Source organism: Heloderma suspectum, chromosome 3 (assembly GCF_057233095.1).
Source record: "Heloderma suspectum isolate Gila_16-S chromosome 3, 16-S_ref, whole genome shotgun sequence".
Lineage (NCBI taxonomy): Eukaryota > Metazoa > Chordata > Lepidosauria > Squamata > Helodermatidae > Heloderma > Heloderma suspectum.
This window is the reverse complement of record NC_139460.1, coordinates 202,179,929-202,252,017: the sequence shown is the minus strand read 5'-3', so window position 1 is coordinate 202,252,017 and position 72,089 is coordinate 202,179,929. Positions and strand designations below refer to the sequence as shown.

Genomic DNA, 72,089 nt, shown 5'->3' with positions numbered 1-72,089 from the left:
CCCCACAACTCTTGCTTGCTTCAGGACAGGGGTGGGCAATTTGTGAGCCTTCAGATGTTTTGGCCTACAACTCTCATCGTCCCTCACCATTAGCTCTGCTGGCTGGGGTTGATGGGAGTTGTAGGCCAAAACATTTGGTGGACCACAAGTTACCCACCTGTGTTCCAGGAGAAGGGAGAAGTATGTTTTTTCATAGTTGTGGGGCTGTTAAAGAGACAGGCAAGATCTCCACCCTGCAACCTGGCAAACCTATTGTGAAGGAGTCATGGGCAGGTGTTCAGTGCTACTTTTCTTCTGTATTATTTCATACATTCCAGGAGTAAACCCTGGCCCTGAAAATAAATCTCAGGGGCTGAGCACTGGCACAAATTTAACTGCACAAGATACATGCTTCTGTGTCTTGGCCAGGCATTTTCACACCACCATTTTAAGCCTCTCTCCTACTCTACTGGGGGTGCACCTGTGAATGTTGCACTTGAAACATGGGGTAGGAAGTCGGGAAGGCCATTTTAAAATTCAACGCGTTATAGCCAATGCTGAGACTGCATTTGAATCACCATCAAAGGCAGTGGGAGGAAAATACTTTTTAGGGTGGTTGTGAAAACATCCTCATTGCAGTCCAGACTGAGGAGATAAGAATTGGGAGACTTGGATAGAGGACATGGAGAAACGGGGGGGGGGGGGATTTGGAGAAGAGAAAGGGCCCTGTCTTGTCCAGGACATAACATATAATAATAATACCATGATGTTTATTAATGCAACTTGATTGGCTGTTGAATACAAGTGTTAATTGTTAATCCTTGTTCCCTCATTAAGCTTTGGCCTGTTCCTGATTTGTTCTGACTCAGCTTGTAAGTGCTATTGTAGCATACTCTTATTTGTAACTGAAGCTGGTGTTTTATACAGAAATGTTTCACATTTTAAAATCTCTGGGTGCATATACAGAAATTTTTAAATCTCTAAATTTTAAATCTATACAATTTATAAACTGGATGCACTATTGGTGGTCATTTGGTTTGGAGTACTGCATTATGCGCATTGACTGCATATAGGTATATTATATTCTATATTAATAATAAAAAAATATTTATGGCACAGTAGTTCACATTACATGGTTTTTAGATTGTTTTATGCTGTTTATTTTTATTATTGTGCTGACCGTGTTTTATTGATTTTTTTCTGTTACATTAATTATAGATTTTTGTATTTGTGTGTAACTTGCTTTTTGCACTGGGTAGAAATGCATAAATTTTTAATATTAATACTAATAATTGCAAGGAATCTACCATATTGCTACAGAACATGCTCCTTTTTTGCCAGTGGGGACCGGTTCACAAATGCATGTTATCCCTTCGTGATTGTAAAGATTTCATGTGTGAGTGAATTATCACAGATTAAGCAACACAGACCCCTTCAGTCATTCCTCAACAGCATGGAGAGCTCCTGCAGCATGGGTCCTCTTGTGCTACTCCAGTAATGTTGGGAGCTCCGTGTCACATGGGAGGCATGCACAGGATATCAGGATCGTCCCAAGGGAGCTGTGGCTTCCAAAGTTACTGGCGCAGCTCAGGAAGGACGCACACTGCAGTGGCTCCCATGGCAATATGGTTGACATGGGCCCTCAGACAGAAGCTTCTATCTCTAGATGTCAATTCAAAGCACAATACTTTTTAGAGGACAGTCTGCACATTCAGTTGTGTCAAGGTTTAGTCACAGGCAACTGCCAGAGTCAGAGCTGAGAAAACACACCACAGCCAGGTCCAAGTCCAGACAGAAAACTTTTTATAACAAGTACGCAGCTCTTTGAATGTAAAGTTCTGCAAGACCTCAACAAATTTGAATCTGACACTCCATGTTCATGGTTCAACCTTACATGACAAGTTTGCTGCACTGTGTAATCTAGCTACAGACACCTCCATTATTATTAAGAAAGCAGACAAGGGGGGCTCCCTTGCGATATAAAATCAAGAGGACTATGACGCAGAAGTTATGCAGCAACTTTCAGAGTTTTCATATTACCAACGGTGCATCCAAGATACACCACTAAGATTTTCTCAGAGATTAAGGTTTCGTTAGAGGAGGGATTGGCTTTAGGGTATATTTCATCTACGGCATATAAACTCTTCAATAAAGTGCACTCTAGAATTCCTTTATTTTATGCTCTGCCTGAGATTCATAAGGTGACCTGACCACCATCAGGACATACCACTCTCTCTGGCAATGATTCAATGTTAGAACCCTTATCACACTATGTAGATTATTTTCTAAAACCATTTGTTCCACAAATGACTTTGTATTTGAGAGATTCTGCAGATTTGACTGTGAAGTTAAACTCTTTTGTTATCCAAAGAGAAGATCTTTTGGTGACCCTAGATGTGAAATCGCTGTACACTAGCATTGCTCAAGATATGGCTCTGAGCACTATTGAAAAAAACATTAGATAGGCTTACTTCAAAGAATCCCCTTACACACTTTATTGCTGCTTTGGTGGAGGTGGCTTTACATAAAAAATATTTTTCTTACAACAACCGTTTCTATTGGTAAAGGAAGGGAGTAGCTATGGGTTGCCCTATGGCCCCAGAAGTAGCAAATTTATTTATGGATGACTTTGAACAAGAATATATATACAGCATTAGGAATCCTTTTCTTTCTCAAATTGTGGTGTGGTGGTAGCATTACAGAGACGATATATTTTTTCATTTGGAGAGGAACAGAGGCTTCTATGGACCAATTTTTTGAATGGGTCAATTCTTGCAATAGCCATATTCAATTTGAGATCCATTGTGGCAATACTCATATAAATTTTATAGATGTTACAGGTTTTTAAGTATCACAATTCTTTGTGTACTTATTTGTATAAGAAGCCTACTGACAGGAATTCCTATTTAGCATTCGACAGCCACCACGTATATATGTAAGATACAATCTTATCGGCAATTTCTACGTGTCAAACGAAATTGCTCCCTGGAAAGAGATTTTGAATACGGTCTCCATTTTGCATACGAATTTACAAAAGAGGCTATCCCAAAATGATATTCAAGGAAGCTAGAAATAAGGCCACCCAAAAAAAGCAGAAGAGATCTTCTGATCCTTAGAATCCCCCCCGCCACAAGATAGACTCGTGTGAAGTCTCCCTTTCAATTCCATCAATGAAAAGGTATACAACGGTGTGAAAAAATATTGGCACCTGTTAAATGACATCCCTCAATGCATCCCTTTATTCACTTTTCGATGAACTAAAAATCTTAAGGATTGGCTGATGCATACTAATACCAGCCTCCCCTCTGGTTCTCAACAACAAGTCTTAAGTGGTGCCTCTGTACCTACAGGGCACCACGCAGGTGGACATTGTACAGTTTGCAAATACGCCCACAGGTGCCGCTCATTTGTGAATCCTGTTGACAAAAGGGGTTATGTTCTTTGCCATTTTTCCACATGTAACAGTGATCACATGGTTTACGCTAACCAGTGCCCGCGTAAAACATTATATATAGTGATCTAATCTTCTGGGCTATAGAAAAAGTGAATCACATGGGTGGTAAGTTCCTACTAAGAATTGTTTTGGATACTTAACAGCCTGTCCCTACAGGACTCCATGAAAATTTGGAAGTTACACCCTATTTCAAAAGCCCTCTGCATGCGATGAGTTCAGACCTCTGGCAAAAGCTATCTGTCCCTTCCCCTGGCAGTCTGCTGCTTGGGAAGTGAAAGGGAGAAAAAGGGGTGGCGGAAGGAGAAAGAAGGGGTGACCTGTCCACTTTTGGTTTTGCCATGCCCACTGCTGGCATTGGCCCCACCTACCACGGACATGTGGTCCCCAACAGGTTACCCATAAGGGAATGCAAGCCTCAACAAAAAAGGTTGCCCATCCTAGCTGTAAAACGAAGCCTTTTTGGGGTGTGAGAATGAAATATGCCACCAGTTTTAATTCAGGGGTGGGGGAGCCTGTTTCAGCTCTCAGACGCTTGGGAAACTCTTGTCTTACAGACAGTCTGATGAAGTGGACTCTTGCCCATGAAAATGTATGCCACACAAGCGCTGTTCGTTTTGAAGGCGCCCCATGCCATGGGTCTTTGCTGCCCCTGCTACAACAGAGCTGTGTCTGTGTTTCAGGGAAGGGCTGAAGCTCAGCAGTAGATCCTTGGTGGTGGGTCAGGCAGGGACTAAGCATCACTACCCTTTGCACGGCAGGGATGTTGATGATGTGATCTTGCGGGGGGGGGGAGGCGTGATTCGCCATTTCTCTGCATGCCAAATAATTCTAAAAACTTTTCTCCACAGGCAAGGCAACACTAGAATGAAACCAGGTCTGTGGCTCTTTCCTTTTGTCAAGTAGCTCTGCCCAGTGAGAGAGAGGTGAGACTTTTCTCCTTGGACATATCGTCCTTCCCCATTTTGCTGTGGCAAGGACTCCAGGTGGGTTGAGAAGGAAGTGGGAGCAGGAGCTGGAAAGGAGTAAATGGTAGAACTGCTAGGGGTTCAAGCACAGTGTGGTCAGGAAACTCTCTTTGCCTCCTTGTAGCGAAACCCCAAGAATAACTGACACCCAGCTGAGGCTCCACCACGGACATATCGTGGGTTCACCAACCATTCACCTCGAGGAATTCTGTGCAAGACATTAAGGGCCCAATCCTATGCGTGTTTCAAGAGAAAAAAAGCCCTACAACTCCCAGCATTCCCCAGCCAGCTGTACTGGGAATGGTGGGAGTTGTAGAGCTTTTCACTCTCCTAACCTGCATAGGATTGCACCCTTATCATTCTTTTGCTGTTGTTGTATCGCCTTTGTGGGTGTGTGGCTATGGGGGCATGTCTATTGGGGCAAACATTTGTGCTTCAAAATGCACCCCTACACCCGCACAGAGCACAGGCTTTGTATGCAAAAGGTTCCAGGCTCCATCACCAGCATCTCCAGGTAGGACCAGGAAAGATTCCTGTCTGAAATTTCAAAGAGCCATTGCCAGTCAGAATAGGCAATACCGAACTACACACTTTTCGGAAGGCCTCGTTCACACAAGCAGTAGATGAAGTGGTAAACCTGTGTCTGGGTTGTACACCTTCAGACTGCTGGTGGGAGCTCACACGACTGAACGCTCCCCCATACGAGCAAAGTTCCTACACACAGATAAAAACACAAACCCTAGTCCTACTTTGGGAGCCAACAGCAGCATTGGCATGTGTCACTTTAAAACGAGGGAAATGGTGCAAGAGCTTTAAGCACCTTCTCCACCAGTGCTGCTTTTAAGTGAAAATGAAATACGGGGAAATCCAATCATAACTCTCTTGCACGAAGAGCAGTTTGGCCCTGATGCAGGCAGCCAAGACACAGATTTGCCGCCTGAACTATTTGTGATAGCAAGGCCTAACGAGTCCACTTTTCAAAACTTGACAGAATGAATGAAAATGGCATGTGCCTTTACAACCCAGTCTCTACTGGAAAGTTCTTCCATTGACTGCAAGGTTTCTATTTAGGCAGGTCGGCATTTATCACCATTTATCATCCCTGCCTTCCAACGGAATCGGGCCTTGAAAGATGTCCTTTTTCCAAACTCAAAACTGCATGATCCTTCCATGGGGCGGGGGCAGAGAAAAAGAGAGAGACCGCCTGATCTAATTACATTTTAGACTAGAGGATTAACGCCTCTTTGATTCCTGGTGCCACACTTCAGAGGATCACTCGAGAGAGACTAATCCAAATTGAATGAACTCACTTGATGGACTCTGCTCCCCATTCCCCCCGCCCTTTTCTTTCGAGAAGTGACAAAACTTGTCACGGCTTAGCTTTGAACCCCGGCGGTTTTGTTTAGCCCCCTTCTCGCCGCCCACTGGGCTTCTCCACGTGTCTCCTTACCCCCCACTCCAGCATGGCAATATAAACAAACCCGCCTCCCGGCCTTGGAAGTCGACATTCGCACGTGTTCTCCCCCGAGAAAGGGAAAGGGGGAAAGAGGGGGCGCGCGGAAATCTAGACAGCCAAAACAAATCTCCCCCTTGGCGTTACAATGAAATTGCTCTACCCTCGGCGGCAGCGAGCAGGGCTGGCCGAGCTGGAGATCCGCCGCCCGCTAGAACTCGCCGCCTCTCGGCGCCGAGAAGCGAGCGAAGGAGAAACGCCGGCTCCGGGAAATGCTCCCTCTTCCCAGCCGACGCTTCTTTTCTGGGCCGCTCCCGATCCGCGGCATTCCCCCGGGTCGGGCTGCCTAGATCACGCCGGAGTCGCCTTACGTGCCGCAGGCCGGCCGGGTGAGCCGCGCGGGCTCCCGCCTGGGCAGGCGCTCGGGGCTTGGAGCCGCCGCGACGACGCTCTAGGCGGGGCGTGGGTGCGGCGGTGCCGGCGGCTGGCTGCTAACGCCCGCGAAAGGAGGCGCATGCTGGTGCTCAACGTGGCCTTCGACCGGCTGCGGAGCGTCGTCCCCGCGCTGCGAGGCGAGCGGAAGCTCTCGAAGGCGGAAACCTTGCAGATGGCCAAGATCTACATCTCCGTGTTGAGCGCGCTGTTGCAGGAGGAAGGCGCGCCGCCGGGGCGAGAAGCCCAGACGCCGCCGCCCGGAGGCGACCAGAGCCCCTCTCCTGCCTGCCCGAAAGCGCTGAACTGACCCTCCTCGGCGCCGCAACGAAGCAGATCTCTGCCCCGCCCTCCCTTGCGAAAAGACGGCAGCCACGCGATAGGTGCTGCTGCCGGTGAAACGGAGCAGGACTTGGGCCGCGGCCTTTCCCGCCTCGGATCAGACATGCGGGGGGGCTGAGACGGAAAGCGTAACGTGAGAAAAGGAATCGCGTGATGGGGAGGCAAGATGGAAGAGCGCACGCCTCTTCTCTGGGTTGTTGTACGCAGTGTTGGTCTGACTTAAGCCTCCTTTATTTCAATGGGTCCAGTCGAAGTAGGACCAACATTGGATACAACTCCCTCGGGTGTGCATCGGGGCGGGGCGGTGTTTGTGTTTGTGTTGTAGAGCAAGGTGGGGAGAAGATAGTTCAGGATCTCCTGGTAGATCTCTGGATGATTTGCAGTAGATCGGTAAGGATTTCTCACTCCCGGATGTTGAAGGAAATTACACCATCCCCGTTAGAGTGCTGAAATACTGGAGCTCAGAACGAATTCCTGGGCTCAGCAGCTGTTCAGAAGCACCCTGTTCTTTGATTCTGTAAGTGGACGCCTTCTCTGCCTGGCCCGTTGTTAGATCTCCGGGTAAAACACAAAGTAGATCCCTGAAGCCTGCCCTCCCCTGCCGTAGAGAACCACATGCATTAATAACGCTGTAGAAGGAGGCCTAAAGTTGCAATCTTTAACACTACAGCAGCTTCCCACAACCTGTTGCCCACCAGATGTTTTGGACTTCACCTCCCATCAGCCCTGGTCAGCATAGCCAATGGTCAGGAATGCTGGGAATTGTAGTCCAAAGCAACTGGAACTGGAAGACACCAGCTTAGGCAAGGCCGCACTACAGAGCGTGTTAACAATGCAGTCCTGTGCATACCCACCCAGACATAAATCCTATTGACTTCAATAGGACTCTCAGGTAGGTGCCCATAAAATTGCTGCCTAAGTCTGTAGGAACACCATCACATGCATGTTTAGACAGGAAAAAAGGCCTACAACTCCCAACATTGCTGGGAGGATTATGCCCTAAAGTGCCGTTAAAGTGATGGTGCTCTAAAGCGAGCAAATAATGGGGGGGGGGGGTCTCCCACCCAACCCCAACAGTAAGCTGGTGAAAAATGTTCACTTTATTTTGCAGTGCAATAAAATATTGCACTGATGACTTGTCAAAGATATGGGACATTAGAAATGGCTTGCATTTAATGTGGCCCCCTACTGGTACGCTGTTGGGATGTGTAGACAGCAACTGAAAGTTGGTCAGCATTGCTGGAGCTGTGCTGCTGCGTAAGATGCCAGGGCTGAACTTTAAAATGGCTAGAGAATATATTTAAATACTTTGGAGCAGGTGCAGAGTACATTTCCCCCTCAACTCCAAGTAACTAGACAGCCTCCACCTACCAGGAATTAGATGAAAGGACCCAAGATAATAAAGTATGATTGCTAATTGGATGAGCCAATAGTATTTCTTTTTCTAGAAATGTACTGCAAGACTCTGACACTGCCAGACACTTACAGCAAAGCAATGTTCTTTTGATAAACAGGAGCACAACAAACTCCATGGTTTGTAATGACAACAAGCTAATGGATGGCCATTATGTTACAGGAGAAAAAGGCACAAGCCGTAAAAACTTATTTTCAATAAGAGCCCTGAAGCAGCTGTAGTTACTGGAAGAGTTAATCCAATTCTGAAAAAGTTGCAAGGGTACATCTGTTTTCTCGTGTCACTTTTAAGACCAGTTCCACACTACAAACACAGACTGCTTCCATCTAGCTAGTTTAACTGTTCACGGAGTCTCCGGTAATATGCACTTAACTGAAATGTAATAAATTGGTTAAAAGGCAAATAAAAAACATACACAGTCTTTAAACTTCACAGGGTTGATTGACCACTTTCTTATGAAATGTAATGGAGAAAGTAGTCAAGCTGTATTTTTGAAAAAATGTACTGCTTTTTGAGACTGCACAAGCTTCTGGCCTTTGCTTTGTGCTCTTTCCCAATTCCAAAGGAAATAATTTAAGCAACCTCTTCACACAATGCATAATTGGTATTCGTTATCACGATGCAGAGATGGCGTCTTGTCTTTGATGGTTTGAAAAAAGGATTAAGAGAAATTTGCAAAGAATAGCTGTCAACAGCTATTCCAGGTCAGAGAACTTTCATATATGGAGGTGGCATACATGATTGCCAGAGACAAATAGGGGAGGGCCTATTGCAGCCTTCCCCTAATGGGGTGCCCTCCAGATGTTGTGGACTTCAACCCCTATAGCTCCAGCCAGCATGGCCACTGGCCAGAAATGCTGGGAATTGCAGTCCCAAACATCTGATGGACACCAGGCTGGGGAAAACTGGCCTATGCTTTCACATTCTGCTCATGAGCTTCACAGAGGCATCTTAGGCTGCAGTCCCATACACACCTGTAAGTCTGATTGGACTTAATATGATTTACTTTTGAGTAGACATGCCAAGGATTGTACTGTTACTTGCTACTGAAATGAGCTAAGTTGGATGGTCCAGGCAAAGAATTTTCATGTTCTTAGGCATGTTCTCAAGCAACATTATCTCAAGGCTCTCCCATTTTTCTCTGTAAATTGTAGCAATCTTTTCGCAATTACACACCTTCAGCATTTAAGAAAAATATTTTTAAAATCCAGTCTGCACTTCTGTGTATGTATTGCAACATGATGCTTCGTAGCAGGGGAGTGAAGGATAAAACTGAAATGTGATCAGTGGGTCTAAAACAGGTAGGGAGGCTGTGGCCCTCCAGATAATGCTGGACTTAAATTCCCATCAGCCCCAGCCAGCACAGCCAATGGTCAGGGGTGATAGGAGTTGTAGTCTGACGTCTGGAGAGCCACAGGTTCCTCACCCCTTGTCAAAAATACAAAGTTTAGTAACACTCACTGAAATAGTTCATACAAATGGACCAGGCAACTGGATGTGAGGTGAATGCATCAGGAACAGAATGTTCTAGGCTAGATTAGATCACTCTTGCAAAGTGTTCTGCTTTGGGTGGCCCAGTGGCACTCACTGCAGCAACATGCCAAAAAGACCAACCAACCCAGTGGTGGATGAGCCTGGCTGAGGGCAAGTGACACCGGTCCGTAAAGATGCTCATAAGCCACTTAGTAAACCACCATGTTAGACATTTAGGGAGCAATCCTATCTAGATAGGCAGCCGCCTATCCAAAGCAGGGCAGGAGAAGCACAGAGGGGATCATTCCCTCTGCGCTTCTTCTGCCCTGCTTTTTCGGCTAGACAGCTGTGTAGCCGCAGGAGGATGGAGCGGGGAAGGAGGCTGCTGTATGACACAATGTGTCGTACAGGCAGTTACGCTCTCCCTGCCCCAGAACACCCCCAGCCCTGCCCTTTCCAGATGCTCCATGCTCCTCTTGCAAGTAGATGGACTGGTGCATCCCTAAGATCCCAGACCTGCTACATAGATCCTTTTATCTGGAAATGCTGGAGGCTGAACCTGTGATCTTCTGTATACAAACATGTGGTCTATGAATGAACTATAATCCCCTTGCCACTGTACTTACTACTGATTTTAGGAATGTACCTCAGCCCAGAAGAATACATTGAAAACTCAAGCTGCAATATTAGAAGCATGACAGGAGACTTGTGAATCATGAGAACACCAAAGTACACTCCCTTCCTCCACCAAATCCATCTTTGAAATCCTTTATTATATTGAATGACTTGCTACATTAGTGATGCATTGTTGTCCAAACATTAGGCATTTGCCACATTGAGCATTTGACTTCTAGAAATTTGGTATAGCAAGAGTGTGCATTTTCAAAGAAAATCAGAGATGAATTAGAGAAGTTTTTTGCTTTTGTTCTATTAAAATAATAAAAGGTCCTTCATAACTGCTGAAGGTGGCACTTCCCAGACAACGTTCCAGTTAAGTGGATTTGCTGGAAGTGCTTATACTTGCCTTCTCAACACTGTGCTACTGTCAGCATATTTTCAGAAATGATCATTCTGTGTATCAGAGGGGAAGAAATAGAGCTTGCAAAAATCTCTTGGGAGTCCAAGTGTCACCTGAGAGGAATTTAAATAAAACTCAGGGCCAACAATTTCACTGCTCAAAGGAAAAACAGTATATTTTTGGATAGCCATTACACTACACACCTAAGTGTAGGTTTGCAAGCCAGGAAGTCCAAGGTGCAAATTTTGTCTCTGCAATGAATGCACCAGGTAGACTCTCAGTCCTCCCCACCCACCCATGTGTGATATGAGGAGTGTCTTAGAGTTATAAGGATTAGGTATGGGAAAACTCTGAACACTCTATAAAGCACGATATAAATTCAAGGTATGGGGTTGGCAGTTGTTCCCCTGGGCATATGCACAGAGCAAATACACAGAAAGAGAAAAAGTGTGTGCATGTATGTGTTTTCAATCTGTTGTGAAGGAACATTCCCTAAATATTACTACTCCAACCCCAAACCAGCAGAAGCATTTAAAATATGCCCAGAAAAGCTTTTTATATCCTTTTCATTCTAACCTAATGTTGTAGCAGTTTTCAAAACATTAATCACTCCCTCATTCTTGTGTGTCATAAGGTGAGCTGAGAGGAAAAGCTGTCAAGCTATTTGCTTAGGGGGAAACTTGAGTAGTTTCAGAGTTGCTTTATACCAGCACAATTACTGCTGCAGTGTAAATCTACAATACCAGTAACAGCTCCATTGGTTCCAGAAATAAGCCACCATTAAGGTATTATAATGAACACATCTTACAAATGAAAAAGCTTTTTCTACCAGATATAATTATTTTTTTACCAATCCCACAGTCTGCTAGTGTTGGCATCTGTAGAACTCCACTGTTCTGAAAACCACTGAACTTAGCATAGCTTTTGCAGCTTGCATATTAAAATGGAGAGGAGGAGGATAATGTAAGCCGCCTTGGGTTCCTTGCAAGAGGAAAAAAGGTATTTCCCCTTGCAATAAATATAAATGCAATTAAATAAATAAATAAATAAATCTGGGCTGTAATTAAACTAGCAAGACTAGTTTTGAGCTAGCTTTGCTATTTATTGAAAAAGACTTAAGTTTGTCCAGGACCATTTTTTTAGAAAGGTATAAGTCAGCATTGTCAAAATTTCACTGAGTTCCGTCCTGTTGTGAAAAACTAGGATGTTTTTTTTTTAAATTATGGCTTTGGTTGCTACTTAAGCAGCTTTAAACCAATGAATGATCCTTCATTGGATCCCTGCCAAGAATTTTTTTGAACGCACAATCTCAGTGTTCGGCAGTGAGCAATTTCAAGACTGCATATATTCACATAAATTAATAAATGTAGGTGAACAAATCCCCAAGCTTCTTGCTTTCTCTACAGTTGTAACAGTATTTAAAGCCAAAAAAAAAAAAAATGCTGCTGCTAAAAGTTGCAAAATAGAGTTTGCCCTGCCCATCACATATGTAGCATCACCCTTGGCTGGTCTTTTAACAGTGCCCAGTGTGCGCACTTAACACCATGAACCATAGCAACCATATGTGGGCATAGTGTTAGCCTATTGGACAGCATACGAAGTTCTTCATAATTATTTCAATACAGGCTCACAGGCAATTCATATTAGTACTCCTGAGACTTCAATTTTGTGTCAATGTGGTAGTGAAGTGCATGCTAGGATACCATAATTATGAATTTGCTGCCTAGTCACCCATACCAGTCAATGCATCACGCAGAGGCAACCTGAAATGAAAATGAACCTTCAGCTCTGATATGCAGTACAGATGACTTATTTACCACTGACCTATAGTAACAGCCAGCTTATCAATACATGTGAAAACTGTAAAGTAGACAAAGCATGATAATAGGTAGGTTCCTCCAAGAGTACCACAGAAATTGTTCAGTACAAAGTGAATTTGAATATATATGAAAAAAATAACACAGCCTAGCTTATGTAAGCAATGCGGTCCTTCACCCACCAAGCAATATTTCAAGCTAGTAGCTACTCAATTACCTCTCCAAATTATTTTATCTAGCACAGAATACATTTGCCACAGGAGTGCCACCAGGAAAATCTTCTGGAACATAATTCTTCATTCTGGCTGCATCATTTATAACTAGTTGTGTGGACTGCTGCCAGCACAGAGAGAACCTTGACATCCCCACCAACTGCAGTGAAGTGCCATGGTGATGGTGAAGACTGATGTGATGTTGAACCATGTGCCACATTTTTTAAAGGCGACATGCTTGGAACAGGGATCACTTCCTACAAAGACAGTTTTCAGTGGAATCCCAATGGGAAATGCAACGTGCATTCCAGTATGAATACATGCAGGGAATCTGTGCAGGGAGCTAAGGGAGAAGCTGTAACCGAAATGAAAAAAAAGTTTAAAAAACCATTCAAACTGATATTAAAGTAATGAAATACAGAGACAGTTGGCTCCTTGCCATCAGAGTCAATGGTCAAAGACATTTATATTAGAAGAGTCAGAATTAGTACAAGCTCACCATTAGAATGCAAAATAAATGTGTGCTTCTATTAGAATTAAGAAGCTTTTTAATGGATCTATAAATTACCTTGAATGTAAATGAAAATGAAGTGTCTAGGAATTGATATGGCCATCAATATACCATGAAACAATATGATATGGGCTTAATGCATAGGAAACAGGTCTCTCTCGGTGCATCTCAGATTTTCAGTGAGACCAAGTTTGCAGCACTCGTGTATAAAAAGTGTAAAGTATATGGAGTAGCTTCAAAAGTGTTCTCCAGCAGAGCAAGTTGCCTGTGTCATTCATAATGAATCACTGTTGTCATATGTGCTTTGTTCCCATGTCTAGGGCCTAGACTGTGAGGATTTGTCTCCCGCAGGTGGAGGGGCCCACAGAGGGTGTTCAACCCGCTGCGAGCTGGCTTGGGCCCCAGTGTGGGCCAGAGGTTGCCCTCCCCTGATCTAGGGCACGTGTTGGTTACCTGATGGATGCAACCGAGCTAAAGCTAAAGCAGATACTTTCTCTGCCATTAGTATTAGTACATGTGAAAGGAACACAGTGTATGAAGTAGCCTAATAATCCTTAGCACCCAATGAGAAATGACTTTTATCAATGGCAATCAAATCAACTGAGGTGTGACAGCCAGATGGGGTTTTCTCAACAAAAAGCTTGAGCATACATTAAAGTCACCATGGGGATGCTACTGAGAACAGTTTGATAAGCAGCAGTTAGCAGGTAATAATGTTTACCACCTTCTGTTAGGAAGACAGGAACAGACCAGTAAAGTTTATTTTCTGGCTAGTTGACAACCCTAGTGGCAAGTAATCCCTGCCCAAACCTGCACTTACTGCATAGTGCTTTGCTGTTTCCTTGGGTCTTCCAATGTCTCCTCCAAAGCCACCAGGACTGTGGAGTGGGCAATATGGAAACGAGCAACCTGATGGGCAAGTTCCATGGTAAAAGTGCTTTTGAATGTTATGAGCTGGGTGTGGATCACTTATATGGGAAGGCCACATGGAGAGTAATTTTTGCTCTGACCCTTACTGCCTTTAGCATAACAGCAGGATAATTAAAAAGAAGTATCCACCGTGTCACTGCATAATAACTAGAGTAATTTCAAGATGGCAGTCATACTGTTTGCTCTCTCGGTGGTAGTCTCAGATATCAAGAAACTATGCTCATTACGTGTATGTTATGTATTGAAAGTAGCAATTTTTATTCGAGTTAAAATTATTTACAAAAACCAAAAGACATACTTCATGAAACTGGTACAAACTATTATTCCTGCCGTTGGCTTTTGCTCCAAAGATCACAGCTGAGAAATACTGTATAAAATAAAAATAGGATTGGATTCAGAAAAGTACTCTACTGTTCTAGTTTCCAATTGCACTTATTTACATATATATTTACAGTGGAAAAAAGTTACTTTAAATCTTTAAATTTGAAAGTTGGCCTCAAGTACCCATTTAAATGCAGAGTTTGATGAGGGTTTAACAAGAAAACACACTGCAGCTTGCAGGGTGGTTTCTCCCCAACCCTCCCCAAAAAACCAAACAGTCTGCATGTTTCAGTGCTTGTTAATTAAAAACTGTTTCAACACAAGAGTTTAATCAATTCCCATTCAGATCACTACCAGTGTAACAGAGAAGCATTGTTCCTGATCCCCCCATCATTGCATCTATTTTTAATCATCCCTTGCCATTGCGTATACACAAAAAAGCCTAACTTAAACCTATATGAAGTCCAACTAAAAATGGAAGCCATTGCTCTACATCATTAAAACTAAATGCCAAAAATATATTCAGTAAATCCTGCTTCTCAAAAATAATTTACAAGTACAGCTTTACTAAGTTGCTCTTTTTCTCATATGGAAGGTCTTCCATCCAAGGGCAAACACAGCCTCAGCATCTTTTCTAAGTTACACTGGTACATTATAGGGTGTTTTGTTTAAGGTGATGAGAAAAAAAAAATTCAAAAGAGCAGGACCAATATAAGATTTTGTTTCTAATCAGTTACTTCCTTACTGAATTCCCAACAATCTGCATTATCAAAAATAGGAAGACATAGAAGGCAGCCACTGTATGTAAAAAAAATTTACAGCTGGCACTGATACAAAAGCACAAGTTTGTAACTTTATACATGGAGATAACACAAGATCTAAAAAGCAGGTTAGATTTTCTGTTATTTCTCCCACCCCTCATTATACACAGAACTAATATTTTTTATGGCTTCAAGTTTTACAAATTCAATGAAGTAACATGATGCAACTACCTACACAGGTAATGTGAAAAGTGTGACGCAAATGTCTCAAGAAGTTTTGTGAATATTCAAGACCAGCTTAATAAAAATCATGAGCAATTCTGTCTGTCAGACCAATGAGTGCAAGAGAAGTCACTAATGTTCAAAACGTCAACAAAAAAGTATTTTGCAGGGTGTTTTGTTCCACTAAAGTCTCAACACAATCCTTTGCTGTGAACTAGACCCCACCCTGAACAAAATCTTCACTATATTCAGTTATTTAAGGCTTTGTATTGTATGCATTTACCTGCGCAATACTAAAGAAGAAATAGAAAGATTATCAACTGGAAACATTAATCCCCATTGGTGTTTTTAGCTCCACGTTTCTTTCTTGAAAAAAAAAAAAAAAATCGACAGCATTTAAAAGTTTTTGCTTATTAGGAAGTATAAACGACCCTGGCATTGAACATTGTTTCACACTATCCTTTTAACAGGGCACGTTTAAAGTTACTGCATTTTTAAAAAAATATAGACACAGCCACCAGCTGGGAGGGGATTTTTTTTCTCCTGCATGCCTCTCTTAGAGCTATGAAGTGTTATGGTCAATCAGTTTACAGTACGTAGGCCACGACAATTTTTAAAAACTGAGAAGTAGTTTCCAACAACCCAATTTTCAATCAAAACAGTATAAAAAATAAACTATCCAAGCCTCAACCTCTTTGGATTCCAACACATTTTAAATATAGACAGTAGTTAAAATCACAAAAAAGTATTTAAAAATTTTCTATTTTTTAGGATTTTGGAATAATCTCTTTAAAAAGCAAGAGCAAATTAAACTCAAATCAGAGCAATGCTGCTGCCTAGAGCATCTTTATTAGAAGTTTTTTGATACCTCAGTAGCTAAAGCTGCCTTTGCACCTGGCTGGCATGAAAAACAGTGGCTCAACAGTAAACAGCAGTTGCACTACCAGCAGCAAGTTTTTCCCCTTTAAAGTTGTCACAAACGAAGCCAGAAAAATAAAGAGGGAGAGTAAACCCTGCCAAATATATTTAAATACTGCACTGCATTATTATAAACGTCATGAATTCTTGATTTACTTTCCTCAGATGTTTTCCCCCTCATTTTTGATAGTTGCAGATTGATGTGGTAACTGTCTCTCAGAAAATGCTGAGTGTATGTGGTTAAGAGACCAGGTAGCCTTAAAAATCCAAACACGAATGAGACTGGTGAATGCTCTTGGTGCATCCTCAAGGACTTTTCACAACTTCTTCCTTTGTGTAAAGGGTAGAGCTCCAGCATTCGAGTGCTTGTTGCAGAATGTGAGTATCTAGCAGTGTTCCAAGTATTCAATCACTCTAGAGATAGACTTCTGGCCTGTTGTTCCAACAGCACACTGGGAAGGTAAGGAGAAAAATAGTAGGGAAAATTTACCTGATATGTAAGATGCATTTTCTTTCTAAATTAAGGATAGTGCAACTGTAGTCAGAGTTATAGCATTTCCCAAAATCGCATCAAAACAAAAAGCGGGTTTCCACATTTGCAAGAAAAACGCTTTACAAATGGGTATCCTGTATTTAATAAGACTCAGCCTTATTTAAAAAAAAAAAAAAAACACATCAGTTTAACATGCACTGCCATTTATTTAAATTTGCCACAACCATCTTGCAATGCCAGGGAGGTTCTCTGCTGCTGCCACCCCTGCTGGAGATCAAACAATCCTATGCTCTACGCAGGCAGCATGGTTTGGTGGGGGCTGATCTTAGATTATGAGATGAGGATTGGCTGCTTCTCACATACTACGATAGAGGAAATTCTGGCAGTGGGATTTGGGCAGAGAGGAGGAAGCAAGCCTCACCCTGGTTGCTGCCATGGCCATGAAGGGGGGGTGGGGGTGTACAGCTCCCATCCAGGTCCAACACTGTCCCACCATGAACAGGGGTGGAGGTAATGGGGAGCTGTCGTGCCAGTGCTTCTTCCTATGCCTCCCTTTCCATTACATCAGGAACAAAGAATGTAGACTGGTATCTACAGATAGATCTCTGGGCAACTTGCACGAGATCAGCAAGGGTTTCTGATTCCCAATTGTTTAAACAAAAAGGATTTTCCCCTCCCACAACTGGGCTACTGGAACAAGGAAAGCTTAGTTGAGAAAACCACAGGTGGATTTCTGTGTAAAGCAGCTGAGCTCAGTCCTGGTACTGAAAATAAATTCTTGGGCTGAGCATATGCTCAGAGGTACCCTGTTCCTTAATTCTAAGTAGATGTCGAATCCCCGAGTCACTACTTTAGACCAGACTCTGGTTGGTGAATCTCCGGTGTTCAAGAAGACCGTAGTAGGTCCCAACAGCCCAAAGTCTGCCCACTCCTACATTACTTCTGGTATAGTAGTTACTGCCAGAAGGAACTTTTAGCTCCAACTGACAGTTATCCTGGGATTGCAGAAATGAAGAGCAGCATGCTCTGGCCTCTGCCACAGGACCAATGCAAGGCTAGTCTCCTTTCCTGCAAGATACATCATGGCAACAAGAGCAGCCTGGCATATCAACTGGCCAGAGAAGGAGCAGCTGCAGGGACTTTCTCCCACTTGGCAGAAAGAACACTTAGGGTGCAATCCTAAGCATGTTTAAACAGAAAAGGTCCTACAACTCCCACCATTCCCCTGCCAGCCATGCTGGGATTTGTAGGACATTTTTCTAAATGTGCATAGGATTGCGCCCTTAAGAACTTTGTAACTAAAACCTAGTGCCTGAGTTTGCTTCCCCCGCCCCTCTCCTAGTCCCTTTTCCTTTCGTGCCATGTCCTTTTGAATCATGTCTGTAAGCCTGAAGCCAGGGACTGTCTTATAATTGATCTTTGTAAGCTGATCTGGGAGCCTCTTTTGGCTGAATATCAGGGCAAAAATCCACTCATCTCAGATATTTTGAAGTGAAATACACGACAGAGAAATAATTACAATCCTTTATATAGTACTTACAGTAAGGTTCATAAAACTGAGAAACTTTTTGAGCATTTCTGTCATGATTGAGAAGTCCCCTTCAGGTAAGTATGTCCTCACAGTAGTCACATTGATCTAAGGAAATACATTTTTAATTAGAAAGTTTCCAAAATGACAACTACTACTTTGTAAACATGATAGTAGAGTAAATAAATGCTCACACATTTATTCCTTACATCCTGTACTACATACATCTCACCCCCCATACAGGTAAGATGTCCAGAAACCTATCTGCAGGTCCTATGATGTCTTGACACAACAATGCTACCTAGCCATCAGTGGTGACTTATTTATCCTCTAAAATGCAGAACTTCCAAGTCTTGAATCTCAGCATTTCATAGCGGTTGGAAGCAAACCCTGGATCTTCACTGGAGAGCCAGAGATTCTGTTCTCCCCTTTCTCACTGCACACATTATCTATGGAAAATTTTTTTTAAAGTTTTGACTGGTGATTGAACCACATACTGCAATATAGAAATGGCGAGAAATACAAACTGGGAATAACCCAGAGGATCAATTATTTCCATTCTTGGAAGAAACCCCCTTCAGAATTTGGGAGCTCTGCTTTTAATATCTGTCCATGGGTATTTCCAAGCATATCCTATGGCCTAGGCACTCGCTCCAGTTTAGAATGCAATATGGCCTTGGGGATGGGCATTAGTTCAGTGGTAGAACACATACTTTACATGCAGAAGGTCCTAGATTCAACTCCAAGTATTTTAAGTAACAGGGCTGGGAAAGACCTTGGAGAGCTGCTGCCCATCAAAGAAGGCTAGATCAATCAATGGTCTGACTTAGCATAAGGCAGCCTCATTTGTAGTATATATACACTTTTAGCATATACATTTTTAGCCAAGTTCCTGACTTCAAATAAGTCTATTTTACTCCACATTATAGACCCACTTAATAGTCATGCAATGACTGGTTTCCTTACTGGACTCTCCTGGCAGAGGCAGCCCAGAAGCAATGCTGTGTATGATGCCACAATGCAATCCTCCATGTGCTTCCCAGCATGCTGAAGGGCTGCAATTAAAGAACAGTGTTTACCATAGGTACAGACACTTCAAATTCAACTATGTTTTAATGCTATTTTTCTGGTTGTGCCCATTGCTAACCAAAACCTGCCATCTTCTCCAAACACTTATACAGGGACACACTGCAAAACTGGCATGGATATTAGGATTTCAAAGAATGCCAATTTTGCCCAGGGCACTATTGTCAGTAGGAGCTTCCCCAATGAACATACTGTCAAGTTTAACACACACGTCTAGCCCTCATAGATGCAGGGCAGTAAAACAAGTTGGGGGTGAGAGGAGGGTCAGCAGAAAATCACATAAAAGAATCTTAGAAGTAAGGAAAATGAATGATTACAGAGAAGATGACTGCTGAAAAACAATATTTAAGAGAGCAAAATCTGACAAGAGTTGAACCAGGAGAAAGGGGATAAAATCTCAAACGAACGAAGATGTAGGAGTGAAGGGTCAAGGTTAAGTTTCATTTTATCTAAGATGACAAGGCATTAAGAAGCACAGTTTTCTATAGTTCATAAAGGAAATAGTTTTCAGGAAGCGAGACCAGTAACAGCAGAACAAAGCAAATAGCTTGACCTTTTAACACAACTGCATTTTAGGGCAGAGACTAAACCAGGGCAAGAGCCCGCATTGTTGTAAGAGGCAGGAAAGAGAATTCTACAACTGCAATTCAAACATCTCTTATTTAGGCATCTCTTTGCCACCACAAACCTCCCCCTGCCCCTTCCCTAGCAACCCACACCTACCTTTATTAAGATCAAGCTCTTCTTCATCTTCTTCTTTCTTATCTTTCTCTTCTGCGTTTTCTGGCTTTTCTGTAGAGACCCACTGGATCTCTCCACTTGTCTCCTGCCACTCCCCACTCTTGTCATGTTGTGCAGTAGGAGCTTCTTTAATCAGCTCATCCGTTTGGCTCTCTGCCAACTGTGCTGCTCGTTCACGCTCTAGGAACAACTGAGAGGGAAAATTCCACTGATGGTGAGTCATGAGACCACATGCTATATGCTACTTAAGGAGAACTATGGAACATCTCATCTGTACTGTACATTCTCCTTTGCTTCTTTTAGCATTCACTTTTCTGCTGAACATTTAATCCCTTTCATAAAATGATATTAAGATTACATTATGTTTATAGTTTCTGTACAGTATAATAATAAATTCAGTCCCAATGCAGAAGCCTATGCACCAACACTCCAAAGTAGCTGGAACAAAGCATAAAAAGTACCTGGTAACCTTTCATCAGCAGATCAATACAGAAGCATCCAATTCATGTCATATACAGTGCCCACCAGTGATAAATGTTATGATAAAAGTTATGGAACTACAGCAAAATGTGATGTCTACCATTCATGAAGAAATAATTAGTAAGGTAGGCCAAGTATTTACAGCTAGGTTTGGGTCAGAACTCAACTGTGGATGAAAGTATCCAAAAATGGTACAAAATTAGACATAATCTGTGTAATTAGCAAATCTGTCCATCAATTACCCTTAGCAATGATAACTAAATGGAACCTCCATGTTCAGAAAGAAAATACAAGATGCCAGGACGGCCATCACAATGATGCCCTACTTTATGAGGCTCCCAGTGACATCTGGCTGGCCACTCTGAGACAGGACACAAGACCGCTTTAGGGAACAATCCTATGTCCCTTAGACAGCAACTGGGGGACATAGGATTGTTTGGTTTTCTGGCTCCAAGCTCTCAGACAGGGATCCAAGCTCGAAGCCAGGAAACAGTGCTCCCCCTCCCCCACCCACTTGTAGCCGGTGCAGACAGAACCACGCCAGCTACCTCTCTGCACTTGCAAAACAGAGCATGGCGATGGGGAAAAGGAGGCGTTTCTGGGGGCAGTGAGGGGAGGAGACCAGGGCAGCAGCCATACAAGAAATCCTATGGCCACCCCAGCCTCCTTTCCTCCCATTCCCCAAAGCCTCCACCAGATGGGCGAAATCACCCGTCTAGCTAAAATGCAGAGCAGGAGGCGCAAGGCACTGAATATTTGCAACCCTCCAAGTCTGGAGACTTATGAGTACCCAGGGCAGTTCCAATAGGATTGTGCTCTTAGTGATCCTTTGCATGGATTAAATCAGTTGCCCTTGAAGAAAAGTTGCATGACTACAAACATGTGGACCAAATAAGTGACAGTGCATGCCTGAGATCTCTTCTCCCTTAGTGTTTGTACTGGTGTCTCCCCTTCTTTCCTTTCTCAGACACTGTTGGAGAAAATGCACGACTAGATACTTTCAGTCTGATCCAGCAAGCTTTAAACAAATCTGATGGGGAAAATTGTGTATTTGTACAGCGATGCAGTTTGCAGGACATCAACAGCCACATTTGCACATCACGCTAAACCAAGGGTAAGCCATCTGATGTAGTCCAAAAAAGTTGGGGGACAACTCCCATAATCCCTGACCACTGGCCATAATGGCTGCAGCTGATGGGAATTGTAGTCCAAAAGATCTGGAGGGCACTAGGTTGCCTACCCCTGCACCAAACCATAGTTTAGTGCAACATGAAAGAACTGTAGTGAGTTCATGCACCCCTCCCACCCCTTCTCTGCCCGCAAAGCTGAAGGGAAGAGTTTGGAAGCTTTTGCTGGTGTTTTGATTAACCACAGCTTGCCATGTTGTCTGGACCTGGAACCATGGTTCTTTTTAACTGTGGTTAATTTAAACAAGCCAACTTCAATAACTATGGCATGAAGTTGACATGTTTGAAACAAAGCAGTGTTTATATTAACCAGTTTGTTGATCCAGGCGACACAATAATCTGCAATTAGGGATGTCGGAGAAATCCAAAATGGATTCAAATGACTTCAGATTTTTATGAATCCAACTGGCAGATTCCGCAGAGGAATGGCATTTTCTGAGTCAGGCAGACTTGCGGACCAGTTTTTACTTTACGAAATTGTATGCAAATTCAGTCATACAATGCTGCAAAATACGCTTATATGCTATTTCAACACACACACACACACACACACACACACACACACACACAGAGTTTTATACATTTCTGATCTCTCTTCAGCCTCTGTTGTGTAACAATTGTGTGTGTGTGTGCGCGCGCGCACATGCGTGCACACTCTGCTCATTAATTATACACTGAACTACAAAAATATGCAAAATGTTACATGCCAGCAAGTTTCATAAATTCAGGTGGACCTTTTTGTTCAGGTGGACTTTTCCAAAGAGGGGAAAACATCCAATTCAGTCAAATCTCCCAGGACACATTTAGCTTGGCCCTATAAAAAGTAGGGAAGAGCTGACCAGACTATTGCCATCATCATATCTGCTGAGGAAATGATTGAGTCAATCAGGATGATGACAGTGGCAAGTGTTCACCTCCACTTGATTCTAAAAAGCAAGCAAGTGGTTTGCACACACTCCCTATCTCCAGGTTTATGTGTTGCCTCTCAGCCTTGCACATCTCTTCCACTGCCATTTTGGTTCAGTTCAGTCCTATGAATTGGCAGCACAAAGTGTTCCTGCACTTGGGCTGGGGGACTTGCTACATAAGCCCAAAGTCCAACTTGTTCTGCAGCCATTATTTTTCGTTGTGGGCCTGTGGTTAGCAGTACTGATGCAGCCAAACACTGCCTCTAGACATACTCCAAAACAAAGCTCTGTGCTATACATGTGCACACCACTCAGAGCCACACTCAGCCATGGCAAGCACCTGCACACTGACTTTAGCTGCTAGGAGTGACCCCGAGTGCAATGCAAATGTGCTAATTGCATGCAGGTAGTAGTCCAGAGGAATGAGTGTAAGAGCAGTTAACAGTTTAGTGTGTTAGAGGTAGCAACAGTGCTTCCTCTTTGATGGGCAGCTTTCAATAAAATACCTTGATTGTTACCACACTGCATATCTTTTGAATTAAAGTTGCAACTTACCTGTACTAAAGCCTGAACAGCAGCCATTTGTCCAGATATGTTTAAGCTATCATCAGCTTCTCCCAGACAGAAGGAATCAAAGGAACAAGATGTTTCCATATTCACAAGACAATGGCGATTTCTTGCACTGTACTCTACCAGATTGATTAGGAGACCCAAACCCTGCCAAGAAAGGCCAAAAGTAATAAATTGCTGTCTCTAACTTAGATATGTATTACTCTTCAAAGGGCAAGCTGTTTTATATGGCCTTTTTTGGTAACAGCAAGAAGTTGTAAGCGTCAGACAATCTTTACTATTGTACACTGTCTTGTATGACTCACATAGGCATACAAGACAAAATTAAAACTGATAATTTACACTGGACATCTCAAATCAAGTGATGAAACTGATCACTGAAATGAGATTGGCTTAAAGTCACAAGGAACATTTAGGTGAAAATTCTTGCCTGTTTATACTAAGTGACGATTACATTTGCTATCCTCTACCTTGAAAATGTCTGTTCTAAAATTCGTATTATTTAAGCACAGAAATGTCTGGCAGAGTTTTTAAAGATGTAATCGGTTTTTGGCACGTGAGGCCATTTACTTCTTTCATGTCCTTAACTAACCCAGAAGCAAAGGACAATGAATCTCAGGTATATATAACCCCTGAGATCTGGAATTCCTACACATGTTTTGCTAGAGGACCCTCCAAGTTCACCTCGAAGTGAAATTCTGTGGCAATTCTACCTCTGCCAAAGTGCTACTAAAGAACATGGGAGATTGAGAACAGCCATCAGTGCAAGAATCACAGTGATACTATGAAATAACCTTGCAAGAGAGGTTTGTCAGCCCTCCTCTGCCTGCTTTTAAATAGGTTCTTAACAGTGCAATCCTATACATGTCTACTAACACACCCCTTGAGTTCAATGGGACTTACTCCCATGTAAGTATATATAAAATGCAGCCTAAAAATATTTTATTCTGGCAGACATTTTTTAGTTGAGGGTTTGATGTGTTTTTAGTCTGCTGCTGCTATATTACTGCTGTTTTACTTCTGTTTTATTGTTAGGTTTGTTTTTAATTTTCTTGTGATTTCTATTTTTATTCTAAGCTGTTATGAGTTTCTATTTCATCATAGAAAGATATAAAATGTCCAAAATAAAAAAACCCTAATACAATAAATATCAGCACCATCCCTATACAGCTTGTGGATGTCAGAAGAACATTCATAAAAAAACCTCTCTTCATTTGGTACTACTTTTACAATGAGAATGGGAATTTATTATCTTAGGCCTACAACTAAAGATTAAAGTTTTGGTTTATATGGAATTTTATCTGCTATCTCACACAAAGGACATCTCACACTAGTCAGGGAGTGCACTTCATTTTCATATGAATGTTTTAATAGCAAGATGACAGCTGAATCAAGATATGCATCACCTGATCGTCTGTCATTAAAAAAAGCTAGAAGTGTTAATATAATCATCACCACACTTAAACTAGCCAGTAGTTCCAAACAGTTTGAGTTTCCTGAATTCTAAATGTGTTTCCATCATTAAGGACCACTGAACACAATGGGAGAAAATGCACTTGGGACAACATATTTAAATTGTTTATATATTGCTTTTTGTCTGTATCTCCAAAGCAATTTACAAAATTCAACACAAAATACACATACCATAAATCAATAAAAAACCTACAGCAGTAAAATCAGTCTAAAATAATATAGAACTAGAGGAAGCAGACAATAAAAACAAAAGACACCACCTATCAAAAGCCTTGAAGAATAAATCAATCTTAATTATTATTTACTTGAACATTTCTATTTTACCTTTCAACATCAGCTTTCAGGGTAGTTTACAAATTTGCAAAGAAATACAAAGAAAATCATGATTATAAAACAAAAATAGCTATTAAAAGCAGCATAAGCAATGGCTCCAACATTTTAAAAGCCTGGGAAAATAAAAAGCTGCCTCATGCTAGGAAAGCCTGGGCACCAGGCAAGCTTCCTTGAAGAGAGTTTCAAAGACTACAGCTGAAAATGCCCTCTTCTTTGGTTGCCAGCCATTTCACCTCAAACAGTAAAGCAGCCTGAGCAGCATAACAGCAGAAAACCTCAGTGCATGAACAAGTTGATGTGGAACCAGGCATACCTAGGTCCCAAGCCATATAGAACTTTGTAGGTAAGCATCAGCACTTTGAATTGAACTCAGAAACAGACTGAGAACCAGTGGATCTCTTTCAACACCAGTGACATGTGTTCCCAGCAAGCAATCCCAGTCAGTAATGTAGCAGCTGCATTTTGTACTAATTGCAGTTTAAAGACGTTCTTCAAGGGCAATCCCATCCGTAACCCAGTAGTCCAAATAGGATACCAGGTCATGGATAATAGCTTATCCAAGGAAAGTTGCAGCTGGTGTACCAGTCTAAGTACACTGAAGACCTTCCATGCTACTGAGGTAGTTTGGGTCTCTAGTGACAATTATCTAAGAGGATCATCAAGCTATAAACTTGATATTTTAGGGGGGATGCAACCCCATCCAGCAGATATTGAAAACCATCTCCTTGAACAGATGAACCATTCAGCACAGAACCTACATATGGTTGGGACTGAGCATCAGTTTGTTGTCTCCCACTTTGCTTCATTGCCTTAAGTTCCATGGTCAACCAAAGAGCCAACTGGGCTCTGCAATACCAAATGGAGCAATCATGTCATCTCCCTGTTCCATAGACACTAGAGCTTCAAAAGGAGCACCAGCCATGTCAACTACAAATTTCCCAAATCCTCTGGAATCTATCAGATTCCATCAGCCTTCAGCAGCAGGCCATCCCAATGGGTTCACCACCCCTGCAGAGCGTAATAGCCACTGCCAACCTAAACCTCACCAGGAAGTGGTCAGACTGTAAGAAGGGAGTTTTTAAAAAATATCTCCTCCATACCCAGGTCATCATAATTCTGATTAGAATACCAGGTCAGGAGTGTGACCTCAATCCACCCCTTGTGAATGGGGGCTGCAAACTGGGGCAGCCATATTGGTTCAGCTCTACATACACACCACGTCTTGACCTGTTGCCTAAAATGATAGATGCACTGATGGCAGCAAACCTGCATGTAGAGAACATTCCATAACCGGGGTGCTGCCACTTGAAGAGGCCCTCTTCCCTGGTCACCAGCTGTCTAGCTTCTGAAGGTGGGGAGCAGCTAGAGAAGGACTTCTGACATAGATCTTAAACACTAAACAAGTTCATACAGGAAAAGATGATCCATCAGGTGCCTGAGTCACATGCCATTTAGCTTTAAAGATCAAAACCTCAAAAAAGACAAAAGATCAGCACCTTTAATAGTGCTTTGGAATGTACTGGAAACCAATGGAGATCTCTGAACAAGGGAACAATAAAATCAAAGTGGCATGTCCCAGTTAGCAATCATGCTGCCATGTTAAAAACCAGTGGAAGTTCCCACGTAGTTTTCACAGTCTGCCATTAAATATGGTATTTCATTTTCTTGATGCACTTTAAAAAAGAGAGAAAATAATGCTTTTTTCTTACCAGAACCCGAATATCAAATCTCTGTTCTTGAGGTAGGAACTTTGGAACCTGAAGCACACAATTCAGAGCTGTGCTGATAAGACCATCTTGCTCACCTGTTTTCGTGCTACCCCACTCTGCAAACATTAAAACATACAAAGACATAAAAATCAGGCACAACCCAAACATGCTACCTGTGCCACTTAAAACAACAACTGGCATTTGCTGGCCATTTTTGTCCCACAAATCAACCTCTCAAGAAATGTAACTTCTCTCTTAACGACCAACACGTCAATCCACTATGGAAGAAATTAAATATGGCCTTTTGACAAGAATTTTACAGTTGAAAAGTGGACCAAAAGTTAAACCAAGTCCAACGAAGTCAAGAATGGGTCTTTAACCCATCATGACCCTCCCATGCCCTAGGTAATGTAACTGAACCAACTAATCACTACACATATATCTCGAATTTAACTCAGCTGGCAGTCAAAACAATGTATTTGCTGTTTCTTCTCTTCATCTGATATTTTAGTGACATTTGCAAGGTCAATCCAAAAACTCAAGACTGCTTTAATGAAAGGATTAGTTCTTTTTCCATTGTTTTAATTTGGCAGCCCTACACACACACACACTTCTATAATCACAGTATCATCAGTGTCTGTGCAGTACAAACACTAATTCTGCTCAAGTGTCAATTACATGCAACTTTCATGTTTGCAGCATTGCTTTGCTGGATTTATGAAGACATTATCTCACCTCTTACTGAACACCATATTACCCAACCACCCAGCCTAAGCATCAATATAGGAATGCTTTTCTCTAGATATCATGGAGAACAATCTGTTTGGACAACTGATAATCTGATTTTATGTTTCAGTATGTAAAAATATTACAATAACGGAAAGTTACTTACCATTATCATTTGTTAAATTAAGTAAGACACCAATGATGGCTCTCATACAGTCTTCCACTGCCTTACCCACATGGTTTGTTACATTCTGGTGAGGCAGTAGCCTACTGTCTGGAAGACAGATGGTGTCTTCAGCACGGTTGTATCTCTGGATCAGCTCCTCACAATGCTGCAATGCTCTGAAAGTAAAAAATGCCAAGACATAACACAAATCATCTCTATATCACAATGAAAAAAAATTGCTTCCACCAAGAAACCTAGCTCCAATTCTGAGCGGCAAGCTTAATTTTAATCTATTATGCAGTCTTAACCATGCCAAAACACAACAATGACTACTCAGTATCAGTGACAACATCCACAGCACAACCCCAAACATTATCTTTAAAAGTGTAATCTAGTATGCTTTTTATTGGAATAAGAAGTTTGTAGAGTGGGTAGGTAGGCAGATCTGAGAGAGAGCTGGACATTTAGCTCTCTCATGGACACAATGTTCTATCCAGCCCGTGCCCAATCTGAGTGTTCACTAAACACTGTTAAAAGATTAAGGCTTTCTCCTTAACCACAAAGTCTTGCGCAGAAAACATGCATCATTGTATAAAGCCCATATAATTAGCTTTATGATGCAAATAGAAACATACGTGTACAGAGTTTATTTCAAAACACTGGAACCCATAATTTACATTTAAACTCTCCTGAATTTACAAAGCAGTTTGAGGGGGACCAATATTTTTATTCCCACTTGACTGCTCACAACAAGTTATCAAAGCAGCTCTCATGTCACACATCCTGACCACTGTCCCTTCCAAGAGACATTTACTTGCACCTTGTGGGTTCTGTGGGGGAGTTGTTGAAAGAAAAACTCTCAAAAAATTGATAGATGGTGAGATCTTTATCATACAAATAACTTATTCCACTAATAATAATAATTCCGCTAACCTGTCAACAGGTATAAAATCAAGCATTTAAAAAGTGTACCATATTATATGAAAATAAATATAAGAACTTACTTAGCTGAGGAGACTATGAGCTGTGAATCTTTATATGCTATCAAGTAACTTTGATTCTCTGGATTATGAACTGTTACCTAAAAAAGAAAATGCCACACAACAATCAGGAATTCATCCTTTAATGTGCAGGGTTCAACTCCTTTCATTTTTTTAAAAAACACACATGTGATTGTAATCTCTCAAGCCTGTAGCAAGCTGCAGTTAATACTTTTACTACATGCTGAGGAAAACTCAGACTTTTAGAAAATTTTATCATTGTAGTCATGTTCTTCATTGCATGCTGCAGGAAAAAAGGAAAGGCATGGAGTCTGCCCCTTTGAGCATACACAATGAACAGACCCTGGGAACAGACCCTGCAGTCAAAGATGTTCTAGATTGTTCCAAAGATGCCCTGCACAGGCTTTCCATGTGTGCATCTGCACAGCGATCATAAAGAAGAATGAAAGAAAGTACCAGGGGCACTTATAAAATAGAGCTGAGTCAAAACTATTCAAGCTGCAATCATCATCATTTTATTAATTATTCTTTGTATCAATGTTATCCTCTTTTCTATTTTTGCTTTTCTACAGGAGTGGGAAAGACAGCTTATAATCATCAAAGAACAAAGCAATAAAAGTAAAATAAAAAAGGGCCATGAGTCCCCAAGCAATTCTTAGGAAGACAAGCTCAGGAAGACTGAGCAGTCCCAACTGAAAAAGCTGCATAGTCTTCTTGTGAGCCTTAGAAGAATACACTCAGACATAACACCGCAGCCTGGGCTGAAACTGTGCAGTCCCAGCCAGCTCATAGGAAACAGACACAAGAGGAAGCTGTGCAGTTCCTTAGCTGGCTCAAAAAGCCTGAACTGTGGCAAGATCTCCAGCCTCAGGCCAAAAGTGTGCTGTCCCTGAGCCAAATAAAATAAAATTAGGCAAGCTCCCCAGAAGAACTCAGCAAGTGCTGAGCCAGTTTCCCTTTACGTGATCTATGTAAATCCACCCCAGCTCATGTGACTGCAGCAGAGGGAGCAAAGGAAAGCAGGGCTGTTCCAATGACTCTGCTGAGACATCAGTGCCTTTGGGTCCTCTTCTCTCTCATCTGTCACCTAACAGAAGCTAATCAGGCTACTTCAACTGTTTCCATCCCAGTTGGTCATTATAAGAACTGTAAGAACTGGTGCCCGTGTTTGCTTTTTTCCCGCCTCCTTCCCCATCTTTTTTCTTAGTGTTGTTTCATTTAGACTATAAGCCTTAGTGCTGGGACTGTTTTACTATTAATCTTTGTAAGCCACTCTGGGAACTTTTTTGGGCTGAACAGCGGGGTAAAAATCCTTCAAATAAGTCAAGAAATATACAAGCTCCCATTCAGCCAGAAGCAAAGGGATGTGGCTGTAGGTCTATTTTTACTCCCAAAGGAAAAAAGCACAAAAACACAAAAAAGTGAACAAAGGAAGTTTTACTCTCTCGACCCAACCTACACTCAGCAGTAGTTTCCAAAGGCCTCAAAGCCATTTGGGAAAAGCCCTAGAGTTGCCAAAGTGAGGTAGATCCTTATTATTTGACTTAGGAAGCCTTATTTGAATATGGCCCATCAACATTAAGCCAGAGGTAAGGGAAAATCAGGGTGGTAGCCGATAAATCATGCAGGAATTTTAAGACGCTATAAGGAAATGGACTGTGAATCTGACTTTCCCCATCTGTGGTTCTGAACCTGAACCACTCAAAAAGTCCATTTTCTTTCGTTTTTTATACTTACGCTTTCTAAAACCCGTAAACATCTTTCTGCTCCCCATAATGAAGCAACCAATTTCTCTTCATTTTCATCACTGCTCAAGTGATCCACACATTCTTTAACTAAGAAACAAAGAACAATGTTGTTACTAGAGTATTAAGACACACTGTAAGGAGTTTTACTTTCCAAAAATTGTACAATGTAATTCTAGTCTGTTTTGGGGCTTTGGGGCTGGCTATGTTCTTTATGTATGTAGGAAGGGAGGAGCATGGGGTCCCTACAAGTGTAGTGGTGGGAAGAGGGTGCCAAGGCCATGCACAGCAACACTGAGACGCCTTTGTGCCGTTTCCCTTCCAGCCCATTTCCTAGCCTCAGTGACGATGGTAGCTTGTCTGCAGTCTTATCTACTTTGCGGGTGCTAGTGATGAATACCAAGCTGGCTAATGTGAAGGATGTATTATTTTCGACCTCATTGTTGACGATCATACCAACCAGGCTTGTATCACCAAAACCTAGTGGGATGAAGGGGGAGGAGTTGGCCTCTCCCAAATGTGCATACCTGGGTTTCTTGTCCAGCACCAGGCTTCACTAGAGGGGCATAGCCTTGATCTATAGAGATCTCATCCCCCTGGTCAGGTACCCTATCCAATAGTCAACCAGTTTTGAGTGTCCGCAGCTTGTGTTGGGAACCTGAGACAGGACTGGGATTCTGTTGGTGTAGCAACCACCCCATTGCCTAATTGTCTCCCTGCCTGAGCTGACAGAGGTGGTCTCAAGCATGGTGTTGAGAACCTCAGGTTAGTGGTCTTGGGGAACTTTGATAACCATGGCACCATGTCAACCATGGTCCTATCTTAGTTAATATATGATCCAATGCATGTGGCAAGACACACTTTGGATCTGCTTTTCTGTATGGGTTTAGAGGAAAGAAAATGATCTGTGGGTTGAAAAACCAGTAGTGACTCCACTGACACAGTTACCTAATCAGCTTTGACCTTAAGGCTGCTTAAGTGTTGGATATGACCAATTATGTAGATCCATTAAGTGTTGGATATGACCAATTATGTAGATCCATTCCAATCCAGTTTTATGCCTAGTTTGGGGATGGAGACAGCCTTGGTCACCCTGGTGGATGAGTTACTCTGGGGAATGGAGGGAAGACAACCCTTCTGGTTCTCCTGAAGCTCTCAACAGCTTTCAGTACCATCAACCATGCTAAGGTATTCTTCTAGACCCACTTATCTGTGTTAGACTTGGAAAGCATGGTTTTATGGTGGTTCTGGTCCTACCTGTATGAGTGGTCTCAGAAAGTGGTGCTGGGACACTTTTGCTCTAGCCCATGGCCATTGGCCTATGGTGCACTGCAAGGTTCTATCCTGTCCCTCATACTTTTTACCACCTACATGAAGCCACTGGAGAAGTCATCCTGGGATTTGGGCTGAAGTGTAATCAGTATGCAGATGATTCTCCGCTGTACCTCTCTTTTCCAACTACTTCTTCCAGGGAGGTTGTGAAACTCTGGGAGGCAGTTTGAGGATGGATGACAGTGAACAAGCAGAAACTTAATCCAGACAAGGCAAAGGTGCTATGGGTAGGAAAACTGCCTGCTCCAGATGGAGCTCTACAATTACACTCCCCTTGAAGGAAGGGTACCCAGTTTGAGAGTCCTCCTGGACTCTGTGTTAACTGGGGAAGCTGAGATGGTAGCAGTGGCCAAGATACACTTTTTACCAGCTTAGGCTAGTTCACCAGCTCCAGCTCTATCTGGAGAGGTCTGACCTTGCCTCAGTCATCCATGCACTAATGGTGTTCACACTATACTACAGTGTCCACTCTATCTGAGGTTGCTTTTAAAGTTGGTTCAGAAGCTTCAGCTGGTGCAAAATGCAGCTACCTGAGTACTGATGGTTGCCAGGTGGTTGGAACAACCTTTACCACACCTATTGCATTGGTTACCAGTTTGCTTCTGGGCCGAATTTAAGTCCTGGTTTTAACATTTAAAGCCTTAAACTGTTTGGAAGCAAGTTACTTGAAGGACCACCTTCAAGTAACTTGCCCACCAGTAAGAAAGATCAGGTTGGTGGGAACGAGGGAAAGAGCTTTTTCAGAAGTGGTGCCATGGTTTTGGAACACACTTCCAACTGGGGACCATCAGGCCCAATCATTACAGGCATCTAGAAAGGGCTTAGAGCCCCATTAAATTTGCTGGTTTTAGCACTGGATTTTATTAATGTTTTATTGAAGTGTATTGCTATCTGAATGTTTCTTTTAGCAAATAAACATTCTTTCTTCTGCCTTGAGAAGGTTTTATCCATAAAGGCACCATATAAAACTTGTAAATAGATCAAATATATGACATGGTGGTAAAACTCCCTAACACCCCATCATGTTTTATCAACTTTAACCCAAATTGTCACACAAACAGCAAAAGGCTATTTTAAAATTTCACACTAAAATTTATCTGTTAGTATGACCTATATAAAGAGTTATATGTCTGGGCATCCTAAACCACTACATTTCAGAACATATACTGACCTGAAAACAGATTACCACTTGCTATCATCAGGAGGACAACACTGACTTAGGGTGCAATCCTGCCTCAACTCATTTTTTTTTAGCAGTGCCTCAACTGACTTTAATAGCAGCAAAATTTCATGATTTATAAAAAGTAGATACATGGATGCTTAAGACAGTTTAGTGCACCCTTAAATAAAGCCTAGTTTAGCAAACAAAACACATTAAAAGTGTTATAAAAGGATGTTTTTGCACCAAAACACTGCATAAATGGGCAGGCCAATCCTATGGTTCCGCTACGGCAGCAGCTGCTACACCAATGCTTGCACCAGCATGACATATCTAGGATTCAATGTTCTTATATCAGTAGAGTCAAAAGCACAATACCACTATTAGAAACAAAGCTAACGTAGCAGCCTCATCAGCATGCACCAGCATCTCTAGCAACCCTGTCAACATCCACCTGTCATGACACTAACAGCCCTCATATTAGATGTGCATCAAAGGCACATTGTAAAACATATGGCAACATGAATGCCATGCCACCAGAATTCCATTACTGTCAGGGAAACCAATCAACACCCCCTCCTACACACATACATGCTCCCTAGAAGAGCCTAGAACACTCTACTAGCACAGACCTCCCAGAAGCGAGTGGGTAGCAACCAATACCTGCAACTTCCAAGTGCAGGGCCTGAATCCCTTGGGAGCTGAAATGCAGCCAGCAGAAGTCTGCATACAGGAAAAAGGCAGGCTTACCTAGGCTGGGCTAGCACGATTGGGAGGCAAAAGAACCCATCATTGGTTCTTTCCCTGCCAGCACGGCAGGGATGGCTTCGTATTCACCCTACAACCCCTACTGCAAGTTGTGCATTGTACAATGGGTATGAAGCCACCCCCACCACACGCCAGGTTCAGACAACACAGCAACCCATGCTGCATCGTGGATAATTATGTAAATCACGATCACGCAGGGGTGGGGAAAGAACCAACGATGGGTTCTTTCACCCCCATGATCACACAAATGCAGAGATGGGCTACTTCTTCTCCCATAAATTTATTTATTATTAATATTTTTACCACACTTTTTGCCAAAAGGCCACAAAGGCAGTGCACAACCAATCTAAAATAAAACAATAGAATCATAAACACAAAAAATATTAAAATAATGCGCTAAAATAATGCAAAAGGCTAGCTTAATGAGACACATCTTAATACCTTTACCAACACCGAAGAGTTTGGGGGCCAACTGTAATTCTGGAGAGCATTCCACAATTTTGGGTGTGACACAGAAGAAAGCCCTTTCACATATGCCTGACAAATTGGCCTCTGTGGGCAGCAGTGTCCTCAAGAGGACCTCTCCTGCAGAACTTAGTAACTGGACAGGTTCATAATGAGACAGAGGGCTGGTTCACACGATCAAAAGAAGCTACTGAGGCTTATACAAGCCATGGTGGCTTGTTGTGAGCTGTGGCACATGCTGAGTGCAATTTGCATAATCACTGCCAGGCCATGGCTTATCATGTCGTCTGAATCTGGGCAGCACAGCTTGTTGGGAGAGTTAAACAACCCCCAAATAACCCTAAAACAATCCTTGTTTAAGCCACAGTGGCTTGTTTTGATAGTGCAAACCAGGTCAGACAGTCCCTTAGGTATCCCTCCAAGGTAACAGTATAATTAACTATTTGGTGTGTTATAATTTAAGAAACAGTCCTTTCATTCTACCATACAAACTACCTTCCACTTATAAAACCTATGTACTTTAATTCTCTTCAAGGCAAAATGAATACCTTTATCTACAATATGATCAAGACCACCAAGAAGTCGCAGCTCTTCTTTAAACCAGTCTCCTGCCCGTTTTGAGGTGAGAGAGAGCAGTGTCTCCATTGCCAAATGACCAGTCTAGAAAACACACACACACAAAATTAGTTTGTGAATTAGAGCAATGCTCTACCAATTACTTTTTCTATTAATGCTTTAACTTAGATCTCAATTACACAGTTATATATTGTAGGTTTAGAAGTGCAGGTCATGTAGACATGAAAATGTTTTACTGCTCTGTGTTTCCTAGACTATTACTGTATCTTAGTAAAATGTTGCTGCGGTACCATCCTGTTTTTTTTTCCTTCTAGCTCTTGAAAACAGCACTTGCTACTGAAACAGAAGTTGACATGACACACAGTAAAACTGAACCATTTCGTGAAGTTCGGCATTTCCTAACCTAGAGTCATGTCATGATCACTGTTAGCACCGCAAACTGAGCCAACGTGTCACTGAGCTGCAGATTGTGGGTAAGCCTCAAAATTTAAGTGGTTGGAGCTACACTGAAGTGACATTTTTATTGTAGCTTTGTCCATCTCATACAAAATGACAGCACAAGCTACACAGGGAAGGCCTCATGCAGAAAATAGATGGCATTAAATAGTGAAGTCTGTCCTCCGCCAAGAAATATACTGAGCTGAGTGAGGGAGCTTATGCCATGTGTTAGGTGACAGAATGAAATGTGATGTTTTGCAGATGTCAATCCCTTTATTTTAAAAGTTCTGGGGTGCCAATTCTTATATAGACAAAATGGCACCATCCACACATCAACATGCTGGGTTGATGCGTGGATCATCCACACAACATGCTGGGTTGATGTGTGGATCATCCCCCCCCCCCCCCCCCCGGATGGCAGAAATAAGGAAATCTTTAGGAGAAAGCCTAGCCCAGGGGGCGGGGATGGACAGACTCCAAAACAGCCCAAATGAAGACTAAGCTCAGTGAGCAAGGAATGCTGAGCATCCAGGGCACAAGGTGTGTGGCATATCCTGTAAAATGCCACAGCTGGTATCCTGAAGAAGAGCACTTCCAAGTCTGTTATCAGATACTGCCTTTAACTCCAGTACAACTGTACATGTTTACACGCACATGCAAACATCTTACTTAAAATATGAGTTATTATGTAATTAATCATTTCAGCTCCCAGTTGGTCACTTGAGATATTATAAAGTCCATAAAATTTTGTCAGTGCTTAATTATAGAATCAATATGGTATGAGATTTCAGTGACCTGACTAAACGGATCTGTGCATTCTGTGTTAACTGTCAATCATAATGAAGAAACAAACATGAGGTAAAAATATTGAGTGGCTAGGTTTTATCTTTCAATACTCTTGAACTGCCCTGGTTATAAAAAAAAATTAGATGATGTGAGAGGAAAAGGCCATGACTCCCCTAAAGAAAAGCTACAGGGCAAATTGCTGCTTTGTTTCTGAAAAGGGCATTTTTCCTATACTCTATAAATATGACCTAAAAATATACTTAAAAGAGTTAACAAAATATATAGATACACACACATACACACACACACACACACCGAGCAGTACTTGTTCATTTTCACATTACAGCAAAATTAGGTAAAAATCACATGACCCACCGTTATATTTTCTAGATCAAGGTGTTTATTGTGAACAGTTTCACAGAGTCTTCTGATTTTTTCCTTAATTTTGTTCATGTCCTTTTCATTAAACAACTTGGACGAAGGTTCTTGCTCTAGTTCCAGAAGCCGAATCATTAAATCTAAGCTGGCTCTATCAAGATCCATGTTCAAGCGATCTCTGCTCAAGATATACATTAAAGCTGCTGTACAAAGTGATAAGTTCTTCAACAGAAAAGGAAAAACAGGAAAAAGTAAACATTTGCAAGGAATAGAAATTTAATAGGTAGAAACAATAGGTGAACCAATGCAGTATGAACAGCATACTGTAGGATTTAGATCTACAAAGGTACTCCTCAAATCCTTGCAGAATTTCCACACAGACTCTTCCTAGCTGACATAATCCAGCTTTGCTTGTCTAGGGATACTGTTTTTGTTTTAGTTTTCCACCAAAAATATTAAAGCATGGGATGATAAAGACAGCAAACCCCAAGAAGCAGTATTTTAATAATATTTTCCATAAGATGAAATCCTTTGTCTCTAGGTCATAATCCTGCAAGTATTTTGCAAAAACATTTTGTTCCAATGGAGATTCCAAAGGAAAATGGAGATTGTTTTGAAATATCATCATGTACATAAGATATGCATACCTGGTGATGCTGTGAGTCATCCAGTGTTTTGAAAACCATAGCTACCATTCCATGTGCTCTCAAATGCATCCGGAAACTGGGCATGGCGCACTTTGTCGCCAGGCTGATAACACTAAAAACAACAAAATCTGGTAAACAACAGTATCTCTTCAAGTCTCTTCTCAGAGACAAAACCATTTAACATTCAACAGAGAACACAAGCTCACTGTCCCCCAACCATCAGAGCCACGATGGATCTAGAGTACACCAATTAACTCTGAAGCCAATCATAGCACACCAACAGTATAAATGCATCTGCCAAGGCAAGCCCTAATTCAGATGATAGGGTGTGCACCATTACTCCTAGCCTCATGTCGAGCAAAGTCAAAGGACATAGGGCAGGCATGGGCAACTTCAGGGGATTTGGGAGCCATTTTCATCCCTTCCTCTGCAGGCCACACTCCTGACACTGCACAGCCAAATTTGGCAGCAGCAGCAAAAAAAATGGCAGCAAACTGCTATGGAAAGCTAAAACGGACACGTTTCAGTTTTCTGTAGAGGTTGCCATGGAAATTCAGCAGCAAACCACCCATTTTTTGCTGCCGCCACCACCACCAATTTCAGTGGCAAGGGCCACATGCAGCCCACGGGCCATGTGCTGCCCATCCCTGACATACCAGGAACTTTGATGATGGAGCATTGGCGTGAACAGAGATCATTCTGCATAAATAGTTTGGCAGAGGCGAAGATATTCCCCGCTCCCAATGAGTGCAATGCAGAAAGCAGGAGACCTACAGTAAAACTAGCAGCAGTGACCAGTGAGATTCCAGCTGTTCTTCTGTGAAGTCATATTATGCTTGGTACATGAATACAGCAAGAGAAAACACTGACCCTGTATCTTGCTGTCATGTAAAGCCACAAGAGCTCTGATGGAGCAAGAAGGGTGGCAACTCTATTCATCTGTTTTGCTTTCAGAACTCACTCCATCACTGACATGGTTAAAGCCTTGCTTATTTCACAGCACCGTGTATATCTCCTCTCAGCTGCCTTCACGACTAGACTCTCAATCAGAGCCAAACACTGCTACTCCACCTAGTAAAATTCAAGGTTAGCATTTTCTCCATCCTCTGTCCACTCCAACAATACGAGGAGTGCAGGTTCCTCATAGCTCACAATCCCTTTGGTTACTGTATGATAAAACTACACAACTGGGCTACAGGAAATGGAAGCAGGGAGATGGATAACAAGGTCTACTGTGTCAATAAGCAATAGCCAGTACTAATGAACCAAATGTATGTAAGGGAGCTGTGGCAGGATGAAGGAGGCTGGCCAAAATGAAAGGCAGCTGGATGCCAATTAAGACAGCCAGCTACCTGAGTTACGCCATTTGCACCACTCCCTCTGCTTTGCTTCAAGTGGTCATCACCTTAAGTGGGTCACTTCCCAGTAAAGCTTCCGCTGTTTCCTGTCCTGTTGTCTCCTTTTCTCTTGCAAGAAGTTTGTTCACCTCACATAGGCCTTGTTCTCACAGTGGGACTTGAGCAGTTTCCCTGGGAAGCCAATGAGTTCCCTATGCACACTGCCTCCAGAGTCTGTAGAGCTAGCTGACAGTTGCAGCCAGAACAGTGTTCCTTCCACCCCTGTGCAGTCCTTGCATCCTCCTTCACAAAAGGGCCACTGTTCTGCTTTCCTTGCTTGGGATGCCAGGGGATTCAAATGCTTGCCTGCAGGTATAGGCGGCATCCCATCTAATCTGATGAGATGTAGCATTTGGTATACTTGTGGAGGCAATTTTGAAATCTCGGCAGAATGGCTGTACCTTGTGTGTGAGAGGAGGCATGGAACAGGTTAAGGGTTGTCATTATGGTACTTTTGCAGCCTCTGCTTGCTGTCTTTCATGCATGTGCAATGTGGTGTCATTATCAACAGCAATGGTGACTGGTGATGGCACTGGTGTTGCCAAGGACTCTGTGGGACTCATGTTGCTATTGCTTGCTCTCTTTTCACTATGATCTGACGTTTGTTCTAGAAGAACATAGGATACTGCATAGCTATGCTAGTCTGGATAGTGCTAGTGGTTAAGAATCTCTGTGGACGTGGGGGGGTTGGGGAGAGAGAAAGACTGCCTACAAGCAGCAGTCTCTCTGCTCCAATACACAGCACCCACTGGAAACCATTTCCTCTTGTTAGAGTGGGGAGACCGGACAATTAAGATGATGAATTATTAAACTATTAAAAGCAAGCTATGCAGTGTCTGGACATTTTTGACCCTCTTCAGAATTCCAAATATAATCCAACTTGTTGTGGGTTTTGTTGTCATTGTAGGATTTATATAGTTTTAGTGCATTTTTCTGGATTATTTAAAAATATTGCTAGTCGCCTTGAGCACTCTTTGGAGAGGAAAGGTAGGGTAAACATCCATAAATAAATAGCATTGTCACTACTATACAGAAAAAAGACAAGTTATATAAACCAATTAACATCACTTTCCCAGTGTCATATAAACAAAATAGCCCATGTAACCATCCAAGTGTCACAGAACTGAGGCATAGCCTCAGTGATGCCGGCATGAGCGTTCCCAAGTAAGGGTTTGTGGACTGCATCCATTTTTTTTAAAAAAAGATCATATGAGAAATTCCTTATTAAAAATAAGAGAATTAAAACATCATCAACACCATATATCTTCGGAAGCGTAGTGGGAATTTCTTCACTGATATCTTTACTATTCAGGTGTTCTTGGGTAATTGTCTGGTTGCTATTTTATCTTGAGAACAGAGAGAACCCATAACTGGCTTCACGGTGAACATATAGCTCTGGTTATTAACAAGTGTTAAGCTATATAAAATTATTTCCATTCATTACCTCCCCAATTTCAAATGGCTTTATAATAAAACTAGCAATACTTTAAGACAACAGCATCACTGTAAGATTTCTTCATATTACATTCTCAAGGGAAAATAAAATTGCTAGTTGTTACTTAGCAAGTGGCTTATCTCCTTAATTGATACATGAATAAATGTATTTCTGCTTTCAACTCCTAATGGTATAATATTCTACAATGAGTATGCACAAAGCACACCTAAGCAGGCATGGATGCAGTTTGGTAAATGTGGAATGGTTATGCCATATCTGAAATATCTTACCTAAGGCAACGGGTGTTTAGGGGCTGATTGCTCTTCAGTCCACTTAACAAGTATTCAATATCATCTGTGAACTCTTGATTCTCTCCAAATTCTACTACATCATTGAAGTGCTTCACATGTTGAACAACAGTGTATAACTGAAAGGCATGCATACAAAGCTTGTTATCAGTTTTATAGCTCACATTTATAAAAGACTAGTTTTTCCTGTAGCATCACAAATCAGTGGCTAGCTCAAATTGTCAAGTTATCCACTTTTAATAGAGAGGCTAACTCTACATTGACTCTATTTCTTCAGCTTTTTATTGATAATACTAAAAAAAGTATAGTGTATTTTGGAAAATAGGAAAGTTTTAGATATTCCACTTACTTCTTTGTCTTCTTTCCTACATTTCAAGGCAGTTACTATCTCTTGATAGGGTTGAGTGGGTAAAGTCACAGTTTTTATCACTTTGGGAGGTGGCGCAGGAGCTTTAAACACCCCATCATCTTTATTAACTGCCTCCTTTGAAGACAGCCTTACCTATTAATGAATGGGTAGATGTTTACATGAACATGAAGTAGGGAACAGAACATTATGTGCATTTGTTACATTCACATCTTGCCATTTTCAGATGCATAACCTCAACGGTTCAAAGATGCAAATTAGATGACTGAATGCATGTTAAGTGTGCAAAATCATTACGTTACGTTTTTCTTAGATGTAGCTTTTTTAAAGGGTCCCTAGTGAGCAGCTCCCAATTTAGTTTAAGAATCCAAGCCAATGGAAGCACATTTAAGTTTTAAAAACTAAACAGATGCACAAGAACAGAGAGATATTTTAAAATGTTTGCAGCTACTAGCTGCTCTCTCCTTTTATTTCCAAGAAGCCCATTTGTGCCAAGAAAGTCAAAGACCTTGTTTGGACATAACAGTAGTATTTGACAGCAATTTGTAGGTTAATTAATTAACCCACGAACTGCCACCGAACACTTCTATTACGTCCAGACAGGGTCATGGTAGCACGTAATTCAAAATACTCTTCCCCTAATAAGACCATTTTGTACTTTCATTCTTGGCTATATGATGGAAACATTTTCTGTTATTAGTTAAATTCTCACCTCTAGTTATTTGGGACTACTACTCTAACATATGTAGATTTTAGGGAATGTCCTTCAAGTGATATTTGTCCAATAAAATCTTGATGTAACACAGTGAGAGGCTGGATGAGCTTCAAGAAATTAGCATGCTTCACTTTCATACTTAACCTGCCACGCATTTTATGCACAAATAAATTCAAACAACTAACACACCATATGGCCATGCATTTACGATTGGGACGTGCATCTTTTAAGTTCACTGCATAGGTGTCCTGCCTAAGGAGTCTCCACTTCTCTACTCAACTTCTGCAGTGTCTCAGAATGATATTCACAGGTCCTTCTGTGTGGTGCTGGTTTTCCAAGTAGCAGCAATCACACACACACACACACACACACACACACACACACACTTTTTCATTTGCCCATCTAAAACTTGCAATGTACTGATTCGCCAGAGAACAAACCTTTTATGGCTTAAGTGGGTGAGAGGACCTACAGGAAATATTTTAAGAATCTATTAAAAAAGTAGATTAATGATTTTTGGTGAAGATTTTTGGTCATGTATGTGCTGTAAATAAGACTTAATATGTCTTTAGCAATAGAAAATTAAACACTAAGAGCAACATGTTTGGGACTGTATTGGTTTATAATACTGGGGTTCCTTTCAAACGTGACAGCTTCCCAACATAGACAATGATGTCAAAGACCAATGCCTTGGTCTGAAGGTACATGAAGCAGCCACTTTCCTGAAGCTAAGCAGCCCTGGGTCTGGTCAGTGCCTGGAAGGGAGACTGCCTGAGAATCCTATAAGAGCTGCCTTGAGTGCCATCATGGAAGAAAGACAGGATATAAATGTAATAAGTAAATAAAATAAAATAAAAATGTAGGAAGGAGCAAGCAAAGCCTGCTTGACCAACACATGCAAAGGCTGTCTACTTTGCTGTGTGCTCAAATACTAGGAAGCTACAGCCAATGTTTTTATCTTTATCCCCAACCTTGGTCTTATTTTCTGGTATACTTCATCTAATTCAATTCAGGCTAAAGCATACTTTTGTGGGATTTTCTGGGAATGACAGTGCTGAGGTAGTTCTGGCCTGCTACAGCTTTTCTCCCAGAATGGCTGGCTTGGATGTGAACCACTACAGGGCAGTAGCATGAACTGAGGCGAAACGCATGAGCCAAATGTGGCTGACTCTGTGACAAAGGATTCTTGTCAACGTTTCTGAATGTATTAGAACGGTGCTGCAAGTTTATGAAGCCACTGAAAAAGAGCTTGTTTAATTAATTAACCTTTAAAACTTTAGATAAAATCACATAACCAATCTAGAGGCTAAGGTGTATAAACATACAATCATGAATGCTTGGGTCCAGTTGCATAGTCAGGTACAAAGCAGTCAAAACCAACAGTCTAAGTGTAAGGAACATATGCCAATCGGCAATATTCTGTTTGCAATCCAAGGTAATCACACCTGAAACAACTTGAAATCGTATTACTATTCCTGGTTAAATTCAGGACAGTTATCCCACTTAAGGTATGACACTATTCTTTGTAACCTTAATATCTGGCAGTATCTGAAATACTGTTCCTAGTGCTTATTATTGTTATTTGTAGCCATTGCTCAGGCTACGTCTCATGATAAATATGAACTATCTTAAGGTCAGTGTTTAGACAAGGGGGGGAGGGGAGAGAGAGAGAGAGAGACCGACCCTACTCACAGGGACACTTGGATTTTTCAACACTTGTGATGCTGGAAGAGCCTCCGATTCTGGCTGATTCCAATGTCTAGCATTGTATACAGCTTTTGTTGGCGACTGCAAAACAGAACAGTTTAAAATTATTTGCAACATAACCAGTTCATTCTCTGTAAGTATACTGCTTTCAAAGCAACTGCTTTCTGCCCTCTATGACATTTATTTTACATGAGTTGTTTTCTCTTCCTCAAAACATTTCATGAGTTATCAGTTTTGACGTTATCTTCCAACATCATGTTTTACTCCTTTAAAGTCTTATATTCAAATGCAAAACATATAAGACAGAGTTGTTCCTGCATATATAAGAAATTAGAAGTGCAACATGATTTCTTTTACACAATATGTCTACCTATAGAAAGCTCAACAAAGGAAGGGGAACCTATCACAAGATGACCATGAAAGTATGTGGAAAATTAAGCTTTCAGGGTTCCATCCTACCTTCTGCAAGCAGACTTCCACTTGCAGAATAGAACTTTTCCTTCCTCTCAATCCTCACAATCTGCTCCAAAGGTTGCCCCAACCCTCCAGACTAGAATTGGGAAGTTGAGGGGGGCTGCAGAGGTAAGGGGTAATCCCCCCTCTGGTTTCCACTGACAGCAGTCTTTTGCTGGCAAAGCAACACTAGTTGGATTTTACCATGTGAAAATAAATATTTCCCTCAAATCCATAATGTTCGATTAAACAACAATTATTTGTTGCTACCATCAACCTCCTCCCTTTGCACATTCCAAAGGAGTCAGGGAGAGGTTTTAGGAGGGAGAGACAGGGTCTTCTCTTTTTTTTTGTGCTACAGTATCAAAATAAGAAAGAGCCTCTCCCACTGCTCCCAGTTCTTACTTTCACCAAACCATGGTTCAAGCGAGAGCTCCAGAGAGGTTATTTGGTGAGCAGCATGCTTATCACTAATCAATCTTTATCTTGTTATATGAAAAGGTTGCTACTAGCAAGACGCTGCAGACTTGTGCCGTGAACTAGTGTAACACACACATACACACTTTTAAAAACAATAGCTAGACCTATAGGAAAGGCTTAAATAAAGTGAAGCAGCCTTGTCACATATGCACATTGAGGCAAAACAGTGTGCATTTTCCTTATTACTTCTCCAATTAAAAAGTGATATAATCCATACTTTAGGATATATTAATCTCGAGAAAGAATAGGGGGTTTGAATCCAGAGGTTAGGAAGATTCTTGGCAGTATCCAATGCTGACCCTCCACTCATTATGCTGAGCCAGCAGGACCTACTGCCAGCACAGCAGGAAGCTAGCACTTCCTAGGGCAACCCCGGAAACAAGTCAAAACACTCATTTCCAGAATGGGACAGGGCAGTGAAGCTCCCTTCTGTAAGCTTCATTGACCTGTCCCATTTCAGAAACGAGCTTTTTGGTTCACCTCTGGTTGCTTTAGGAAGCAGTAGCTTCCTGTTGCACTAGCAGTGGGTCCTGCTAGCATACAGCCAGTGCTGGATATGGCCCTTGTCTTCCATTAAACATGCACAGTCCAGTATGCTTGTTACTGTCTCCCCAATGGAGAGGGGGGGGTTGTGTAAAAGCTCAAGATTTTTACTGGGTTGAGGTTTCTCCCTGGGAATTAATGAGTACAGTTTAAGTATTTAGAATACATAGGAAAGTTACTTGAAATGCAGCTGTTTATGTACAAAATGTCTCCTGGATACATGAACATGTATCGAAACAGACACTCAGACAACCATTAAATAGTTAACACCATTAAAAGTTTCTTACACAATAGCCAGTCCTGTCAAATGAGGCCACTCAGGATTTCCTACATGTTTATATTTCAGGATTGCCAACACTGCAGAGTGTGACCTGGTTCAAATGACATAGCAGCCCACTGTGGGTTAATTTACCCTTGAGGAGCTGCGGCGCTTGCATACAAGCCCTCTGTATTGGTTCTACAATGGGCCAGTTCACTTGACATGACAGCCCCTCATGTATTAATTTACCCTCAAAGAGCTGCAGCATGTGCCAGCCACCATGATGAATATGCAACCTCCAATTGGGGGTTGCAAGTTCATCATGGCAGCCAACATGTACTACAGCTCCTCAAGGGTAAAGTAACCCACAATGGGCTGCCATGTTGTCCAAACCAGGTCACTGTCTGCAGTACTTGAGCCTATCATAATAACCAAGATGGGAAAGGAGGCAACAAAGCTCACTGAAAGAGCATATGCTTTGTGTGCAGGAGGTTCCAGGTTCATCTCTACTTAAGAAGATCTCATGTGGCAGGGCTGGAAAAGAGCTGCTGCTAGTCAAATAGATAATGCTGGACTAAACAGATGAACAGAAACTCAGAATAAGGCAGCTTCATATGCTGTTTCCAAGAAAGCCGCATACAAGCCACACAGGGCTAGTAGATTAAACTGAACCCCCTATACCCATATTAAATTACAATGCAAGGGGTTTCATACAAAAAGGGATAGCTCAGCAAATAGAATGAACTCAAAATATTACTCTAAAGTTCGTTTAACATGTGTGTGATCTAAACTACAACAGCACACATCTATTATAAAATGCTGCCTACAAATATTTTAAATTATTATTATTATTATTATGGTGCACCTGGCTTTTTCCGAGAGAAAATAGAGACAAAATCGGCCGATTCAGGAGGAACGCACATGGGAAATATTCCATGAGAACAAGAAATGTGCATTTTGCATGCAGTAAAGAATCTGAAGAGTAACAGCATGGTGCTAGCAAGGATGAAGTCCTCAATGGGGATTTCACCCTATTATCACGTCTCCTACACACATTCCTTTATGGAGACATATGTTATGGTAGAAGAGACACTGCTAGACCCTACAACCGCCTCTTAACAAACGCACTGTTCAAATCATGGCAGACTACTTTCAATGTTACTACTTACCCTCTTTGGTCCACTAAATATCTTTCGTGTGTTCTCCTTAGATTTATCACCTTGTGGATTTGTGGATTTCTTATTGCTTTCAGGAACACTGGATGAATCTTCTGGAAACTCCAGCAGCTCTACAAGGACAAGGATAAGATGTGATAATTTTTCAAGTCTGCTCCAAGAGGGAGGTTTTCAGTATGGAAGGTGAAAAATTTAAACATACACTGAGAACTGGGTACTGTCTGCTGAGAACAAAATAACAGTAGTTTGAGATGGGAGTGCCACTTGCTTGTTTAGCACAAAAAAGTACCTATTTTATCTGTTGGAGAATGTACAGCCAGGTCCTTTTGACATAAAATCACAGCAGGTTCAGGCTATTCTACATTTTAAAAAGGGAACAGGGGGGCCCAGATGACAACGCCAATTGAATATGTAAAGTTTCCCCAAAAGGATTAAGAAAAACCATGTCTTTTTGAATAGTAGTTTTGTAAAAAGGCAGCCACTGAAAAATAATGCATAGACAACAGCAAAAGAGAAAAGCTACTAAATCATTCTTTTCCTCCAGAAAACTGGGAAGTTTCTTTTGAAGTAAGTGTGCATTAAGTGGGGCTGTGGAAGTCTACTATAAATATTCCTACTGTGAAAGGAACAACAGTTTCAAATGCACATTCTAGTTAAACCAAGTAGCATATAAGACAGAAAATGTCATTTTAGCTGATTAAAGAGACTGTATGGCTGGATATCAAATATGAAATTTTGTTTTTAAAATGGAATCCATACAGATAACAACAGCTGCTCCTTTAACCAATTTGTCCCTTTTATCCCATTTGCTAACAGTACAAGGTATTACTGGGCCATTGCTAATGCATTCGTCTATTTCAAGAAGCCTATACCTGGCTTTAGATATAGAATCAACCTTTAAAAAAAGCACTGTTAATAACTACAAAGGCCAGTAGAATATTCCTACCTTATACTTCATCAAAGTTAATGTTCTCTACAATGAAGACAATGACCTGGTTTGCACGGCAGCCCATCAAGGATTAATTTACCCTGAAGGAGCTGCGGCACATGTTGGCTGCCATTACAAATATGCAACCCGCAACCAGGGTTGTCGAGGGTTGTCATGTTGTGCGAACCCACCATATCATCATATAGAAACAAGTTCCATCATATAGAAACATATATTTTTGGTTGGGCTTACTAGCCAGATTTTGATTTGAGGGTTGGACTCCATGGTCTTATAGGCCCCTTCCAACCCTACTGTTCTATTATTCTTGATTCTATAATTTGTCATCACCACTGATTTCTCCAAGCACTTTGCACTGCCAGAGAAGTCAGGAGGGGGAAGGGGTCTCATATTGCACTGGGTTTATCACTTCTGCCTATTCTAAAGGTCAGGCAGTGCATTTTAGGAAGTTCCACCCCCTTCTCCCAACTATGTAGAGGGAAGGAGCTTCATTGGTGCTGAGCAAGGGCCCTTTCCCTGGAAAGTGGGTCTGTGATGAGCAGTATAAGAATGCAAATAAGCCATCTGAATTAACTTTAAAAGACATATGTTCACATGCCTACAACAACTTGTTCATAAAATAATCAGACTGGTACAGAAGCAAGATGGGATCATCTTATAAAAACTGTAATTAAATTGCAACAACAGGAAGAAAACCAACACATCATGGTCTTAATTCTGTGATGTACAGAAATTAAGCACTCTCATTTCAGGTGTTAAAGATGGTACACCAAAAATAATTACAATGGCGGCACTACAGAAGTGCTCTCTGAGCTTCATCTGTGATGTCCCATTCAAACAGAGAAGTCATGATTTGATGCTGCAGTCATGAACATGCGTGTAACTCAGGCTCTTAGGTGTTGAGAGCTATTTTGATGTGTACTCCATTTATCTTTAACCTCTCTTAAGTATCACAGTTTTTTCTTACACAATTTTAAAGCAACACTTTCACACTGAATGAGAGCAGATTCTTACAAACCAGTATTTTGCCACAATAATACCCATTTTGCTGTGCTTACTACACATAATCTGTCTCTGAATTCCATTATTCCTTTTCAACACACCCACCTTCCTAAGAATTAGTAGATGCAGGAATCATACATTTGCTTAAAATTTAAATCTGAAGATAGCCTTATCAGTGAAGGATCAAATGTTTAGCACAGAATATTTGACCACCCAACTTGAGGAGTCAATTAAACTGCACAGCAAACTAACTCCAATACTTACTAACTTGAACGTTACACACCAAATTTGAAATCCTCTATTTTCACTACTGGAAGAATTATAGTTTCTTCCAAGGATACACAGCAGTTTCACAGCTTTATGATCTAATTTTATAGGGCATTTCACATGCTCCACAAAGGTGCCTGGAATACTTTCGCCTCACATCTGGGTGATTAACCACCTCCATTAGGAAAAAATGGAGAACACCAAGGTGTTCATAGGGATCAGCTTTCCAGAAAGATGAGCGTGCAAACGAGTGAAAGTTTTACAACTGTAAGCTCTTTAGGCATTCAAAGAAGCAGTTCACATACATTCTCCTTGATTACTTAATCCACATACCAAAGAGTGAACATCTGATAACAGGGGCAAAGATAAACTGAATGAAAGCTCAATTTTCACTGGAGGAATCCAACTAATTCTATATGGCATCGAACCACAAAGCAAGCAGTCTTTAATACAACAGGTTGCTGCAATGCTTATTATGGCACACTAACAAGGATATAAGAATTACCTGCTTGAAACAAGATCCATTCTAGTCTTTTTTTTAGGGTAATTTGGAGAACCAAGTAACAGAGGATTTCCTTCTGAAATGTCTACAGAGAACTGAGATTCATCTTTATAATAGTCAGCTCTTAATCTCTGCCACTTATTCTCTGTAATACTCTCCTTCTCTGTGATGAATTCATGTTTATTTAGGCTAAATCATCCATCTCTACAATGATTAACCTGTTTATCCTGTCTGACTGGCTGTTCCAGCATTTAATGCATTCTACTTCAATAGACTAGCCTTCCTTCTGCTGCTGACAGAGGTTTAGCTTTTGGGGACTGCTTCATTCAATGAATGAAATTATGACAACCACTTTCATTTATTTGACATTGCCACACTTAACGAACAAATAATTGGAGCTCTTCATCAACTTATCATGAATGCTGAAGCTGGAATCAAAGATATAAAAGCACTCTATCACCATTTTGAATTATTTAATACCCCAATAAAATGCCAAGCTACTTCACTTATACAGAATATCTAGATAACAATGGCGTGAGGCAGAAAGTTTTCCAAAACTGAATTTTTTCCTGTGCTTTATTTTTCAATGGAAATGTTCCATTTCATAAGTTCATTGGTAAAAATGAATATATGCCAATTGCAAATACAGCATTATGCAAGCTTGGCAGTTTCAAAAATGTAATTAAAGATTTTCAGATGATTACCCCTAGCATGTGTGTGAGAATGAGAGAATACATATATGTCACTGAAATCCATATATGTCTCAGAGTGAAATGGAACTAATAAGTAGTGACAGCGAAACTGGAAGTTTTTCTTAAAATTGAAACAATGTACATTACATTGTACAATGTACTATTACATTTAAATTTTCAAGTATTCTAATAAAAATGTCTACATAATATAACATCTAAATCATATTAAGTATGCTTTAATTTCCTCCCCTCAAATGTTTCAGGTCAAATCCTTGTGGCATATTGGGACAAAACATGGGGTATTTTTAAAAACTTTTGTTATTTACTAAATACAAGTAAAATAAACATGCTAAATTAGATCTCTCTAGATCAGCATAAAAATTTCTAATGCAAACACGAAAATTTCCCCATGCAAATGATACTATGCACATTTTCCAATTCAATTTTTTTTCAAAAATCCACATCACTGGTAGTTAAATAAGATTATCCCTACATTATCAGGATTTGGAGGGATGTTTCAGAAACTAACCCCAGCTTGCTATTACCTAAACCACTTTAACAGTTGCAAGGAATCCAAGGATGTTTTAAGTTTATTGCACTCTTTTTCTAAGTGCTTAAATATTTCTAATTTGATATACCAGGGGTAGGCAACCTGGTGCCCTTCACACGTTTTGGGACTACAATTCTCAGAACCCCTTACCACTCGCCATGATCACTGGGGCTGATGGGAGTTGTAGTCCAAAATAACTGGCCCCAAATTGCCTAGGCTCCAAGTTGTCTAGTCCTTTTACATATTTTGCTTACTCAAAATAAGTGCTATTTTACGCCCTCAACATTAAAATATATGTAAGCAAAGAAAACAGGCTCTAGTCATTCAGATATTCATTTCTTCATATTTACCACTGAACACCTAAAAATCAGTATCTTGGTGTGTGTGTTTTCAGAAAGGCAGAAGCAGTCACTAAGTTTGAGGATTTCTTCTTTGATTTCCAAAACAGCCTAACACACAGGACAAAGATGGTCCTAACATTTTTATGAGACTTCACTGGTTTACTAACCAGTATGTGAAATCAGAATGAGATCCAGGTCAGTAACCACACATTAAGCCACAGCTTCCTGGTCTGAACATACTAGGGAATTGTACGGGGCTGCTATGGATCCAAGCACCTGGTTGAAATATTTGTAAAATAATGTTTTGGCAAACCTGACCCACTTCATACTTCATGTACCCCTCAACAATTATGGGGTCAACTGTCCTGTGGAATCCTCCTCTCCTACTTTTTGAATGTCTTTAAAATTTACATTCAACTTATTAAACTATTGCGAGTCCAATTAACCCCGATTAATTTGAAAAAGTGAAACTACCAAATACCCAAGTTAAAGTCCATTCCTCAGAAATTTCTCAAAATAGGGTAGTAGACCAAGTAACTTGGCATTTGGCCAGTATCATTTTACCTGTTATACCATCATAAGCACTAAAATACTTTTTTTTCTGCATTGTAAACAGATTTCTATACATTCCTGTGTATTCTGTTGACCACCCCAAAAGTAAATTTAACCCTATGGCATTAATTCTGCTCCAAGTTGATTTTGGCTCAACACAAGAGTTAACACTCATTACGCAAATCTGCAACACTGATCTCTTATTTGTAATGTTCTTTGGGGGGGGAAATCCCATTAGGTTATTGGGGTGGATTGGCATGATTTCCCATGAGCTTAGTATATCATCTGAGTATTTTAGGTTTCTGTTTTCCTTTTTCTTCTATTTTCTTCCCCAAGGCTTCCTGATAGCCCAAATGAGGACTGCTTAATTGGTGTGCTTTTGTTTTTAAAAAAAGGTAACATTGTGGGGCCAATGGACCCCAATACTTGTTGTGTGTTTTTTTTAAATTAAACTGGAATCATTAACTTTAAAGGGGTCTGTTGGACTGCACTAGCAAACTGATACTTTAAAATAAATGGTGTAGGAGGGTTAAACAAATCATGATAGAAAAATTGAAGGTGGCACACAAGGGGGGTGATTGAGTCTGATGCTCAGTCTCACTTTAATAAATCAAGGATTATTAAGCTAAATTCATGACATCTGAACCATACTATTAACTACCAAATCACATCTGTTGAACTGTGAAACAAGGGCAACAAATTACCCTTACCTGGATTAGTGCTCGACTGGCTATCCTGTGAATAGTTCTCATTTCCATCAGAACTGGACTGAAGTGAGGAAGAGGATGGTGCTGTTCTGCTTCTTTTTTTATTAACTTTCCTTTCGAACTGTCGCTCTTCATCATCATCCTCACTTTCACTTAGGTCATCAAAACCAAAATATTTTATTTTATAGTTTGAGCTTCCAGAGGTTCTAGATCCACCTTCACCACCCCCTCCTTCATCGTTGTCATCAAACCCAAAGAATTCCAATTTGACATCTTTTTTGGATTTGGTATTGCTAGGTCGAAATCTAGTTGTAGTCTTGGTTGTTGCAATGTCAGCTTTCTTTCTTAAACGCCCTGCTTCTCCCAAATCAGTAGGTGCAGCTGTGGCAAATTCATCTATACGATCCATGGTATCTTGTATAGTAACATTACAAACTGATAAGCAAGACGGATGGAGAACAGTGTAGTCTCTAGTCCTTCCAACTGTGCCTCTAAAACTGGTCCCACTACTTAAAGCAACTTTTCTTACTGGGTTCAGACCATCAGTATTTGAATCACTGTTTGCTTTGGCTAGAGGTTGAAGAGTGCCATCCAGTAGCTTATCAAAATTTGTCACTCCCTGCGATTTTGTTTTGTTAGATCTACAGTATGTCCGACAGTTACTTGGCCTGAGAACAGTTTGCATCAGTTCTTCGCTAATGGCTTCCTTTGGACTTCCCATTTCTTCTTTGACTAGATCTTCATCCTTGCTTTTTATTTCTGAAAGTGGTTCCTCATCAAAACCTAACATATATTCTCCTCTTCGGCTATCCTCATTCTCATCTTCCCATTCATATAAACCAGTTACTAATGATCCTTTAGTATGTGACATTTCTGATGGAGAGTCTCTCTTCCCAATATGTGAGTCCCAAGAATCATGACATTCCTTGATTTCAATGTTGTACCCAGAGATTTCTGCTATTTGAGTATTAATTGTATTATTGTCTTCAGCATTCTTGTAGATGAAGTGACTGTTCTCATTGTCCTCACTAAAATTCTGTACTGCATCTACAAAACAAACACCAACAAAGAAATCAATATAACTGATATTGTAAACTGAAATTGGCAGTTTAACAGCATTTTTCATCTATAAATTGTAATGAAATACAGAAGCGCTCAACATATACCTATTTCTCAGTTTTGGCACAATAATAAGATATTTATTTGATATTATAGCCTAACTGCAATATTGCGCTCTTTCCTTTTGTGAAGGCAATCATCAGGCCAAGGAACTAAACATGTCTCTGCCCAACTGGCAGTCACTCCACAGCTGCAGTTTTCTTGTACTCCAAAACAGAACAAGTATTCATATAATAAGCCTAGCGCTTGTTGACCAAGTTGCTACTGTTAACTCCACCCACTTTTATTATACTTCAATCCAGATTGTCTGGTAATTCCACATGCCTCAATATGAGCTGAGCCTGGAATGCTATGGAGCAGCCTCAGCCATAATTTTGCATAAGACTACTCCTACCCCCTGCCCCCCTAACTCTCATTGGGTATAGTTTTTGTAACCTTGGGCCAAGCCATGATAACTTTAACATGATCCCAAACAAACCTAGGTCAACCCCCATATAAAGCAACGTTAGAAAGGCAGATCAAGTTTTATTACATTTAAGCAAAACGTTCCAAAACAATTTACGAAAAGATGCTTCCAATGTAAGCCATCTTTTCATAATAGTTACAATTATTTACACCTGGTTTGCATGTAACAACAACCCAGAGTACAGGTTGCTGCCTTACCTAGTTCACCCATAATTTGCCAAAGAACTGTGCAAAGTGCATGTTCTTTTTCCAATTCCTGGGTTCTTTTATTCCCTCCTCCTTTACCTACTTCCTCTCTGTATCCCAAATGCCTTTGTGGCACTGTAGTACCAACAAGTAGAGCAGCCAAGATTTTATACAACTCTTCCCCAACCGCCTCTGTAGCCTGGCGAAACAACCCATGGTTCTGGGTTCACAAATAATGACAGCCTATAGTTAAAACAACCCAGAATTCACAACCTAACAACAAACCATGGGTTCTCTTTCTGGGTTGTTCATGGTTAGCAGCCCAATGGTCCTGGTTCACACGTAACAACCCATACTCAGGGTTGTCATTACTTGTGAACCAGGTCACAGTGGTTTAGTTAAGACTCAACATTCCTGATCCTCCAAAACATACTGCCACTCAGGTTGTGCAATGACTTCCCTAGAGACAGCCACTTGGCACATACTCTTTTCTATGAAAAGAAAAATCTATTTTCTTCCCATACACTTTCAGTGGGAAAGAGTTTGGATTTTTTCCTTAATATCGTTACCTTTTTTGGACTGTTTTAGCTAGGTTTCACTTTAATTTGTTTTATATTTTATTGCTGAATTGTATTTCTTAAAAACTGATGCTGGCTGCCTTGAAGACTGTCAAAAGGTGGGATAGAAAGTTTTAGGATTTTTATTGAACGGGTTGTATCCAGACTAAGTTATACTTAGAGTAGTAGACCCACTTAAATCAATGGAACAAATGATAACCAGCAAAAATCCAAATGATCTCATTGGGTCTACTCTAAGCATGACTAAGTCTGGATCCAACCTAATGTCTCCTTTTAGAGCTTATGGTGTAACAGATTCCCCCCTCCCGCAACTTCATTTATAAGCATTTTGCACATAGCATTATTACTATTATTACTATTATTATTTTATTACGCTTCTGTACTGCCCAATAGCCAAAGCTCTCTGGGCAGTTTACAAAGATTAAAAACATTAAAAATACAGTATACAGAGATAAAAAGCCATAAAAACACATGAACAGACAATATACACAAGAGAACATATATCTAAAACAACTTCAAACAAGCACTCTCAAGCAAACAACCATAACCATAAGACAATCCAGGGTCAATTAAAACTTATCATACACTGCCAAACACCTGGGAGAAGAGGAAGGTCTTAACCTGGCACCAAAAAGATAACAAAGTTGGCACCAGGCGGGCCTCATCAAGGAGATCATTCCATAACTGGGGGGGGGGGCCACCATGAGAATGGGGGGGCATTATACACTTAAGTACCACAGTAGGGACCCAGATTCTCCTGTGCATAATATTTCACATTTATACAGCACATGAGAGATCAAAAAGATGTTTCGCAAACATTACCTTGTAGAGAGCTCATTTAAAATGCTTCCTTTTGTGTGAGAATTACAACACTGGTGTAGCATCCCTGTTAACAGTGGTGTAAAATCACATTCCATCATGTAGTTTTAATGGCAATCATCAAGATCCACATTAAGCATTAGCTTCCTAGCACAACAAAGTTTAGGTTCTAGCAAATGAGAATTTAACAGAGGTAATGGAGAGCTAGTCTGTGTTCAGGTAAAAGTACATTATTCTTTTTTTAAAAAAAAGGATACATTTATGGAACCTAGAAAGGGCTGGGTTGCATTTTTTGTCCCCTAAACACATTTCAAAGATTCACTGAAAAAAACATGATGGCTGCCATGTAAACAAGATTTAAGTAAAGATTAGTAAATAAGATAGAAGAATCTATTGAAATACAGCAGTCAAGCTTCTTTCAAATGATTAAATGAAGCACTGACTCAAAATATCAAATAGAGTTATTGACTGTTCCAAATGGCAAAGCCAGAGAGAATTTTAGAATGTAGCTATCTGAATAGGGTGACTCATCCTAACCTGTGTGTACATTTGTAAGCTGTCCAGCATGTCAGTTATGAGACTCAGCTTACAAATTTCCTTAGATTCGTAACAGAAATTGTTCAATATTCAAATAAGTGCAACTTGTCCACTAGACAGACTAGTAGCTGCATCATTCTTGCAAACAAATTAAGAGTGTAATCCTATGCATGTTTAGAAAGAAAAAAGTCTTACAACTCCCAGCATTCCCCAGTCAGCCATGCCTCCTAAATATGCATAGGACTGTGCCTTAAACTGTGCCTAATAGGAAATAACTGCAGTCACTGTGGTTCACTAAATCAGGGTCAGCACTGGAATCTAGAGAGCTAAGTTCAAAGCTCAGCCATGATCTTGGGGGGAGGGGGGTGTCCCACCCAGTCACTTTCAAGTCACTAAACTCTACCTCAGTTAACATTTTATAGCTGATGAACAAAAGCAACCTGCCTCACACGATTTGAGAGGACAAGTAAAGTAACAGATGTTAAAGTAAATTTCAGGTGACATAGGGGAGCTATACCAGGAATCAGTATAAATTAGGGAGGAAGGGCTTGCATATACCTTCTACCCACACTATTATATAGTTGAAATCAATTTAGTATATGCTGCCTTCAGTTGAGGCCGTCTGTGTCTTGAGAGTACTCAGCATTTATCTTCAGTTTTACATGGCTCTCTTTTGGGAAAGTAGGGAACGGAAGAGAAAAGGCCTCAGTCCATTGTATTGGGTACATCAAAGAGTTTTCAATAAAAACTGGGGAGTAATTTTAGTTTTATAAATATCTGCTGTGAAAATTAGGTTAAAAATTAGAATCTTTGACTATTATATCCAAGTAATCAAAGAAATGTACAACACAGTTTACATTAAGTCCATATACAAAGTATTTTTAATAAAGAAATGGGAAGAGACAGGAACTGTATTGACTTGGATAGCCCAGATAGGTTATTTTTCACTGCTCTAAGTGACTTCAGAACTGTTCTATAATATGTCGATGTCCAGACTTTAATGCCTAATATGCACAGCCCTACAATGATTTGATAATTTGCTGAGGCTTTATTACAGTAAACTTACAACAAACCAGATGAGTACTAGGAAATCTAGCTCTTCATTCAATTACAAACAATGAAAAAGCCTTTAAAAATAAAAACTTCTTTGGATCTCTCTTCTCAAAACCATAGAAAATTGCTTCCAAACATAACTTTTTAGTAGTGCATGTTGACCAAGACGAAAACTCCACTAAGTTTTATGGGGCTTACTCTAAGGTAAGTGTGGACAGGATTGGAGCTTATGGGTGCAATTTCTATGCATGTTTAGAGAGAGAGAAGTCCTACGACTCCCAGAATTCTCCACACAGCCATACTGGGAGTTGTAGGAACTTCTTCTGTCTAAACATGCATAGGATTGCACTCTTAAGCTGTGAGTTGTAGGACTGTTTTCTCTCTAAACATGCATAGAATTGTGCCCTTAATTACTGAACTGGTGTAATCACTCAATTTTAGAGGCTATGTTTCAAATGCCCTCACCATTTGAAGTACAGTGAGCGGCCACAAGAGAGATTGTTCTCATTAGTGGCACCTAAGTTCTGGGACTCCCTCCTGACATAATTTTACTCTGTTGAATTTTATTGAATTTTATTTTAAATCCAGCCTTGTTTTTGACTAGAGACCTGGTCACCATAGGCAACAAGGAATTTCATCCAGTGAGTAAGCAGACTGCCAGAGGAGGGACAGAACACTCTGCCCCTTTTCCGCATTTCTGTGTTATGCAACACCTGTACCAAGCTCTCATCTCATGCCAATGTGCAGTTATCGCATTTTATCATAGTAGTGATGGAGGATGCAGAACCAAACCTGCCATTGCTTATACTGGTTTCCGGGAAAAGGTTACCCCTTTGCTGGTAGGCAGTACAAGCAATATCAGTAGATTGCCTACATCACTCATGCTTCCTTATTAGAGGAATGGAGAAAAGAGAGAGAAATATGATGAGAAATCCCCAATCAGTCCTGCCACTTTACACTGCTGTGCTACTTGCCCATGCTCGTAATCAGGCAGCTCTCCAAACCATACCCACCTCTGCCAAGGATGAAGATACCAGGGAGGGAAATCTGCCCATTTATACGTAAGGAAGATCAGCTGCAGCTGCCAGATTGAACAGGGAGCATGACTAGACCGGGAGGGGGGAGGAAAAAGGGGGTAGAAACACTGAGGATCTCCTAGCACCTTGCTGGGAAGTGTTGAATATTGGCCTCAATTACCAGATACTGCCTGTATTGTACTTGAGTTTTTAAAACTAAAGAACAAACTGTTACAAACACTGAACCAGGACAAGTAAATTAAATCAAACAATAGGGTTAAAGTATGGTTACCATACACACAAACGCTGGCTCTTTCAAAAAGCAGAGTTCAGCTATTTAATAATGTATACCCACTACATCAGACTTGTGAATGGTCACTACTCTCTGGTAGCCTGTGGAATGTAAGAAGCCAGGTCACCAGGAAGGGAAAATCTTATTTATCTTCAGACACATTCTGTAAAATTTGACACACAGTCCTGCAATCCCACTTGTCTGAACATAGCTAAATACTGCATTACTTACCTACAAAGTGATAAACCTAGCTCAAACACCTCCTGGGTATGATGGCTCTGCATCACAAATACAAAAATGATCTACCCAGATGCAGCTAAACACAGAAGTAGCATATACAGGAAACTATATACTGCATTTGGATCTTCACCTGCTGAATCACTATCCAGCCCTCACACAGATTCTCGCCTCAGAATTTACATCAAACATTATGAAGATCATCCAATCTGACAAGCACAACAAAAAGGGAAACAACTCTTAACACCCTCAAAACTATATTAAGAATTCAGCTTTGAGGTCAACATTTTCAGTACTGATCAACAAGATGCAAGCAACTCTACTTTCCTTACAACTCTCCTACTATTTAGATACACCATCTCCATCACACCTAGGCTTCAGAACATTCCAGGCCAACAGGTGTGTTGATGGAGGTTTTCAGAAGTTACTTTCCCTAAATCAAGCAGAGTACTTACCTATAGGTAGTATGGAGTCCATTTTCACACTGACCCGGTTCACAGGTAAATGATAGGTGGAGCATTCCACCACCATTTTGCATATGCAAGACATCCAAACCCAGACACTATAGGTTAATTGTGGGTTAAACAACCAACAGGTAACCTAGAATTGTTAGTTTAACTGTGGGTTGATTAACCCACAATTAAGCTATACAGTGTCCGGGTTCAGATATCATGTAGCAACTTCAGATTGGCCCAGTCAGAGGTTGCATGTGCAAGATGGCAGCAGAACACACTGCCAATTAATTAACCCATGATTAGCCATTATTACATGCAAACAGGCCCAATCTGTATGAAGTGTTAACTAAAGTGTCTACTGAGGCTTCGTTGTATCTTCTACCAAGAATGATAATCAAACGCATCTCTTCACACTGCTCGCATTCTATATTGTGTCATGTCAATGCCCAATTCAGTGGGCACAGCTCTTTTAAGGATAAGTACCATTAACAACTGAATTTAGCATCCTACTTCTGCTTTGACCTTTGATCACTTCCAGCCACCTTTACCAAAACTGCCTCTTTAGTAACCTTTGCTGAGGGAGCTGCTGCTCTAATCTTCATGTAACCTTTGCATAACCTTCCATCTAGAATCCTCCCAACAGCTGTTCCCCTTAACTGTATCCATGCCATAACATTCATGTATTTTATATTGCCAATGATGGCTGATATTTAATGGAAGGGCAAATGACAAAGAATGTGACGCATATATAGGATTCTAAACTGTAATCACAGAATTTATTAGGAAAGATCTGAAATCACTATGCATGCCTTTGCTGTACTTGCAAGGGATGGAAAAGACCATTTGACTGGTTTTGGATGTCACAATAACCCATGATGAGTTAATTAAGCCACGATAGCTTAATTAACCCATCGTGGATTACCATGTCATCTGGTGGGAGTTTTTTAACCCACAATGGCTTATTTGGCCAAAATAACCGACTCTGATAACTCACGGTCTGCAAAGTGGCCAGCTACAGAACTGCACGGGAAGAGCAGTCAAAACTGCTGTCTCTCTGCTCTTCGTTGGCTTAGCACTTAGGAACACATTAAAGCGACCAAGCCAGCAGTGTAAAGGGAGGGAAGGGAATGAGTAGGATTGGGACCAAACCTCACAGCCAGCCTCACCTACTAAAGAGGCACCCAATGCATCATCAGAACCCAGGACCCTGACACTGAGAGCAAACATAATCCCAGATAGAGATGTTGAAAACCCCATAGCAATTTAACGCTCATTTGCTAAAGCACTATTCTCACCATAGCCATTGCTGGCAGAGGCTTTAACATCTTCCCAATACTGCAATTGCAAATTTGCACAATTATGAGTTCACACTAATCCTCAATTCTGCAAATTCGCAACTGCAGTATTGGGAAGACGTTAAAGCCTCTTTGCCAGCAATAGCTATGGGGGGAATTGCACTTTAGCAAATGAACGTTACATCTCTATGAAGCTTCATCCTGATCCTGCAACTTCCAAGGTTTTATAGCCACCTTGGATTATCGGTGCCATCAGTGTCAGGGTTTTGAGCACGCATCGGGTGCCTCCTGAGTAGGGAAGGCTGGCTATAAGGTTTGGTTATGATCCTGCAAACCCCCATGGTGTTATAGGCATCTCCCCATTTGCTGCACTTGGGATTTTCGCTCCCCTGGGGTAACTGCACAGGGTTTTGAGGGTGCCTCAGCCCCTCCCGACAAGAAGAGGCTGTGTGGGGATCTTGGTCCCAATCCTGAAACCCCCAAGGTTTTATAACCACATCCCCCTTTTTGCTGCAGTTGGGATTTTTGCTGCTTGGTGAGTGATCACACCCAGTTTTGATGGTGGATTAGGTGCTTCCTGACTGGGGGAGACTGTGTATGGTTTTGCCTGGATCCTGCAAACTTCCAGCACTTTAGAGGTGAAACAGCACCATTGCTTGGGCGGGAGGACTGCAGCAGGACAGGGGCGGTCAAATTACACACAGCTTTAATAAGCTACTCATTACAGGGCATCGTGGACTGTTTAAAAAATAAGCTACTGTGAGTAGCTTATTAAGCCACCATGGGTTATTGTGATGTCCAAACACAGCCTTCAGGAGTATAGCCCTGCCCCTTAGGATCAGTACCTGTAGTACCAGGATATGTAATTTTCCAAAGTATACAAATCCCTTACTGAAGTTTTAAACAAGTCAAAAGGAAGCAGAGGTAGAAGAATTAAACAAGGTTTGTAGGAGAGGTGGTTAAGGAAAAACTACATTTGTAAAGGCCTACATAAAATAATCATTCATTGTCAAAGAAATCTGCACTACTTATGACAGGGTAGTTTCAAGTATCTGTACTCAAAGGAGTGATGTATCAAAAATTAAGTATAGGGCTACAAAATGGAAATAAGGATAATTCTAGCCTGATCACCCTTCATTCCCATTAATTTGACAGAGTATCCATATGGAGGGTAAACTCTTCCCAACAGCAATGATGCTTAAACAGAAAAAAAAAAGGGGGGGGGCTTGAAGGGTCACAACTCCCATCAGTCCCAGCACAGCCAATGGTGAGGCATCATGGGTGTTGTAGGCCAAAAACATCTGGAAGGACACAATTTGGCCACCCATGCCTTAAACCCACATAGATTTGGGGAGAGGAAGGATATGGGAGGCAATTCATGTTTTATTACTATAGTATTTATGATAGCATGTTCTTTCATTTGCAGAGCTCAAGCTTCTATCAGGAGCCAACCATTAAGTAAACTCCTCCCAACTGCAACTCAGTACTGCACGCACTAGAGTGCTATCAAGAAAGCCAGAAGGCATGATAAAACTCATTCTAACACTTCTTAGCACCAGATCTCTTCACAACCTACCGACTCAGCAGAGCGTTGATTCTGTATAGCTGCAAAAATTATCAACTTGAGTTAATTTGGAAGAACATCTATAATAGCTACATAAACAACTGCTAAAGCTAGCAACATCAATGCTGCAAGAACAGCCACTATGGCAACACTCTATCCATGGCTCATTCTCAGGTAACTGAGTTCACACATCACCCTAAACCACAGTTTAGCGCAACGTGAATGAACTGCAGCAAGTCTTGAGCTCTCCTCCTGCCCTAGGTTAAGAAGCTTCTGTTTCTGCTTTTGATTAAGCATAGCTTACTATGTTGTCTGGACCCAGAACTGTGGTTAATCTTAAATATAGTTAAAATAAGCCAGCTTCAGTAACTATAGTTTGAATCTGGCTTGTTTGAAACTAACAGTTAATATGTTAACAACAGTTTGCCAGTCCAGACAAGTGCTTCTGAACTCCTCCCAGCCACACGGGAGGAGGGAGCATGTAAGCCTGAGGCTCAATGCCACTTCAAACCTCCCATAACTCAAATGGTATCAAGACAGCTGTCTGAAATATTAGTTGCTGAGGGAAATACATTTTTTTAAATGACTCAAATTCTAGGTGCCCAAGTATGCTTTTAAAAAATTAAAGTAACAATTTCCTCAGTCAGAACTTTGAATGTCAGATCTAGAGAGACCACTTAATCATGTAAATATACGTGTATACTACCATAATTTGATTATGTAGGTACATGCCTACTGAATGAAAACTTGTTGTTTTATGAAGTATTTCAAGAATCCAGATGTGTATTGCTCTGTGGGATTTCATCTGAACACACCAGAGATTTCTGGTAAACATGATTTGTTTTTCTTCAATTCTTGAGCAGGTGGATTTTACTAATGAATAGTATTATTACCCTATGATTTTCACCTGAAGCTTGTCTCCCATTATACCTCAAATCTCTTACCAACTGTCAGGTACAAGGTTTTCAGAAACTAGTAACATTAAAATAAAGACAGGGGTTAAGCCACAGGTTTACCATTACAGATTTGCATAAAATTTAGAACCAGTTGCCAAGAGAACAAACAGAGCTGCAAGCAAGCAAGTCAGGCCTCAGTTTTCCTGCTTCTGCACTAAAATGTGAAGTGGGGACCCTGGAATTTAGACACAAATTAATTAACAGGGTTAAGGTGACCCAACAGCTCTTTTTGCAGGCAGAATTCACTAGTTTCCACTTTGCATGTTACAGCAGAACATTTCTTTCAGTCACATTTCTGCTTTCCTAATTTCTCTTAATATACATAGTGGGTCCTGAAAATTTCTACAGAGGTGTTTTCAAAAGAATCAAGGAAAAAATCAAACCTATTATCCTAGCCATAAAGATATGTTTTCCTTTAAAAATTTAACACTCTAATTAAAGAGCAATCCTATGACCACTAGACACTGTCTACAGGGCCATGGGATTTTTTGGGTTCTTGGAACCAAGCTCAGAGCCAGGGCTCCAAGCTTGGTTCCCAGATACCATGCTCCCCACCCCCGCCCCCACCGCTTCCTCGTAGCCAGTGGGGTTCTCTCTGCACCACCTGCTTCTCCATGTTCGCAAACGGAGCATGGAGCAGGTGAAAAGGGGGTGCTCCTGAGGATGGGGAGGAGATCGCAGAAGCCTCTTTACAAAGCTTCCTATGCATCACACAGCCTCCCCCCCTCCTGCTCCAGTGTCCCTGTCTAGACACACGAAATCGTGCATCTAGCCAAAAATGCAGGGTGGCCAGAGCACAGAGAGGAGGATCCCCTCCGTGCTCCAGCCACCCTGCATAGGATAGTTGCCAGCCTCCAAGTTCGGAGGCTGGCAACTATCTTCATATGATTACGCCCTTAATTACACATTGTTCACAAACAACTGGATGTCTGTTTTTACTGTACTAAGATTATTTCTCTGGAAAATTATCCTAGTTTGCAAGATATTGGAAAAAATAGGTATACTACCTTACAGTGCTGCTATAAGCATTACTAAGAAAATGTATGCAAAGTGCTATGACCTTTGGAGGATACCATGATCAATAGTATTAAAAACTGCTGAAAGATCAGGTAAGAGAAACAAGAGTCACACTCACTCTATCCCTCTCCTGATAAAGGTCCTCCATCAGGGTGACCAAGATTGATTCCACCCCATACCCAGGCTGGAACTCAGCCTGGACTGGGTCTAGACAACTAGTACTCTCCAAGGCTGCCCATAGATGAGTCGCTACCACCTTCTGAGCAACTTGCCCAAAAAGGGATTATTCGTCACTGGGTGGTAGATCCAGGGAGGGATTTTTCAGGGGTGGTTGAACAATTGCCTCCTTAAGGACAGCAGGGACCACCCCCTCACACAATGATGCATTTACCATTTCCTAGACCTACCCAGTCAAACCCACTCAGCTAGCTCAAATAAGAAACAAGAAGACAAGCAGTGAGTCAAACTGCTACATGCATCTTGTCCATGTCCTCAGGCTGCGGAAGCTGAAACTGATCCCTGTACCACATGGAAAAGCTCCACTGAGCAGCTACTCCAGGACACAATGGAGACAGCAAAGTATATACTACTAATGAACTCACTCTCCAAGTGTGGATCTTTATGTAGCCAAAACATACGAGGAGATTATCAGCAGGCTTGGGGAAACCCAAAGGTTTGCAGAAGTACAAAACTCTCTAGAGAAAAGCCCTATAAGGGAGAAAACCCAAGAGCAGTACAGTGAGGTCTACATATGCTGAGTGAGCATGGAATGCTGAGTCTTTGGACGAGGGATGGAAATCTGAATGAGGAACAGAATGGATCATCCTGGAAAAGGGCATGGGGGGCTGGCATCCTGAACAGGAGCACTCCACAGTGCAACATTTTGTAATGTAATGCCTAGCTTGGAGAGCCAGTGTAGTGTAGTGGCGAGAGTGACGGACTGGGAGCCGGGAGGTCCGGGTTCTAGTCCCCACTTGGCCATGGAAGCTCACTGGGTGACTTTGGGCCAGTCACAGACTCTCAGCCCAACCCACCTCACAGGGTTGTTTTTGTGAGGATAAAATGGAGAGGAGGAGGATAATGTAAGCCGCCTTGAGTTCCTTGCGAGAGGGAGAAAGGCGGGGTATAAATGCAATAAATAAATAAATAAATAAATAGCTTGGAACTAGGATCGCTTGGTTCAGAGATCTTGTGTGAGTGTGGTGTTGTTTTAAAAAAGTCTTGGGAAAGGGCTATGAGAAATCTCCAACCGAGTACACAGCGTTGCAACTGGTGCTTTTCAAAGAGATCCATGTACATACGCACGTGACCATGAACTCTTGTGAAGTGTCACCTGCAGATGGTTGGGATTAGTATGGGCAACTAAACTAATTTAAGGAAAGATAACCAGACCGGAGCTATTCTGGGTGGTTATTTAGAGTTATTATGGCTACCAGTTTCAGCTATAACCCATCAGTATATATCATTTTTTGCTGGAAAAAACTATTTTTTTCTCAGATGTGCAAGTACTCCAGTTTCTGCTTAAAGTGATATCGCAGTATCACCTCTGCAAATTAAAGCAAAACCAGCAGTTAATGGAATTGGTTGATCATCATGCTACACAAATTAAGAATTGTGTCCTTCGCTACATTATTATTAGAACTGTAGCCCTTTAATTGACAGGTTGACTATTAGAGGCACAATTTCAATTGCTATGGGGAAGTTTCTATTTGTGGGGATGCAAAGTTACTGATTCTAGTGTGTTACTGTAATAGTGAATGAAAAAGAAAATACTAAATATGGCTTAACTATGGGTGGTAGATTGTGTATTTAAGCTGTAAGTTGCTTTATCTTTCCTTCGACAGCTTAAAAAGGAATCTATCTTGATGCTTTGATTACATGCAATTAAAAATTGGTTGTTAAAAAGCAGATCAGCTAATTTAATTGGTTGACTGTGCTGTTTTCCATGAAAATCAAGAAAGTTAAAGCTACATATTACCTCAGTTCTCCACTACTACTAATAGCATACTTTAGTAATAGCATACTTTTAACTATCATTATAATAGTGCTCCACTCCAAAAATTTGTGTTCACATTGAAACTAGAGATGTAGTTCCCCATAATTAGCAATCTGCATCAGATATTTGTTGTGAATGAAGAGTAAGATATTATGGTATTTAGACAGCAGAAAGGAATGAGACACTGCACTTTTGAATATGCATCCAAGGTAAGAAGGGCCTCCTGACAGAAATGCTACTCCTGAATTAGCAACAGATTGGCATTCAGTTTCTCTGAATTTGCTGTAATGGCAGCGGAAACAGCTAGTGTCAGTCGCCAGGCACCAAGGTCCTACACAAGCATTTAGCGGGGCTGGGCAACTTGTGGCCCTTCTGATGTTTTCGCCTACAACCCTCATCATCATCGCTCACCACTAGCTATGCTGGCCAGGGCTGATGGGAGATTTAAGCCAAAATATCTGGAGGACCACAAGTTGCCCACCCCTGATATATAGGAAAATATAGGGGTGTCTTTCCAGAGCTGGCTTCTGATACCTGTAGTATCAAGATTTGCTAGGATTAAAATGGCACATATGTGCAAGCACATTTATCTGGTTTGCGTCTATGTGCCCCATCATCTTTTAGTTCTATACACAGAGGTAGTTGCCACAGAAATTTAGAGGTCTAACAGTATCAGTCTCAGAAGTCACAGTTGTAGAGGCAGTGGAGACCCTCCAACTGGAAAGTCAATTTGAAATACATGGTATCTGAAAAGATTTTAAGACTGCAGAAAGAGTCTGTTCATCTTTTACTCATTGAACAGAACCATTGTATTAATATTTATTTATAAAGCACATAACTCTTTCAGATACTCTATAAATCACACTGTTAAGTTTATGTTTGTTATTTCCAGCTGCAGAAACATATTAATTCTATTTTGATAACAAAAGCTTGATTTATAAACATTTTACCTTCTTCCTTGATTTTAAGAAGCTAGTCATTTCAACTAGCTGCTAAAGTGCAAACAAATTTTATCAAGCACTCAACTGGAAAATATGAGAAGTTTCCAAAGTCTCTCTCCCCCTCCCCCATATGTCATGGGGAAATTAAAGCAGTGGGTCAGGCAAGCAACAGAATCTGAGAGAAAATGTTATTTAGCTAAGCAAGTGGCCAAGTTGCAAGACTAACCTAACTATTAAGCCTGAACTCAACTGTATTATCCAAGCCTACCTGCAATTATAAGGTTAGCGCTGCTGCTTTTGATGTCACCATCCTCCATGTTTCTGTTTGAGTTCTTCTCTTTTAAGCCATGTACTGCATTATCAAAAGACACACATTTGCCAGACAAAATTTCTTCACTGACTGACTGAGTACTTTTGCTATTAGATTCAAGTACAGAAGAGAAGTCTCCGGACTGAGACGTTTCAACAGACTCCAACTGAGAGGAACCTTTAGCTTGTGACACGTTCTTTGAAGATACTGGCAACGATTCTTCATCACTGTCAAATCCAAATGGATCTTCTATTGCTTCCTCTTCTACTTTGGGTTTTTTAGGAATTTCAGAAATGTCTGGCTTGATGTTTGGCCTCTTCTGCCCTAGCTTGGCCATAAAGGTAGTTTCTCCCCATTTGGTACTAAGAGTGGTCCGTTTGTTGGAAAAAACTTCATCAAATTTTGAACTGCCATTGCCCCCTTTCCTGCTATATGTCTTCCCAAATCTGGATGTCATTTTGACACCTGTTTCATATTCTCTGTTAAAAGATAAAATGAATATGTTAGAACACAATTTTTACTGTATTTTACTAAATTAAGAGTAACCTATAGAAGCTTTTTTTGAAATTTAGCAATGGTTACAACAAACAATACCCACAGCACTTTTACAAAAGGTCAGATCATGTCATGGATTTAACGATCTAAGATAAATTAGGGGACAATCCTATGTTTGTTTAGACATAAAAGAAGTCCTACCATTCCCAGAATTCCCCAGCAAGCCATGCTGGCTGGGAGTTGCATTGGATTGCACCCTTAGTCATCTTTGATATTTGTTTTCAAAAAAATTTGCACGCACAAATAGCACCTGAAAAGACTTGATCTGAAAAGAGTTGTGAGGTTTTGCCCTAACCTAGCCTTCCCAAGATTAGTGCCCTCCTGATGTGCTGAACTACAACTGGTGACCACTGACCATGTTGGCTGGGGATGATGGGACTTTATGTCCAACACATCTTGGGGGCTTCAGGTTGAGGAGGGCTGCTGTAATCAATTACTATGTACAATTCCTTGGGGGAGGGGGTTAAAATTAAAAATATGATATTCACACCAGAAAGCATTTGCATCAAGCCTAGAAAAATTCTACCTAAGGTTGAAAATTCTGCCCTGCCCTCATCTATACACAACTCTCAAATTAGACCCCTGGGGGTAGGTCTCAGGAGAAGGGGCTCATAGGTTTCCTGTGCCTATTTTAGACTACAGGCCCCTTGGAGTAGGGACCTGCCATACCTGTTATTTGTTAAGTGCCATATATGTGTATAGTGCTATATCAGGCATCATTATCAGTAAGTTTAAAGGCTTCTCACTCTTAGCCACAACACTAATCTGGGCTGCCACTTCTAAAATGTCTACCATCAGAGGCTCAGTCCCTGATTTTGGTACTCAAGCCATACACCGTTTTGGTCATCACTGACAATGGTGTCTGTTTTACTTGCGGTTTGAACCACAGCCATTACACCGTTTCTCCATTTGGCTTAGTCCTACTCTAGGGGCATCACAGCAAGCTGGCAAGGAACAAGAAGGCCCAAACCATCACACACATTTGCCCAGTACCTAAGAAATAGGCCAGTTGTTACAGACCACAACTACGAGAAAAGAAAAGCCCCCCAAATTCAGAGAGCCAAATTTTGTGCTGCTCAAATACCAGGACTGTAACATACTGTTACAGATTGTACAGTAAACCGCACCTCTTTTTGACTGACCCACATTTGCTGCTATATTCAAACAACTTTTAAATTTATTGGTTGCCAAAAACAAATTAGCTTATCGATCAACACTTGCATAAGGCAAAAAAAAGAATCAGCCTTACCTGTTGTGGCTATCACTTCCAGAAAGATGGGGACTGTTTGGATATACACCACCCTTCCCCAGCCAGGTGACTTCTAGATGTTTTTGACTACAATTCTCAGCACTGTCAACCATTGGCCATGCTGGCTTGGGTGGATGGGAGTTAAAGTCCAAAACACCTAGAGGGTACCAGGTTGTGCAAGGCTGATATGCACCACCGAGAAAGTCGGGGTGGGGGGAGAGATTCTGAAGTCAGATTAGCAATAAATGGACCATACTTCAACAGGAAATCAGCCAGCCAACCTAGTAAGGCTTTTGGTAGTTTCCTTAAGAATCTTGGAATTCCATCTATATGGTTTTCATTGCAGAAGCTCATTTCTAGATGTCATAACAGATGATAAAACTACTGATTATGGGATCACAGTGCATCTTACTAAAGCTGCAAAAACCAAAATGCACGTTTTTTTCTTGCTCAACTATCCTGAGCAAATATTTGAATTAATAACAATAGGCTCCTGATCAGCCAAGGAGACATTCAGCTAAAGAGATACACAATTCAATATACAAACCTTGTACAGATAAGCCAATATTGCTAAAACAATTGTGTCTACTGTAATTCCACCTGACTTCAAATAAACTGATTTATGCCGATTCTCCCCACCATTCTCAAAATATGTTGACCATTAATATATATATGTAGAAATTTTTATATCAACTAGATGAAACCACCCAGAGAGCTTCAGCTACTGGGCAGTAGAGAAATGTAATAAATACATAAATTTAGTTTATCTTCTCAGCATATATTTTTCTTTCAGCATCTAAGACAATGGTGTGAAAATTATTTCTTAATGTTTAGGTTTATATCCCATCTTATCTCAGAAAAGTCAAAGCAAGTTTTTCCAGGTGGTACATGCACAACATGAGCTGAGTCAGTGTTTGCCAAGACAGTTGCAGCCTCAAGCACTCCAAGACAGCCCTGAAGTAGAGTGGATCATAGTCAGAAGCCTAGAGAGTACAGAGTCATGACTGATTGTTGACAGGCCATGAAGAGAAAACCAGAGACTTCTCACCAGATGGAGATTGTGGAGAGCATCCCTAACAGCTAAAAACCTGACATGCTATGTGGAAAACCTAGCCCAGAAGTATCCCAAGGCTGTGCACCTCATCAGTGTTGGATGAAACCTCTCAATACGTGTCTTTACTCGCACAAGACTAGGGATTACAGGGCAGCTGCTGTATAAACCTGTCACCCTTATCACAAGGTTCTGGAGCTCAGGGACATTTGGCAGAAGAGTACAAGTATTGGCAAGCCTTATATAGCTATCTTTACACATTTACATCTTAACTAGAATATTTTATTAAACTATAAAAGAAGATCCATCCATTAGTAGACCACCATAGTGATATCTGGATGCATGCTCAGTTGTACTCAAAAAAGCGAATAGAAGGGGAAACTCATAGGTGACCTCCACATCAACAGCATTTCATGGGTTGCAACTTGTCAACATACTTTAGGTATAACTGACGTTGCCTGCCAAGAGAAGTTTACAATCAGTACAGCATGCAGGTTTTCAGACTAGCATCTTTTGTAATTACTGAAATCTACATGAACAAAGAATATCATACATCGTTTTACTTCACTGTATTTCCCTACAATCTAATTACGCAGGGAACATTATAAATCTCCAAACACCTAAGTCAATCTCAGATTTCAAGTCAAATTAAACTTATTCTGAAAGCATTACCTTGCCCACAATTAAGGAAAAGCATTAAAGTAACTTCCCCTTTCTGCCTTCTGTTTCAGAAGTTTTGCTTTCTACTTTACAACTAGCCTTTTCATGCTACTTGCCACTAAGATATTAGTTGGAAACTCGGGCACTGAAAAACAAACAAGCTTTATTTACACCATTACTAAATACTAATGCTATACTTATACAATTCCCCCAAAACCTATACTGAGAGTTGGTTTTGCCTGATCAATCCTTTTAAAGACAGCATGCCTCAAGTACCTTAATAATGCATTTTCTTGTACGGCTCCTAGAAAATGGAAAGCGGGCTTCCTAGATTTAAGGCATGGATGATGCCTTATGATGGTAGCAGAGGGGTGGGAAAATAAGAAGACGGTCATCCAGAATGAAAACACAACACTAATGGGAGACGTCGTCATTTCCCTTCTGTCTCACTTATCGCTGTTACCTCCCCACCCCCCAAGTAACTAGTAAGCAACTGCCTGCGCAATCATGAGAACCAACTCAGAAAGAGAATCCCGCTCTACTGCTTCCGGACCGGGGTCCCTCCGAACAATGATGGGGAGGGGAAAGAGACACTGAACCCCAGGGAAGGAGCCTGGCCGCACCCTCGTCGAGGCGTAGGGAAAGGATCACATGAGAGCTTGACAGGAGTTTGCCTCCTCTCCACTTTTAAGAACTACCACCAAGTCTACAACCGACACGAAATGGGCGATTCCAAGGGAGGTCAACAGCATCTCACCGGCACCTCCCACCCACCCCGGAAAGAGACAGGGAGGCCGCCGTTCTAAAACGCCTCTTGCTCCGGATTACGATCCACCTGACCCTTCCAGGCTTCAGCGAATAAACTCGCCTCGAACAACCCCACGGAAGGGAGGGGAATTGCCTCACGCAGCCCGATTCTCTATGGGAAATAAGACCCACTGAGCGCGGGGGGTTACTCCAAGGAAAGTGCGCATACCACTGCAGCCATAGAACCCGATTCTCTGTGCACGTTCCCTCGGAACTTGTCCCGCCGCGTTCAACGAGTCCTCCAAGTGCGCGCTCGTAGGATTGCAGCCCGATCCTGGCAGCGCCTACTCAGAAGCCCCCTCCTAACCTAATTCCACGGTCCCAAGCGCCCTCCCCACCCGAAAACACACACACGCAACTCCCCTGGCGTCATCCTCAGGGCCGCCTGAACTTCCCCCCTTCCCTTTCGCGGCCTACGAAGCTTCCTATGCAAGAGTCCTGGAAAGCGGGAAGAAAGAGAAACCACCGTCTCTCCCTCCCCCGGTCCCTTTCAGACGAGAGGCAGGCGAGGCCTAAGGAAGTTTGGTCGGCCTCTCTCAATACTTACCTCAGCAAGGCCCAGGGAGGGGAGCTAGCGAGGGGGGAAAAACCTGCCTGGAGAGGTGGCGAAGGACGGAGCTGGCGGAGGCTCCCGGTCTCGCGCGCACGTCACTCTTCGAATTCCCAACCGTCACCCGGAGGAGCCAACCGTCTGAGTGCGCTCGCTGCTCCTTTCCGTCACTCGGTGTCTTCGGGCGACGCCCCCGGGCCTCAGTGCCTTCTCTCGCCTCCCCCCTGGGCTAAGGCGCTGGCGCCGCGGTCTCCCAGTAGCACTGGTGGCAGCAGCGCCTCCGCCTTCGCCTCCTCCTGCGCCGCCGCTTTCTCCGCGCCGGGATTATTACGACTACTGCGGCTGCTCTTTGAACAGGGCCCTGGACCATCTCTCCGCCATTTGCCCCCCGCTCCTTCCGTCACTGCGCTTCACACATTCGGCCTCCCTCCGTCCTCGCCGCGGCCAATCACGGCCCGTTTTACTCAACCGACAAGCCGGGCGACGTCGCGCATGCGCCTCTTTCCACGGCGAACAGGTCCAGCTGTGCGTGCGCGCGCCCGCCGAGAGCCTGGTCGGGTTCGGAGTTGTCGGCCGGGGACGTTCGAGCGCCTTCCCCCCGTCCCCCTCCCGACTTCCCTCTGGGGCCCTTTCGGAGCCTCGGGAGGCTGGTGCAGCCGCAGCCGCTACCGCAGCCGTGCTGACTCAGCGCGCCAATGGCTCCCTTGACAGCTTACCTACCTAATATCCCCTGATTCTGTGGTCGGTCTTGTTGTTTTATGTGATCCTGATTTGGATGACGACTTCGATGTATTGTTTTTATTGTATTTTAATAGGGCGCTCAGCGATTTGGGAGATGAAAAACAGTATACAAATAAACTTAAATAATACCTCCCAAAAACCACAACCCGCCTTCGGGTTGTTTTTTTCCTTCTATAACATCCTTTTCCGCTGCCATTTAATTACTTCTCTTCCTCCTCTGGTTTGTCTCCAGTGAGGACTGCATGCCGAATATAGTCTGGATCTCTCATCTATTACTTTATTTACTGCAGCTATTTAGTTGCCCCATAATACAAGTTCCCTGGAC

At 41.6% G+C, this 72,089-nt stretch overlaps 2 protein-coding genes across 11 annotated transcripts; one reads left to right on the top strand and one right to left on the bottom strand.

Annotated features, from left to right (window-relative positions):
• Positions 1-5,907: 5,907 nt before the first annotated feature.
• LOC146350641 (uncharacterized) lies at positions 5,908-9,242 on the top strand. Its single transcript, XM_084845335.1, has one exon. The coding sequence runs from the start codon at positions 6,000-6,002 to the stop codon at positions 6,591-6,593; it is 594 nt and encodes a 197-aa protein (XP_084701461.1). The 5' UTR covers positions 5,908-5,999; the 3' UTR covers positions 6,594-9,242.
• Positions 9,243-14,234: 4,992 nt separating this feature from the next.
• On the bottom strand, positions 14,235-71,425 carry WAPL (WAPL cohesin release factor). 10 transcript variants are annotated; one of them, XR_014789341.1, is made up of 21 exons: positions 71,021-71,425; positions 66,110-66,630; positions 51,319-52,362; positions 45,751-45,869; positions 42,832-42,927; positions 40,407-40,559; positions 40,040-40,176; positions 36,918-37,029; positions 36,268-36,492; positions 34,641-34,752; positions 30,361-30,458; positions 28,627-28,703; positions 27,623-27,798; positions 26,731-26,846; positions 23,201-23,362; positions 20,053-20,260; positions 19,210-19,298; positions 18,256-18,351; positions 16,379-16,674; positions 15,588-15,670; positions 14,235-14,367 (listed from the first exon to the last, which is right to left on the bottom strand). XR_014789341.1 is itself a non-coding variant. In XM_084845332.1 (19 exons), the coding sequence occupies exons 2-19, from the start codon at positions 66,606-66,608 to the stop codon at positions 16,609-16,611; spliced, it is 3,585 nt and encodes a 1,194-aa protein (XP_084701458.1). In that variant the 5' UTR covers positions 66,609-66,630; positions 71,021-71,425; the 3' UTR covers positions 14,235-16,608. The 10 variants fall into 10 exon arrangements, 4 of the variants coding, with proteins under 4 accessions (XP_084701458.1, XP_084701459.1, XP_084701457.1 ...); XR_014789340.1 differs by lacking the exon at positions 15,588-15,670; XR_014789342.1 differs by having other exon boundaries at positions 15,588-16,674; positions 71,068-71,425.
• Between the last annotated feature and the right edge of the window lie 664 nt (positions 71,426-72,089).

Bases quoted from the DNA above. Each gene is read 5' to 3' on its own strand.
- LOC146350641 (XM_084845335.1), top strand. From the start codon at position 6,000: ATGAAATTGCTCTACCCTCGGCGGCAGCGAGCAGGGCTGGCCGAGCTG.
- WAPL (XM_084845331.1), bottom strand. From the start codon at position 70,100: ATGACGACGTCTCCCATTAGTGTTGTGTTTTCATTCTGGATGACCGTC. The intron at 52,363-66,109 runs GTAGGCTTGGAT...TTTGTTTTGTAG, and splicing joins CGCTAACCTTATAATTGCAG to ATGCAGTACAGAATTTTAGT. The intron at 18,352-19,209 runs GTAAGGAAACCA...GTATTTCCTTAG, and splicing joins GCCTCTGCCAGGAGAGTCCA to ATCAATGTGACTACTGTGAG.